At 41.5% G+C, this 60,880-nt stretch overlaps 1 protein-coding gene across 1 annotated transcript; it reads right to left on the reverse strand.

Annotated features, from left to right (window-relative positions):
- Positions 1-9,788: 9,788 nt before the first annotated feature.
- On the reverse strand, positions 9,789-60,413 carry LOC311000893 (junctophilin-1-like). The gene is made up of 7 exons (XM_083991769.1): positions 59,780-60,413; positions 40,581-41,340; positions 35,801-35,919; positions 28,536-28,817; positions 25,083-25,519; positions 20,464-20,560; positions 9,789-17,781 (listed from the first exon to the last, which is right to left on the reverse strand). The coding sequence occupies exons 1-6, from the start codon at positions 60,156-60,158 to the stop codon at positions 20,480-20,482; spliced, it is 2,058 nt and encodes a 685-aa protein (XP_083847895.1). The 5' UTR covers positions 60,159-60,413; the 3' UTR covers positions 9,789-17,781; positions 20,464-20,479.
- Between the last annotated feature and the right edge of the window lie 467 nt (positions 60,414-60,880).

Here is a 60,880-nt window from a genome sequence, read left to right on the forward strand (position 1 = left end):
CTCACAATATAGATCCATTTTGATGAGAGAGAAGGAGAGCACGTGGAGAGAGAGGGTGCAAGCAAGGAGCAATTTGACAGCGTTTGTTTATGGAAGGAAAAACTTCTTCTGTTTTCAAGAAATTTGGCCAACAACACTTTACGCCGCATGTCACATAAGTTAACTGTGCATGCATGTTTTAATCAGATTACTCTATTTCGCATTCATGTAAATAGTGAAGTTGGAATTTCCGATCAAAATGATTATCAGATTGTAGAAACATGGCTATTGTCCACTGCTCATCATGTCTGTGGAGTGCCACCAGGCTCTTTTCTAGGTCACCTGATCCTTTAGAATATTAAAGATTGCCTTCCCAATGCCATTCAGTCTGTGGTGTTGACAGTGAACAATGAAGGGACCACAACTTTTACAAACTAACGAGCAGGTCCAGCATGGAGGTTGCCACAGTGACTGGCAGAATTTATAGTTTTAGGAGGTATAGCGCTACATTATGTAATAACGCTGCATTATGTAATACATTTTCACCTCATGATAACGCAACATTTTGTAATAATCTGCCACATTTTGTTATAAAATTCTTGAACACAATATGTAATAAACTTTGCCGCATTTTGTAATAAATTGTTACATAATGCACCAAATTATTACAAAATGTGTTGCACTTTTTTATAAAAAAAATCAAATGAAAATAATTTGGTGCATTACGTAACAACCTATTACAATGCAGCAAAGTTTATTACATATTGCGTTCAAGAAATGTATTACAAAATGTGGCAGGTTATTGCATAATGCATTGCAGGATGAGTCTTCAAACGTCTGAATTCATTTTACAAGGACGAGAAAATACAACGACTTTGATGTAAAAATACAAAAAACACGTTTTTGTCACAAATTTGGTTTATATCAAGAGATAAATGAACAATTAACACATGAATACAGTTTTTTACACCACCAATTCATTCAGCGTGACTATAAAATGAAACACCACTGATGGCTGTCGTGACACACGGTTCTTCTCACTGTGTCAGCTCTGTGATTTGGGTGAACCAGCTTTTTCTCATAATCATATTTAACTGACTGATTTGAACATTGCTTCTTCTTTTTTTAAACTTATCGTACCTGTTTCCAGCATCATGCTAACGCACTGTGATGTTATATATGAACTACATTTATAATTAGCAGGTTGGAGGTTGTGGGTCACAGTTATTACAGCTGCTCACTGCTGTCATTCATTAGGAGCCTTCTGAGCTAGAGATATGATTACTGCCCTTCTCTGAACCAACAAGACAGGGAGGTGTGTGTGTGTCAGTGTGTGTGTGTATGTGTCCCAGTATGTTCAGTCAGTTAGAAATTAGAACACAGACTACATGTGTTCAAAATTTTAGGCTCAAACAGGAGCTCAGGCACTAATGAGTGAGACCTAATCTGATGACCTTATCTGAGACCACTTAGCATCAGGAGAAGAACCCTCAAAGAGATCCAACACCTTCTGTGTGTATTTGATGATCATCTCTGAGCTTCCTCCTCTCAAAGACACAGTAATGACACTTGAAAGAAACAAATTATGGCCTTCATTTGTCTATAACAGGATAGCTAAAGTGCATTTCTCCTGATCCGACTAAAACGTCCAGATAATGTGACTTAATCTGACAATGCATGGACACATGCTCTGGGTTCAGGTCAGTAGTGACGGCATAAAGTCGAATCACTATAACCACGAGGGATAGCGTGTATCTCAATATTGAGATCTGGTAATGACTTCAGGTGAGACACTACAGGCAAAAACACAGTTTTTTCATGCGCAGATCAATTTTGAGATTTTGAGCTATTTTAGACACCAAACCTTCCAGTTTTATCACTTTCTGAAGGTTCTGCAGAGGGAATTGTTGATATATCATTCACAGCCTGATTTATACAACATTTTGTTCCTAAAAACATGATAAATTCTATTTTATTTCTTTTCATTATTGCCTCAAACATAAAATTGACAAAACTTGTAATACAAAAAATATTTGTCTTAATGTTTCATGGTGATATCAGTGATATCAGCGTCATCTCTCTGAAGAGTTATGTCCCTCAGGGCCACCATAGTTTCTGTATTCTGCCATCTTCCTGCTCACCTGTTGCTGATGTTCTGCCACACATCAGCCTGTCCAGTCTATAGTTAACCTCTATATTTTGGCATGTATCGGAAGAGTCAGGGATACATAGAAAACACCTTTGATGTGAAAGAATAAATCTGCAAATTAAATTGTTTTGCAGTATATCAAGACTAAAATTCTTGCAGCATCCTCAGTTGAAATGTTTCTCAAAGGTCAATATTGTATATAATGGGAATGTTCACGTGTCCTTATAATAAAGCAATTCTAACCTATGTTAGATGTTAAATGTTAAAGCTACCAGCAGCAGTGACAGAACAGAAGACACACACTTCTTTAAGTGTGTGTGTGTGGTAACTCTCACTGAGGTGTGGATTATTAACAGTACATTTTCCCACTGTGAACTCAATAGGACTGCTCAGCTATATCAGTATAATGTTAACACAAAGAGCAAAACCAGCTTGTCTGAATAAAATACTGCACAATGTAAAATAAGGACTTTAACTAGTAGTATATACTACTGACAACAACCGGCTGAGCCTTGAGGAGGGTAGTACACTGTAGAACAGGCTCCATTAATCACAAAGGCACAGAGATACAACAGTAAAGTCATTATTCATTTTTAATTAAACCATTACTTTTCTTCCATCAGTCGCAGTAACAGTGACTGTACATCACTTTGACTACTGCAGCTCAAACTGCTGAAACGAATGACTTGTATTATAAGTGAGGACGACTGAGGCACAAAGAAAAACCACGGCATCAAGTAGAGAGGGAACAAAGAAGAGAAAGAACGTCAGGGTTCTACTTTAACACCACAGACCTCACAGGCAAACTGAACCTCCCAGAACATGGCTGACCACCTGCTGGTGTTGGTTTGTCCACTTCAGCCATCTTCAACCATTATGATTAATGTCCATTTTTAAAGGTCTCATATAGTTAAATGCAGATTTTCATGTTCAATATTTGATTATAAAGCAGCTCTAGTCTGTATTCAGACACTGAGCCTTAAAACCAGCTGTGACTTTGTGATGTCACAACAGCCATGCTTCAGACGCCGCCCACCTGTCAGTCAGTCAGCCAATCAGAAAAGAGGCTCAGAGCTGTTGCTGTTGAATTTGGACAACACACGGAGGTTTTATTTTGTTGCTCCTCTGTCACATGTTAAAGTCCAGTCAAATGATGAAAATACATCATTTAATCACACCGGTTCTTTTTAAATGTCCCAAAGCTTTAGAAATGGCTTTGTAACACTTTCCAGACTGATAGATGTCAATGATTTTGTTCTTGAATTTCTTTAGATGATGTGTTGGTTTTTGAGCTCTTTAACCTACTTCACTTATATACTTATACTTACAAATACTTATATAATAACTTTTTCACATCATTTAAAAACTGCAAATTTTTTAAGTGAACTTGGGTTATCTTTGTCTAATATTCAAATTTGTTTGATGATCTTAAACATTTAAGTGTGACAAATATGCAAAAAGGTAAGAAATCAGGAAGGGGGCAAATACTTTTTTACGGCATGCACCGTATAGGCAAATAGTAACTGTATTTGCTGATGGTTCTCCTTCAGAGACAGATATAAGACATCAGTATAACACAATACAGATGGAGATCATTTGTCATAAAGCAGAGGAAGATCGGGGAGCATACATCAGTCCGACTGCCCAAAAGTCCGACGGCTCATTCTCCGACTACCCATTCTACAGTGTTAAGGTTAGGTTTAGAGTAAGGTTAAAGCAGAAGTAAGCAATCCGGTCGTTTTGGCTAACCTCTTGTCAGCAGATGGAGTTAGCAGTCCCCGCCCTCGTCCCTACGTCACCACATTCACGCGCATCCCTTGGCTGCACACACAGAGAGGACCGCCCCTTTATGCCGTTCTCTCTCCTCACTGGATAAAGGTTGTAGGATACAAGGAAAGTTTTCTCCTCGGCTTACAGCAGAGCAGAGTGACTGACAGACCCGTGTTTCAGACCAAACACTCTATGTAAGTGATTGCTATCGGAAGATATAACTATTTAAGAATATTAACACAAATATTCCGCTTACTTCTGCTTTAAGGGTTAGGGCTACTTAAGTAGGAGAAGTGGGAGGTCGGACTAATGGATGCAAAAATTAAGAAATGTATGGTCGGAGAAATGGGTAGTCGGACAGACGTCATGCGCCCGAGGAAGATCTTGTTTGTTAATGCTTTTAAAAACACAGTGACATCTCATCAGACAGAAGATCAGTGTGACGGCGTGTTCACATCGGGCGCGAGGCAAATTTTTCGCGCGATCAGATTACATACAAAGTCAATGTACAGATGCGAATGGACGCGAATTTGTGCCGGTGGCGCGAATGATGCGAATGGCGCGACGCGAATGAAGCGAACACGCAAAATCCGCCTGTTTGTGTGAGTTCAATAACTCAACACAAAAAAACAAACATTCCAGCGGGCAAACTTGAGCGAGTATAGAGCGAAGCGAATATTTTCCTCACGCCCGGTGTGAATGCACTGTGAGTGTTATGACCAGTCCCGTTTGCTGCTGTGCAGATCCTGCACCAGGTTCTTGATGTTTCCTTCATGGACCAGAGTCCTCCTCTGTCACTGACTTGTGTAAACCAATGCAAATGTTACGGTGTGTGGTATCCCCCAGCAGAGAAGTGATGACCTGTGAAATAGGAGAGGGTGTGTGCATCAGGAGATGGTTGAGGTTTGACACTGTCTCTCATTCACATACTGGTGGCGGCCTGAAACCGATGCCGTTTGACCTTGGCAATTCTCACACTGAAATACCAAGCCTCCCAAACCTTAGAATGTGGACTAAGTTCACCCTAATCCTGTCCTGACAGCACAGACGCAGCAGCAGGTGAATGTCCGAGCCCACTCTCAAATGACTTGGGTCAACTGAGCTGAGCTCAGATCTTCACGGGCCGGTGGGGTTGTGTTTTCTGTACATCTGGCAAAGGCAGAGTCATTGTTACTGTGTGTTTCTGCAGCAGAGACATCTGTGACTGACTGCTGTGGAGAACAAGCTCATTTCATAGGGAATGAGCTGTTAGAATGAGACTTGCTGTTTCCATACACTTATCAATTGAACATTCTCCATCATCATCAACATCAACATCAGCATCGCCAACATCGCTGCCTGATAATGTTGTGACGGAAATCGATGGTGTGCCAGAATTTAAAGTTTTATGTTGGTGAACACTTTTACTTCAGTGAATTCCGGATCCGCTCTCTAGACTGGAACCAGAATCCAAAATTCGAAGTGAACGGAAACCGGACTCTTCTCCACTCTGAGCCTGGTGAAGCAAGGCTACTGAGCGATACGCATGCTATCCAATTTCATTGAACTTTTTAGCAAACATGGATCACATCTACCAACAAATGGTAAATACTGCATAGGTTATAATAGTGCTTATGTGCCAGTTAATTGCGACACAACAGCAGAGGCGACCTGTGGTTTGCAAACGGCAGCGCTCAGATCAGTTCTGAGAGATCGTGGTTGAGAGACACTTCACAGAAAGTCTGTCCGTCTGTAGACTACTTCTTTGCTTACTCCTGCCATGTCTTTGAAAAGCTGGAAATATGAGAATTGACAGAAAATGTGATTGCAATTCAAGAATCATAAATATAAAATATTTGATCCACCTATAGTGTATTTTTAAGTGTATTTATAAAAATGTAGTTTCTTCTGAAAACATTAAATTGCGATCAGTTTTTTGTTTTTATATATGCATTTTGGCAAGACACACCAGGATTTATCCTATAACCATGTGCTGTTGAGTCCAGATTTATTTTCCTGGATATAGTCAGACTTTTTTGAAAAAATACCAGTTACATATAGTGTACATAAGTGTGTATTTCTTTTTTTCGCATTGGATAATGCATGGCGCACGGATTATACGTCAGCCTGCACACGATTCACCAGCCACTGATATTGGATCCGTAATCCGTAATTCAAACGTCTGAGACACGCACATGTCGCGAATATCCCGCCCGCTCGATAACGACCAATCAAATTCGTTTTCCTTACTCGGGTAAACTCGTGACAACTCACAAACAGGACAAACGGCCATTTCTGTACACCTTTAATCCAATTTTACTGTTTCCATAAGGCTTTTTAATTCAGTGTAACATGCGCATAAAAATGTTTGGATAGAAACAGAAAATTACTCCAGATCAACTTCAGCAGAGCCCATGTGTTGTAAAGCCACTTCACTGTTCCTGTAGACAAAATTCAGAACATTCACTCACCCAAGAGCTTTTATCTGTAACTGAGCATGGACCATGTAAAGAAATGAGATTCACCTTAAAGGGATAGTTCAACATTTTGGCAAATTGGCCCATTGCCATAATCCCTATAGTCATAGCAGTAGGTTTGTTACCTTTAATTGTTGGTGCAAGCTATTTTTAGAACGGCGGAGCAGAGCCGCGAGCTGCTCAGAGCTACGCTACGGAGGCTAATGGGATTTCTTGGTTTCTCTCATCAAACTCATCAAATACACAATCCAACAACTCCAAAACGCTGTTGTGGACAAGTTGTGACCTGCACATTCACCATGCTATGAGATAATAACAGAACGTTATGAGACAGAGTTGTTTTCGAGGTAAATACAGAGACTGCTTGCTGAAAAACTGTCCCTGAAGGCAACACGCATCAGCGGTTTTTGCATGAATTTACCTCTAAAACAACTCTGTCTTGTAACATTCAGTTATTATCTCATAGCGTGGTGAATGCGCAGGTCACAATTTGCCCACGACAGCGTTTTGGAATTGTTGGATTGTGTATTTGATGAGGGAAACCAAGAAATCCCATTAGCCTCCATACGTAGCTCTGAGCAGCTCACGACTCTGCTCCGCCGTTCTAAAAATAGCTTGCACCGACAAATAAAGATAACAAACCTACTGCTATGACTATAGGGATTATGGCAATGGGCCAATTTGCCAAAATGTGGAACGATCCCTTTAAGAGAATATCTTCATCAATTTGACAAAACCTGAGCTGCATGAACTCAAAAACAACACAAAGGAAGTGTTTCTAGGGCAGTAAAAGCCAGTGCGTCCCAGTTATTTTAAGAGCACAGCAGCTCAGTGCAGTAAGTACTACGCCTCTCATCACTATTTTGTGTTCACTGGAAACTCTCACTCACTCTTCTGTTGTGTGTGTGTGAACACATGTGTTGTTTGCGTGTGTTTTCTTAAGTTACTGTGTTGAGATCTCAGGGCCACGGTCCACCGGCTGCTGCCTCAGGTCTCCACAGTGTGATGTTGAGTGCAGAAAATATTTGTGGCGTGCTCACACACATCTCTAAATAGCATTCATATCATTTTGATTTTCCAATGCTTGAGCAGATTCAGGCACTTTAACTTTTTTTTTATTTTTTTTTTTTACATTTTACAGACAACAGATGACTCAATAATAAAATATTGATTTGCTGCAAAAGAGTGATTTTATGTACTTGCACTTCTCTAGGTTTTCTGCCTCCACCACTTCTGACCTTCACTTTTGACCTCTGTCTGTCAGAATACTCAGTTCACCCAAAGTCTCTGGTTCACCATCAACTGTCACATTTTTATATAGTGAAGATGTTTTAACACACAGAAGAAATTTCTTCTCACATGTTTAGTTGAATCACTGAAACACAATCAGTTGGTGTTGGTGATGATGTCTCCTGCTCGTCTGAAAGTGTCCTTTCACTGTGACCAGCCTGAGACTCACCTGTGCAGGGATGATGCTGTGAAGTGTCGACCTGTCAGAAACACAGAAACACTCACCAACTCTGTGGGAGAAATTAACTCCATCCACTGTGCACTTAGAAAACATCTCAAGCGCAAACACACAGCAACAGAGTTCCTTTTCCCCCTTGTGGTTACAAAGAAAATACGTGGGTTTCTTCAAACACAAAAGAATCATTTATCATAGCAACTGAAATGATTTAATTTGAAAAGTAATATACCTTAATTTATAGATCTTCTATTGGGTCTGTTTTAACATTCTGCCTAACCCCTTCTTATTCTGCCCTCTCTACACAAAATAAGAACCATATGTCCAAAATTGTAAATGATGCCAACAAAATAGCTAACTGTTGCACAGCAGCCTGCGTCTACAAACTTATCCAGTCCTGACCATCCTCTACATACTGAACTCATCCCTCTCTCTTTAGGATGGAGATATAGGCTCCCTAGTGCCAGAACAAATAGGTATAAATGCTCTTTTAGTGCATTCAATTTGCACTACCTTACTTTACAAAATTATTTTTTTTATTGGTAAGTTTGGTGGTTTTATGTTTTTTATATTCTTCTATGTATCCTATATTCTAATTTGTTTTCTTACTACCACTGCAAATAATTTCCCTCTGTGGGATAAAAGCTCTGAACCTACCTGGACTGAACTGAACTGAACTGAACTGAACTGAACCGCTGTCAGTATGAAGGAGGGAAAGGAGTTAAATGAATAGAGAGCACCTTGTTTTTAGTTTTCCTTCAGTGTTTGGACTGAGCTGTAGTATTACCATGGTAACAGTCAATGACACCTGCAATGACAAGTGGCCAAACAGCACCAAAAAGAGAAGAAAGCTCTGATAACTTGTGGTTTGCTAACACTGTTAGAGAGCAAAGAGAGGGGAAGAGCGTTTCCAGACTGCTGCCATCTTTTTTCCAAATCAGATTTTTTTTCTTGCTTCACTCTTCAAGTTAAATGTCCTGTTTCCGTAGAACTCCTCTTGGAGACTAATAATTTTATGGTTGGCTGCAGTTGATCCAATTTACCCAGAATTCATTGCACCACAGTCCAGCTGAATATCCACAAGTTTCCGAACGTCATCTATGGTCAAAACCGGAAGCCAGTTTTGCATTTCCGGTGGAATTGTACGTTTACGTTTCCAAGGTTTTCAGTCGTTGTCATAGTTGCGGTAATCGCATGGATCTATTAACGCTGGCTTTTAACACGGATGTCAATTTGTGTGATATCCACTGTTAAAAGCTGGTGTGATGATCCATGCGTTTTACAGATTTTCATTGAAAAAAAAAATCCATGCATTTACCGCGACTACCCAAAACATGGAAACGTAAATATAAAACTCCACCAGAAGAGCAAAACCGGCTTACGTTTTTGACGTTCGGAAAAAGGTGGATAACTGAGCTGTTTGGTGCAACAGATGGATTTAGCCAGTAACAGCACAGGCTTCAGTCTGACAGGAGCAGAGTAGAACTTTGTCTATTTTTAAATGACAATATTAGATCATTACTGTGTAATCCACAAAACAGTCGTTTATTGAAATAAGACTGAACCAACACACACTCTTATTTCTGAACCACATGTCTTCACACAAACCAAAGCAACAGTATGAAATCTGGATGTCTGTAGTGTACATAGTACATTGTCATATAGCTCCTGTGCTGGGCCCTCGGTGTGGGGGCCCCCGACACTCCGACACCGTCACTGTTGTGCTGCGTCTCCAGGCAGCTCGGCAGCTGTCGGCCATCACGACTATTCTGGTCACACCAGAGTCGAGCCAACTTTCACACTTTGGAGTCCCAGCATCTTTGACGGACGCAGAGGGAGGGGAGGGAGGGGCGAACAGAGAGACCCCACCCCCTTTTCTCTCTCACAGCCAGTCAGAGCGGACCAGGCCGTGATCACAGATGCAGAGGAAGAGGAAGAGGAGGAGGAAGGACACACACACACACAGCTGTAAAATGTAAACCCACTTTTTTTTTTATTCATAGAAACAAAAAACAACAACACAAACAGGAAATAACACAATGTTGTAATGTATAATAAGTGATAGCAGTGTCTGTGCTGTTATCACCAGCAACAGTCAACATGTTGCGTTCAAGCAAAACCAAACAAAGTACAGTCATGGACAGTTTTAAACTGTTTAAAAAAAAAAGTCCAACTTAATGTACAGTGATGTAGAAAATCATTGTCATCACAGATCGTCCTGCTGTCGGTGGCACTGGGTAGAATCAGTAGGAACTATTCTGTACAGATAGACTCCACCTGGATGTGTCACCTCCCGGACCCTCTCTCTGCCTCTCTTCCAAACACATTTCACCACACGAACGATCAGAACCCTTCTCTCTCCTTCCTCTCCCTCTCTCTTTAATGACCTCGTCTCCTCTCTGAGATCAGACCACGTCTGCTCTGATCTCCTCCGCTATAGGAAAAACTGAACAACACCCACGCTCCAGCAAACGGTGGCTGAGAGTTCACCTCCGTCCTTGTTCCGTGCAGGCTTCCCTCAGGGCGAGGCCTGCGCTGCGTCCATCAGCTCCACTGATGGAGCCCCCCCCCCCCCCGAGCGCTTCCTACTAATAACCGAGCGTTCAGGCTGAAAATAGCACCAAGAGTCTGTCTGGCGTGAAAGGAGACATATTATTTGTTTGTTATACACTGCCCGTCCAAAAAAAAGTCACCCACTCTGATATTTCGCTGGACCGCCTTTAGCTTTGATTTCGGTATGCATTTGCTGTGGCATCGTTTCGATAAGCTTCTGCAATGTCACAACATTTATTTCCGTCCAGAGTTGCATTCATTCTTCAAAGATTGTCAATGGGATTCAGGTCTGGACTCTGTGGTCACATTGGACCACGTTTCTTCCTTGAAGATGATGGTTCCCCACTCTCCTTCCAGTTTGTAATAGTGCGTTGGACAGTTCTTAACCCAATCTTAGTTTCAGCAATCTCCTTAGATGTTTTATTTGCTTGATGCATGCCAATAATTTCACTTCTCCATGACCACATAATGTGTCTTCTGACATGGTTGTTTAAGAAATGAGACTGCATCAGTTAGGGTTAGATAAGTTGAAACATAGCTGAAACATAATCATCCATGCAGTAATTATCCAATGGGAGGCTCTGACCTATTAGCTTAGTTAAATCCAAGTGGTGACTTTGTTTTTGGACGGGCAGTGTATTTGTTCCAGCTCATCAACTAGTCGGAAAAAAGCCATTTGCCTGGAACTAACCAACTCACTCAGTATTCCTGAGTGATAATACTGAGGTTAGGGTTAGAGCGTTAGGGTAGTTCATTCAAATGACTTGAATGATTTTTCCTTATAATGTAGTAATTCAGTTACTAACTGAGTTACTTTTTGGGGAAAGTAAGTAGTAACTATAACTAGTAATTACTTTTTTTTTTTAAGTGATGTGGCCCAAGGATCAAACACCACAGCTCTCTTTTCATCCATCCTCAAAACAACCCTCTTCAGAACAGCCATTTTCAGTACCTGTCCCTTTAAATGCAAATGAGTCACAGCTCATACAGCCCCGTCCCCTCTACCGGTATTGTTACTCACAGGTAGGGTAAGTGTTAGGTACTGTAGGTAAACCAATGACATCCTTGAATGACAACTAGGGGAACAGCTGGTAAAACCACATGAATTTCAACCTCTGGAGCCTGAAAATGACAGATTTTGGGGGCTGGAAGGCAAGACAAACACCCAAGAGCCTTCAAAAAGTGATATTTCCATAATATGTCCCCTTTAATGTCAAAGCAGAGAACTTGTGTTGCTCTGTTTACTTTACTTTTACATCCACGGTGATGCTTTGAATCATCACCCCTGCTACAGACCTGCTGCATCTCCAGCCTGAGATCCCAGTCACACCAGGAAGTGGTCCGGGGACAACGACTGAGGCTGGTGAGGTCACCGCTTACACTCCAGCCAATCATATCAACCCGTGTCCTGACACCTCGATTGAAACCAGGACGTTGAATTCCTCCTTCAAACTGTGAACACAGCTTGGTCTGGTCTGATCTTTTGAAGATTGCATCATCGGCTGTAGCTACCCAACCTCACCTTGTTGCATCACAAAGGCATCTCCTGTTGCCTAGCAACTCTGACAGTACCCGACATCTCTTTTAGTTTTTAGTTGTTGGATTGAGCTGAAACACAATAATTATAATCAACAGCGTAATCCTCTGCTGCTGTATACTTTCAAAATAGCAGCACGCCGTGAATCTTGGGAAATAAAAGGATCAACCTTTTGGATAAGACAAGAAGGACACATTTTGAAGGAGCCTTAGAAATAGGATGATGCAACCAGTCTTTAGACACAGCCGCTGAAGGACAGCACCTGAAGTGAGAGGTGAGTGTGTTCCATTAAAGACACACATCAGAGGAGTGGAAGGACGCTGCTGGACACAACTGTGTGACCAAAGCAACGATCCTGATCCTGTGTGACTGGGATTAGATTCGGGGTCATTTGCTGGAGTGTGGGTTCAATGCAGTTCTCAGATCAGACTTAAAAAAAACATGATGTTGACTTATTTCACCTACAGCAAAAACATATTCCAGTTCACTATCTCAGACTTCCTCCTGTTCATACAGATGTTCCCCAGCAGCCACACAGCTGCAGACAGCGGATCGCTCATCATCGCCACAGCAGCAGCAACACACTCGATACATCATGATCCCGAGGTCTGCTCTCACCCTCAACTCATCTACTCTGCTGCTTCCACCTACAGTCACCTGACTGCTCCTCTATAACACATCATGATGTCAGCTACAGACTACAGACGCTTTCCCACCTCCTATTGATTTATTTGAAAGCTTCAAAGACCAAACTGCAAACTGGAGGCCAGCTTTAGGAGGGAAAACCTTTCCAAAATTTTGCTAAAGATTTGTAATGAAAAACTCCAGCACACCACTTAACCAGGTGGTATTTCAAACCTCATGTAACTGACGGCTCCAATTAGACATTAAACCACAAACTAGATATATACTTTCATAGAGATCCGAAGGTTATTCATGGACGTTTTTAAAAGCAAACTCAGGCTTTTAACTGAATTTGATTTATTTTACTATTTTTTATATATAGTTTTTATTGTTTTAATAGATCTTTACTCAACTTTAATTGTATGCAACATTGCCATTTCGTTCCTTTGTATTATTTATTTATTATATATTTATTTTCATTTTATTCTATGCCATTCTTGTTTTTATCCCTGTGTTATCCCCACTGCAAATTGTTGAGTGTAAGATCAGTATTTTTTAATTCCTCAATGTTTTCATTTTACATGAAAAGTGTGTGTGTGTGTGTGTGTGTGTGTGTGTGTGTGTGTGTGTGTGTGTGTGTGTGTGTGTGTGTGTGAGAGAGAGAGAGAGAATGTGTGCGTAAATGTCTTTTTTTGTTCTATCATGTAAAGCACTTTGGCCTGCTTTTTTTGTGCGAAATGTGCTCTACAAATAAAGTTTGATTGACTGATTGACATGAGGTCAGCATGGACACATTCTCTTTACATATCAAAACATAATGCACACATTCTTCTTTTCTTCCCAGTCTGAAGTTGAAGTCATAGTTATATGTGCAACTACTGATTTCCACTGCAGCTCAGGAGAAGGTTCAGCTTCAGGTTTCTAATGAATGACACTGCTCCTTCCTTAAACCCACTTCATCTACTCATAAACTCTCTATGTTATATCTTGAGTCACACCACACCGTTCAACTATTTACACTATTAGATAATCAGATTCTATGCCTACAGGAGCCCTGATAGGACAAAATCTTTTTTCTTTTTTTTTAATCACCTGTGAATAAAATAAATCTTTAAATTATCATCTCAGCTGCTTCGGACAGACAGATTTCAGTTTTCACCTCATGTGGCTGAAATGAGAATGACAATAACACACTAAAAAATACTAACAAAAAAGTACTAATTAAATACATTTCACTTGCATCTCAGGGAAAGTGAAAAAAAATCATACTTTTTAATAGATGAGAAAAACGCATCTGAAACGATCCTTGTAAAACAAAACAGAACTTTATTTATTATTTTATAATGATGGTTTATAACTGCTATGTGGGAGTGACTTCTTATTATTATTATCATTTATTTATTATATACAGTATTATATTTTGTGTTATTTTCCCAGGAGAAGAAGAGGCTGTGTCCCTGCACACAGCGGCCACAGTGAAGGAATGGAGAGGATGCATGTCGGTGGTGTGTGTAGTGGACGTTCAGTGGGATCCTGTCGACAGACGGGAATGGAGCTTTTCATTAAGAGACTCATCTAAAAAAAAAAACAAAGCTGCGAACTAATGAAAGAAAACTAAAAGTTTCACTCGCTGACTCCTTCAATCCCCAAACTGACTCAATATGCACACTTTATACAACATTTTACCAACACCTGCATGCTACACTATAGGCACCACAACCACATCATATCAACAGTAAGTTAAATCCAGCCATCACGGTGGAAACATTTGTAAGACAACGCTTTTTTCTTTTCCCCACTGTAAACTTAAGAGTTCAACACGAGCACGTCCAATGACGTCCAACATTCACGCACCGGCAGCTGAGGAACGCTCCTCAGGACGTAGCAAGTCTGACATCGAACCATCAGAACTTGTGCACACTTGTGCTCCAGCTGTGAGTTTACACTCTACAGATGTGCACGCCCTGCAGAATCCCAGTGTTTCCAAATCCAGACAGGACACACCTCATACAACATAAACAAAGTGATCAACACCATCCAAGTGTTTGACTAATTTAAATCTACATCTAAATATATAACCATAAACCACCGAGTAAATCAACATTATTCATCTACATCATTAAATCCTGAACGCGTTCACTAAGAAAAATTGCAAAACAAATTTTGAAAGGTGTGAATTTTACCTGACTATACTGTACTATATGGATTTCAATCATTAGTCATTATAGGCTTGGGCAAAATTCTAATTTTAATATCTCCATACATTCATGCAAAAATGTTGCTATTTATGATCTAATATATTGCATCATATAAAAGTGTTTTTGATATCTAATATTATTGAATATTGACCCAGGCCTGAACTTTGCTCTTTTAGGAGACATATTCTGCCCCTTTTCCACAAATAAAAATATTTCCCAGGTGTCTTAAAGACATGTCTGTGACATGCTTTGGTCAAAATGCTCCAAGGATCAAACATCACAGCTCTTTACATCCTCTCTAAACAGCCCTGTTCAGAACAGCTGGTTTCAGTGCCTGTCCCTTTAAATGCAAATGAACCACTGCCCCTTCTACGGGTACCAGGTAGGGGTGGTATTATGCAAATTCAAAAACTAGTTACATCACTGCCAGACAACTGAGGGAACAGCTCATAAAACCACATGGATTTTAACCTGGGAGTCTAAAAATTACAGATTTTCTTTGTCAATTCTCAAATTTTTGTCGCCAGAAGGCAAAACAAATACCCAAATATATGATAAAGAGCCTTCGGAAAGTGATATTTCCATAATATATCCCCTTTAAATTTGAATTCACATTAAAACATGAATAAATAAATAAAAACTATATATATATTCTGTATATTCTGAATCACAGCTCTATGTTTATGAACCCAATAGCAAACAGATTGAATTAAAGGACAGTGTGTGTTACTAAACCCACAGGTGCTGGCAGTAACACAACGTTTTAAACTGCATGGTAACAAAGGCTCTGCCATACAACTGATGGTGAAAATACAAAAACACAATAACACAAACTAAAACAATAAAAAACCCCAACAAAAAACAGTGGGTGTGAAACTAAAACTGATTCGGGTAAATGAGCCAATCGGCCGTCAGCGCTCGACTGAGCGCATCCACTTCCACAGTTGTACAGTGTGTTGCATATTCCAGAATATAACACTCTCTATAAAATATAGTATAATCAAAGACAGAAGAACTGTACTGTACATGATTCATGTGTTTTTGCATACTGACACATCTCACACGTCTGTCACTGTGACGACGGAGGATACAGTCATCCAGTCACTGCCTCCTCTACTAGTGCAGGACCCGGTCGCCGTGGTGATTCAGGGCGATGTCGAAATTGGGTGTGGACGAGCGGACTGAGGCCTCGGAGCACCTTGGACACCGGCACAGGCGGTAAAACCTTCAGCTGCTGTTCCTGGGCTTTTTCATGCTGCACCTGAACCAGACTCTCCACACCACTGACTTTATCTCTGGACTGGTGGAGGGGGGGTGGGGGTGGGGGGGGGGGTTGTCCTGGACCAAGCAGCAGCTGCTCCAGGCTCCAGGTTTGACTTAATTCAGCTCGAACCATCAGTGAGCAGCTTTGATTCCCTCCTGGTTGTGTATTGGTGTTTACTGCAGCAGCATTTACACTTTCCTTTTGAAGATAGTGGTTTCACTACAGTTCTCCAGCTCACTGCAGAGCAACATGATGACATTAGACTTAATCAGGTAAAAAAAAAGAATACGTTTTGATTAAAAATTCACCACCTCATGAAGCTGAGGAGGGAATCTCAATGAAGTAGCCTGGTCTCAGGGCGCCGTGCACAGTCGCTCCATCAGGAACAGGAGAAACGAGCCGGGGTCGGATTAGTAAATTGACAAATGGGAACATAACTGAAAACCTACAACCTTTAACTCACGGTTCAGTGAAAGCAGGTGGAAACATGGCGATCAGGTGTCACCCATTCAAAGATTCTTGAATTCAAATGCACCATAAAGGGAAAAAAAACAACCCCCCTACCCAGAAGCAGCAGCGTGCTGAGACCCACGGAAACAGATAACAACCGATACCAACGGATCGATAGACGGGACCGATGGAAATAGAGCCGCTCTCTCTCTCTCCCAGAGCGGAGAGCGGAGGGCCGAGCGAGGGCTTGGCATTCCTGCCCGGGCCCTTCTCAGCCACACCAACACGTCATCCTGTAAAACGGTAAGGCAGCTGTCGGCTTCCATCAGCTCAAAGTGCATCTGCGAACATATCCACTCCACCACCCACCCACCCACCCACCCACACACACACACACACACACACACACACACATACACAGCAGAAGCAGACACACGTGTAGAATACACACTAGCTTGGTTTCCATCCAAAGTAATCCTGGTGTGGATTTTTACTGTATGTAGGAGCGAAAAACAGCGGGAGTCGACAGAAAGTTGGTTTTCTTACACAACGCGTGAAGCAGCGGAGAGGCCAGGATGGAGACACACACCTTCACCACAGTGTGTCTGAACTCAACAGTGACTTCTCTAATGGACCATGTTCTCTCTCTCTTTCTCTCTCTCTTCCTCTGTTGGATCATTTATGAAACAAATTCTCTTCAACTCAGCTGGACCAGGCACAAACTTTTTATTGCAGCATTTCAAAACTTCCATATTTGCTGAACAGTTGGATGGAAATGGAGCTGTAGACAGACAAGCACACGCACACACACACACACGCTCACAAACATATAAACAGGCATTTATAAGCAGTATAGATGCCAGAGCTCACGCTCACTCCTTCACATCCTCTCCCTCTCCGTCCTATCTAACCCTGACAGAGGATCCGTAGCCGGGGCTCCGGGGCCCATTTCCAACAGGACAACTGCTTCAGCTTTCACTGCACTCTGAGTGGGCTCACAAATCATCACCAGTCCAATCAGGTTGGGCACTGAAGACAGTCTGTCCAGAGGGAGGGGAGGGGAGGGCGGGGGTGAAGGTGGTGATGGTGGTTTCACCTTTCTCCCTCTCTCTCTCTCTCTTTCTACCCCCTCCCCCTCTCTCCTCCTCCTCCTCCACACTTCTTCTTCTCCTCCTTCTCCTTCTTCACTCGTCTATTTTCAGTCCTCCGTTTTGCCCGTGTCTGCCGCTCTGACTGGTGTTGTGTTTTTTTATTTTTATTTATTTATTTATTTTTTAAAGGCCCCTCTGGCTGATGGAGGGTTAGCAGCTTGGGCGATTAGTTTGGATGGAGTCCACTGCAGGGTCAGAAATAAATAGAAATAAACATCAGTGTTCAGATGGAGGCCAAATGCTGCATTTATAAACCAGCATTCATGGCTGACTTATTACAGCAATCAGTATGTATTATATAACATTGAATATTATGACTTATTATATTATGAGTTTTTGGGGTTAGACCAGGGGTGGACAAACTTTTTGGTTTGGGCCACTATGAGTTTTGAAATTTGATAGTGGGCTCGGCCAACATCAGATGAATGGATAATGTTTGTGTAAACTAATATAAATGACATGTAAAAGCCGTTACCTCACAGTAAAATAAAACTTACATTCAAATTACATTCAGTTGTTGGTCATCCTTTTTTCCCAGTGCATCAAAGTTTGTGGTCTTTGCTATAGTTTGGACAATTTTGTACCAATATTTAATGGGCCGGATTAAAAAGCCTGACGGGCCACATATTGCCCATGCCTGGTTTGAAGAAATTCTTTGTGTTATATGTTATTAGTTTATGTTTATCAGAAAATGCAGCTAATGTTTGCTGGAACACATCGGTTCATCCTCATCCTGAAAAAATATGAAAACAGTAAGAAAATGAACACATCTGTAAACTGAATAGACTAATCCACACGTCTTTACCAGAGACTTTCAGAAACTAAGTTTTACTTTAAAGTCTCTGTGGTTGTGTTGTGGTCTGGGTGGACAGAAACTGAGACCTTAGTTGAAGAGGTGAAAATACAGTAGATGACGCTGTACAGAAATCAGAGATACAGTTTGGTAAATGGAGTGCAGATCATCTCCCTGAACCATCAATTATTAGTTATTCGCACATTCTTTCCAGCATGCAATGCAGTAAGGTTAAAGGTAGAGTCTGCAGGATTTTCTTTAAAAATAAAATACAGACTTGATCATCACCTATGGTCTTCCACTCATGTGTGGTGGTGACTGTGTCTGCCCCCCCTGTATTTTGATGCTCCACAGCCAATGACATAGCAGGTAAAGTTCAGTGCAGCAAGAGTAGGAGGGCTGCCCGCTAGCTGCCACGAGTGCTAGCCCTGCTAGCTAGATGCTAACTTCCCCCAAAGATACTCTATATGCCAAGATGTCGTTAGCCTGACAAGCCGAATGTATGTCGTCATCGCGTTAAGCCCGGCCAACGTCTCTCTAAACAGATAGAGCGCTGTGATTGGTGAACACAATCGGTGTTCGAGACTCAAAAAATTCCTATGGCTCGTTTCTAGACCCACCTACGGAGCAAATATTTTTGCTGCTGCTAGGGTGCGTCTAGATTTCTAGGCTAGTGGGGCGAAAGAATCGACCATAATCTGTGTTCACTTCTCTCATTGGAGTCAATGGACTCAAGGCTGGCGCTAGTCTCCTAAAGGGGCGGGGCCGTGGAGAAGCCCATGTAACATGTAGCCTATACAGGAAACTGGCCGTCTTGGTTTATAAACCATCTTTGCTTCCACTAGTGATGGCGCCTATTATCCGGCGGTCGCACCCGCTTCCAGCTCACCACAACGGACCTCCTACTCGTCTCAGCTTAGCCCTCCAGGCTCCGCCTGCCGCTCCAGCTTCACTGTATTTCCGTTTCTTTGCAGTCCTGACAACAAACTGCTGCTTATTGCTGTCAGAGGCATCAGGCTGCACAGTTGAGCCTGAGAGGAAGGGCCCAGTTTACATGTGTTTACAAACTGCAACCTGCAGACTCTACCTTTAAAGGGTGAAGACAGTTACAGAGAGGTGCAGGTCTTCTTATACATGATGTGTCTGAGAGAAGTCAGAGTCTTGTCTCCACACACACACACACACACACTTCATTGGAAACTTTCCATGGGAATTAACGGGAATATAAAGGAATAAACCAGAATAAACTGGAAATATACAAAATTGAACGTTGGCTAAAATACAGTTGGGGAAAATATATTGTAGCATAATCTTGGCTAAAACCACCAGATTTAATGCAAACACACTTGAATATCTCTGCTATTCCTTAATCACATGCACACAGCAGCACACTGACTGCAGGGCTGCTGAGGCCACGCCCCCTACATGCACTGTGCACTCCTCCATCACATGACATCACAGATGAGTTATAGAACCCTGAAGGATTGAGGCCAAAACACAAAACTACAGAAGCCACATTTGAGCTGGCAGACATATTAATGTTTAACACAGCATTTCATTTAACGTTGGCATGTATTTATTAATTTGTAGTTATTTATTTATTTTACATTTTGATTGAAGAAAGAATTGATTGTTCAACACAATACAAGTTTTAAAGTTCTACTCACTGTTTTTGAATAGTTTTATTTTACATGCGTGTGTGCTGATGACAAAACAAAAAATATATATTTATCTTTGGATACGATACAGCTTGTTTGAATTACCCACAATTTCCAGTTATTCCCATAATTTCCCATGGAGCGTTTCCAATTTGGAATATTTCCAAAATTCCCCATCTTAACTTCCCATGAAAAATTTCCCCAAAGTTTCCCACCCCTTTGCAACCATACCGGAGACCCATCAGAGTCTGACACCCTCTAAACCCAGATCTAAGCAGTCGGTTCAGCTGTTGTGCATTAACCCTTTAGGACGGTGTTAATGATGCTAACACATGTTGGACCTGTGTCCACTACCAACCTGGTGTGTAAAAGTAACAGTGTTAGTGTGAGTGGCGTGACACACAGGTGAGTCTTACCTGAGTCCAAGTTTGGTCAGGTGAGGAAATGGACAAAAATAATGGCTAGACCTACATTCAACAGCATGACGAGAGCCACCAGTATAGAGTTAGGACCCTGTGGAGACACCAGAGAGCCTCATGTTAGATGCTGTTCTGTTACACTGGCATAAATATACACACACACAAACACTGCAGCTGTTTGCAAATGATCAGCTCTAATAAACTTATCCAGCAGCAGCTGAGGTCGCACACAAAACAACCCAGTTTGTTGGTGGCATTTGAAAAGGTCGCTCCATGTGTACTGCAAGCAAGTGCTGGGAAGATGTCACTGATGCAGTGACTGTTTACCTGGCTGAGGACATGATTCCCATTACTACTAAGAAGGCTTCTAAAAATAGTCTGTGGTGTGGGAGAAATATGTTTCCAATACAGCTGAGTGCTGTGATAAGTTCCAAGACTCAACTCAAAGAGTCCAATTTCTTCCTACCACAAGTTCACAAACACCTGAGCTTTATTCGAGTCTGAACATTGTTTTTTTTTTTAACTACTGGACGTTTTACGGTATGTGTCTTTAGGAAGCTATGAATGCTGGGAACTGGAGGAGGTGAAAACCACAGAGAGTGGAGTGAAAATAATGAGAGCAGTGCTGACACTTCACCAGGCCACTGGTGCATGGAGCTAAGATTAATTATGGGCAAATAAGGAGCTGGCTCATAATAGAAATACTGTTACATAAGTGGAACAACAAGTTACAGTTGGAACACTGAGCAAAATGTTAAATAATTACTTATACTAAACATTTTATTATAAATAAATTAAAAAGGCCAGTGTGGGACAAATAAGGAATATCTTATCTTAGCTCAGCTTACTTTACCTTATATTAAAATCTTTATGAAACAGTATGTAGTATGGAAACATTGAAAAAAAAGTACATTCAAAAATGTTAACAGTGATTGAGGTTGAAACTGAGTAATAATGTTAGTGCACTGTCTACCTTCAGGACAGTGTTCAGCACAGAAAAGGAAACTGATCGAGGCTTAAACAGAGCTGACACTATCTGAGTAGAATCATAAACACAGTGGTTCAGACCCAACACATTTCTCAGGTCCTGAATGCAGATCAGAGGAAGAGGCATCTGGTGTCGTCATGGAAAGACTTTCTCAGGTCACCACTCCATCCAAGTGTCTGACGTAAACCCAGAGCTTCACCTGCTCAGAGTCGACACTGATGACACTGAACTAACACAACTATACTTGATTACCTCCCAGTCAGATATCAGGAACCCAAACCCAGTATACATATATGTTAAGATCAATGTTGAATATGAATACACTGCAGAGAATACAGGAGTTAGTTAACCTTTTAATGTAACATTTTTTATGGAAGCTATTTGCATTGTTTAAAACTGGATTTTCCTCATATACATGTGTGTGTGTATATATATACACTGTATATGTGCTACCTCACCACACATACTGTAACAGTGAATCCGGTTTTGCTGAGGATCTATATTTAATAATCTATCAGACTGTTTCAATTCATACCAATGTTAAATTAAATTAAATCTGCAGTAAGAATACACTTTACTGGAGTGTGATTTACCTTTTGAAACCAATGTCTGTTTGAGATAAAATTTTATTAAAGGTCAAGTGTGTAATAATTAACAAGGTTTATTGGCAAAATCTGAATATACTACCCATGAATATAGTATATATATTATGTATAATTTCTATGAAATAAAATCTGTTTGGTTTTTGTAGCCTTATAAGTCTTCTTTTATACATATATACATTAGCAAGGGTCTTGCTTTAGAGAGTGTCACCATCTTGTACCGCCACCGAAGGGGAAATCCAGTCAGAGAGCACGTTTCAAGGGTTTTGCGTTCATAAATAAACCAACCAAGAAGACGGAGGAGGAAACAGCAGACATATGGTAAAATGGTTTAGATCTTCACCTCATCACTTCATGCTCCGGAAATACTTTCAGTCTCGATAAACGTGTTTTTTTTGTCCTCGGAGGCCACCGTCACTTTGCCAACAGGAGGGGTGAGCGCTGCAATCTAGAATCTGAACACTAGATGTCACGGTTTCCCCCCATTTTACACACTGGACCTTTAAGTATCTGACTGTACTTTCTGTTTCATCTCTTCTGTTTCTCACTTATTTATTCATTTTTTGAATATGGAAATGAGTTTAATGGTTTTGCTCAAAAACTTGATCTTAAAAACCAACTTGAAAAAGAATTGTGATAATAAAAACATAATGTGATATTGTACAGATAGAGACAGTATCTGAACTAAAGACTGGATGTTAAAATCAACAAGTCAGTTTTGATAATGTATGTGTTGTAGGGGTGTAACGGTACACGCAAGTCATGGTTCGCTACGTACCTCGGTTCAGGGGTCACGGTACAACAGACACTAATTGAATGTACCGTAATAAGCCGCAGTCTATTTTTGAGGACCTCAAACTGGGAAAACAAGGTTTTCTATTGCTATTTGGTAATAAAAACATTATACAGGTTCCACATGTTTCTGTGCTGCGGTGTAGCTCTTTCTTGTTATTTTATATTTAAAAAGAAAAGAGATCGCAGGGTAATTAAACACTGTACATTTAGCGCGATATAGTGCATAGAGTTAATAGTGTTCCATGCGCACGTGTGTGTGTGCCTGTGAGTGCCTGTTCAAGAGAGAGAGAGAGAGCGAGTCCAGCAGGAGGAGGGGCTGACTGACAGAGATGAGAGACGGTGTTTAAAAAAAAAAAAAAAACATAACAATAATATTATTTTATGTCGGAGACTATGGCGGGCCCAAATGAGTCTCGTTAATTACCGTTTTCGGAAACGCCATTCTGCCCGCCTGGTCGTATGTGGATACAGGACGCATTACCGCTTACACCTGTGTTCACACACACGTGGTCACAATGCGTCCCCGACCCCAACCGCTCCGGGAGGTGGTTTGGCCCATCGGATCACAATCCGTCCTCAATGCACCCTGGTTGCCTTACTTTCAAGTGGTCCAGCTCTATCTGACTGCAGTCTGATCACCGAGAACGCATGTTAATACCAGTTTTAAACAGGGTTGACATTTACCTTGGTCTATAGGTCGCACCGGTGTATAAGCCGCCCCCAACTTTTTAGATGAAAAAAAAAGGAAAAAAAGTGCGACTTATACACCGAATTTTACGGTAAAAATAAAATCTGTCTTGTGTTATAAAAGTAAAAAAAAGAAAAAAAGAATATAAAATAAAACAAGTGCATTAGGAGTGTTACAATGCCATTCATTAATTCTAGAGGAAAAAAACTTTTGACAACTGACAAATATTATAAAAAAACAAAAACAAGAAACTAACATCAATGTTGGTTTACACAGTTAATTTAGACTAGATGCCAGTTGCTTTGGTGATGTTTCTGGTCCTGTCTGTGTTCATGTCAAGAGGCTTAAAAGCAGCGGGATAAGTTGTTGCACACAACTTGTCTTTTTCCTTGCACCAGTGATTGACATATCGCGGTGAACATGCGCTAACGTGTTTGATGCGTTTCTAGCGACGCACGGCGCATCCGTGAAATATCGCAGACGGACTTTGTCCGGTCGACCAGTCGCTAGCTGCTTTACACAGTCTATTGTCACGAGCTGTCACCGTCGCCGTCGCCGCTGTGACAAATACATACCGTTACACCCCTAATGTGTTGTGCTTGTGTCATGATATAGATCCATGTCTTTTCTACTGTATGGAACCTCTAAATGAAAACCCCTGCATTGAACACCAGACAGTCTCTTCTGACAGACAGGGTGATATGATCCTTTAATGCTCCAGGTGTGATTGTGTTCTTAACCCTCGGATGATCCTTCAATTTGAACCACTTCCATGACCCCTGGACAAAATTTAGACATCAGTTACTCCCAAAATATTTGTGATACATATAGGACTGGGTCTTGACTAAACATGAAAATCACTTTTGACAAATTTTCAAATTTTTTAACACCTTCCTGGCCAGTTGTTTTTGATGCAAAAACACAAAATTTCTATGGGGCTCTATTGGGTTTTTGGCTGGTGACAGTATTGTAGTGATAAAAAAAAGAGATATCCAAAATCCCCTCAGTGAAAACTTCTGACTATAATATGTCAACAAAATAAAACAAGAATTTTGAAAGGGGCTTTATCCATTGTTCAGATTTCAGTTCTGGAAATTAGCATTAGCATATTTCATCAGATATTGCCTCATTTACATATTTAAACATAAAATTTGACAAATCTTGTAATACAAAAAATATTTGTCTTAGTGTGAGTAATAAACTTTGGAAGTTTCATGGTGATATCTGTTAGTTAAAATTTTGGAGATTTTTGTCCGGCAAAGGATCATTTCAATTTCAAATTGAAATTGAAATTTTCAATTTCAAAAACTTTATTATCCACAGAGGGGTCATGGGTGTGGTTAAAATGCATTACAGGTCCAGAAATTTGACTTTAATTCTGAAATTCGGGACATCCAGAGTTTACCCAAAGATAAACCTCCTTGCCAAAAATCAGGCCCCAGTGACCTTTCATTTGACTGTGGGGAGTTGGGAAAGTGTGAGAGGTGGACACAAATGTCCAGGGGTAAAGTGAAAATGAAACACAGGAGCTGCTCTCACTCACCGACTCCTCCTCTAATACTTCGGGGGCTATTTCCAGACTTGCTTTCTTGGTTTCTGCGAGGCTCTTTGGTTTGCTTGACTCCTGTCTTTTAGGCTTGGGGGCCTCTGGTGCTTTGGCGCTCTCTTTCGGGGGGACGGGTGAGGGGCTGGGGGCCGGCAGGGATCTGGGGACCGGCGAGGGGATCGGCTTCGCGGGCGGCGGCAGGCGCGCCAGGCTGGACGGGTGGAGGTCGTCCTCCACGCCAATGGGCTCGTCGGGCGGCGGGCTCTTGACGTCGGCCTTGACGTAGTAACCGTGGTACTGGGAGTGAATCTGCCCGTTGCTGGGGTAACTGCTGAGTGTGGTGGTGGTGGCGGCAGCCGGTTTGGCAGCTGGAGGAGCCTCCTGCTGCCTCACTTCCTGTTTGAGAGAAAGTTTTGATGCTGCCTTTGTGATGCCTGCAGGGCAGAAGAAGAGGGATGAGGAAGAGGGACACGTGCTCCATTTAAAATCTATGTATTTTACTTTATAATCAAAGAGAAACACAGAAAATAATTAATTACAGCCAGATGTTTCACTTCATTTTCCATTTCCTCAAAGAGTGACCGGGGTCAACTGGAGTCTTAACACGGCTTTATTTCTAATCCCGCTCCCATTCTCCCTCTTAAAGTTACTCTATTACTAATTGATACCAACCCGACAGTTCCTGTAAATGTTTCAAATTAAAAGTCAAATTGCTGTAAACCAGATCACAGTGGACAGAAACCTTTCTGAGCAGGGCTTTTATTGTGAAACACACCGTGCGCAGCAACAGATGGTTGGGATTAAACAACGACAGATAAAAGTGGATCAGACTGAATGAATCAGATGCTTCAGATCAGTGCTTCTCAGAGTCACTATGGTTCAATCCAGAGGTTACACAGGACAGAATGTGTGACTGTTTGACTTTAACACTTTCTGTAAGAGAAAACATCTAAAAGAGGAGCTAAATATAAATATATTTTTAGCTATATACCTACACAACACCATGCAAAATTCAAAATTAAAGTTTTCATACCCCTTGAACTTTTCCACATTTTGTCATGTTACAACCACAAACTTACATGTATTTCATTGAGATTTGATGTGAGAGACCAACATAAAGTGGCACATAATTGTGAAGTGGAAGGAAAATGATACATAGTGTCCAGTTACTCCCAAAATATTTGTGATACATATAGGACTGGGTCTTGACTAAACATGAAAATCACTTTTGACATGGGTTTCAAATTTTTTAACGCCTTCCTGGCCTAAACGCTGCACATGAACCTGAACACAGCATCCCCAGTGTGAAACATGGTGGTGGCAGCATCAGGCTGTGGGGAGGCTTTTCTTCAGCAGGGACAGGGAAGCTGCTCAGAGTTGATGGAAGATGGATGGAGCTAAACACAGGACAATCCTGGAGGAAAAGCTGCGTGAGAAAAAGACTAGAGACTGGGACGGGAAGTTCACCTTCCAGCATGACAACCATCCTAAACACAGCCAGAGCTACAATGGACTGGTTTACATCAAAGCATATCCAAGTGTTAGAGCGGCCCAATCAAAGTCCAGACCTAAATCCTATTGGCAAGACTTGAAAACAGACGCTGTCTCTTCAACACCATGTATCATTTTCCTTCCACTTCACGATCATGCGGAAAAGTTCAAGGGGTATGAATCAGGGTCCGACGTTAAGGTTTTTTCCTACTTGTACTTCTCAAATCTACTTGCCCCATCTAAATTCTTACTTGCCCTGCCTAAGAGGTTTTTTTCTGGCTGTGTGGTGCATACTTTCGCTCATGACTAAAATCCATTTTCTGTTGACCGTATACAACACTACACAACACTTCTTTCTTCAGAAAGCAGTATTTATTATTATCTATAATTACATTCAAAAGGCAACCATTGCAGACAATAAATGCTATTTCACATTATTTGACCAGTAGCAGTTACACCCACCGTTCCCTATCTGAGCAGGTGAGCCACCTGTTTAATGCCCGATCACAGTTGAAATCTTGAAGGGCCAAAAACATTAACCTGGACAACATTTTAAGAGATAGCTGGCTCCTCCAATCAGATTTTATTCTTTTCATTGCATTCACATGCTGCAGTGGACAGTGGACAATTTAGCTTCAGTATTAATTCACTATCTAAAAAAATATATATATATTAGAAAAGACCAATTTAAAAAAGCATTTTTAAGATGAAAATGGTCATGTCCATCTGCTCTCAATACTTGGTTGGGGCCATTTGACTTGAACTACTGGAAATAGCCCAGACTTTTCCATGGTATTCTAGTATATTGAGATGCCCATGTAAAACTCAAGGATGTGGGACATTGAAACATCCTGGGACGCTATGAGTGACAGGCAAACAGCCAATCATCTAACAGTGTAGTTCGGTTGAAGCATCATCTCCACGTGTGTTTATTGACAACAGGGTTGTAACCTAAAAAGGACACGTTAGCTCGTCGGTATGGTAACGGTAACAGATGACTTTGCTGCGTGCGTCTGCCCCGAGCTGAAACAGCAGCGGCGTTAATGAAGCAGCGTCAGGCCGCTCACCGTCACTGAAACGCTCGGTGAAATCGCAGATTAAATACGATGAGCCGCGAGCGACGTAGATAGCCTATCTCACCTGGTAGATCACACCCGCTACAGAGACCCAGTTCGATTCCACCTGACAGTCCCTTTGCTCCGCGTCAATCCCCCCTCTCACTCTCTCTCCCCCCTCCCCTGTCTCTCTCCAGCTGTCCTTTCAAAATAAATGCAAAAGCCAGAAAATAAAAAATAAGAAAATCTGAGAGGGTGGATAGGAGAGAGTGAGGGTGCAGCAACTGCTCCTACTTGTTGTATTTTCATTGTTTTTTGGGTTGTTTTCTTATTGTACAATGAAAAAACATGGGAAATGAAATTTTCAGATGTCTTACATGTTTTTGAAGCCAAATTAAAACGGATAAATGACTGTTTTTCTTGAGAGACTCTCTTTCACAAAAATGCATTTTTCTCAGCTTTCTAGAAAAAAAGTGGTCTTTTTGGTGCAACCAGGCTCTATTCAACTTAAGATAAACCAAGAATGGAACAAGGTACAAACAAATGTTTTTTTTCCCTAGTTCAATAGAGAGTTCCCTCTTTCCTTTGAGCTGTTTGGTGTTTTCAGAGTCATAGTACAAAATATTCCGTGGGTCTTGAAATATTACTCAAAATGCCCCAAAACGCTGGCACATGGCACTGACCATTTTATAAAAGGGCTGGCACTCAATGAGTTAATGTCTAACCCTGTGAATACTTTTGCAACGCAAATATATTTAGGTTTAATAGTAATAAAACAACTACGAACTCCACACACATGGAAATCAGTTTCACACTAACTGACGCCTGTTGTTCTAAACTGACCACTGTCGACTGAAGGATAACTGAAGAGAAGGACGTGGTGAGTGGAACCTGAAGAGCTAACCTGTGGTCAAAGACTCGGCTGTTGGGGTTCTGTTCTCTTTCCCAGCAGGCTTTGCTGGAGCAGCGGCGGCGGTCGGAGCTTTGCTTCCGAAGAAGGATTTCTTAACGCCGACGGGTGAGGGAGTGGGGCTGGGGGCCGGGCTCTGAGACGGAGACTGGTTGGGTGTGGTTCCTTTCCTGTAGAAGTGAGGGCTCCCTGATGGAGACTTGTCATTCTTCTCCTCCACAGGAGCCTCCTTCACCTCCACCGGCTCGTTGTACTTCTGTCGGATGTAGTCGGGGCCTGGAGGGAGGAGCAGAGTAATGAGTGAAGAGAGACAGACAGGACTGGGTGCGTTGGGTATGTCTCCATATTGAGACTATGATTATTTAGCACAGGGGTCACCAACCTTTTTGGAACCGAGAGCTACCAAAAGGGTAATAGTGATACAAAGGGCTACCTGATTGGAACAAACTCCCTGAATTACATAAAGATGCATAGGTTACCTTAATAATTAAGATAATAAACAGTCATACTGTATATACTGCCTGATCACATAAATGTTAATCATTCCTCACAATAATTATTGACAAAATCACTATAGGAAACACAGATTTATTTGAACACACATATTTTTCAAAACCAAAATCAAACCTGACAAATTATCAGTTCTGTAACTTTTTTCTTTTTAAGGAAATCGTTAACTGTTACATTTTCAAATCATGTCATGTTCCTCAAAATGTTACAAAGCAAGGGGTGCTTTGTAACATTTTGAGCAAATCATGAACTCTGTCCCACATTTGGACAAATGATCAGTTCTGTAATATTTACAAAAACAACAACAACAACAACAACAACTCTTTCACATTTTTAAATGAATCATGTCACATGTGTATTAATCTCCAAATAGCATTTTTGAACAAATCATGAACTCTGTCCTATGTTTGGACAAATTATCAGTTCTGTAACTTTTTTTTTTATATAGGAAATCATTAACTGTTACATCTTTTAATCATGTCATGTTCCTCCTAACCCCTTGCTTTGTACCATTTTAAACAAATCATGTTTTCTGTATGTTTGGACAAATTAACACCCGGTGGTGACCCCTGATTTAGCCTGTTTATTCATTGGATTTGGAAACATCATGCATTTAATAATGGACTTTATTTTACTAAATACTGTATAATGTGTGAGATCATTCTGCTTGTTTCACACCCAGCAGCCTCCTGTCCCACTAGGGGTGGGCGATATGACGATATTAGATCGTGAAGTGATTAGAGTGTGTAGACGATCTGCCAAAGTGCAGAGATCGTAGGATCATCTGGGGCACATTCTATAAACTGCAGTTCTATGCTGATGCACCGACGCACCTACGTGTTACGTCGTCAACCTGAACGACCAATCATAGCGAATTACGGGCAGTGACCATAGACTGTAAAAAAAAAAAAGGCAGTGACGCACTTTCACACCCGCCTCCTTGTTCGTGTGTGTAGCGGTAGCCACATGGAGAGCCATGGCTGAAAGCCAAAGCAGGAGTTGGTCGCTTTTTTTTTTTTTTAAACAGCGTTTCACCATCTCTCATCTCTGCCAGTCAGCCCCTCCACCTGCCGTATCGTGAGATCGTGATAAAATCGAGATCTGATATGATATTTTTGCCATATCGCCCACCCCTATGTCCCACACAGGGGGCAGAGTTCCACCTCTTTATCCATCCACCTGTCCACCATCCCTCCATCCAGCCCTTGTCTAACCCATAACCTACACTGTAATCTACATTATACTCTTTAGTTTACAGCCATTTGTCATAATTTCTAATCTACTTGGTTTGTGCCTCAGTGAATCTGTGGTGAGAATTATTCTAAGATCTTTTGTAATAGGAATTTGGGCATTTTAAAATGTTTGATTGTATCTTGTAGGTGACTTAGCTTTTCTTTTCACTATATTGTACACCTTTCTCAAATGCACTTGACTTGGTCTTTTTAAACGTGGAAACTGTGTTTCTGTGTCTCTGTGCTGTCAATTGTCTATTTGTGTCATTTTATGTATCATTTTTTCCTTTATATTTTAGTTTGTGCTCTGTGTCGTCTGTGTATTACATGCTAGGGCTGCAGATGGAAATTAGCTGTGTGCTAAATCTGGTGCAACCATCTCCTCATTTCCTGCAAATGATTAATGCCATTGCACACTGTCCCTTAATAAACTAAATAAATAAAATGAAATAAATAAAAATCAAATCTAAATCGCAAATTCTCAATCTGGTCAAGATAGCAAGCAAGATCATGGGTCACCCTGTTCACAATCCTTTTATTGTGTTTGCACTGATTTGACAGTTTCACTGCCTCAAGCTGCAACAATTAATGGATTAATCGCACAATAATCGATTATTAAATTAATCGTAAACTATTTTGATAATCAAATAATCCGTTTCGGGAGACAAATACAGAACCTTGACCTGATCAGATACACAGTCAACCCAACTCTCTCTGTCTTATGTTGTTGTTGTTACATTATATTCTAGTCAAGCATTTGTGAACCAGTACTGTAGATGTAGTGAAATCCTGCTGTTTTCACCACATGACTCAATCACCTGCTGGAGTCATGTGAGCGTCCTGTTATAGTGCTGCAGACTGCAAAGACTTTTTAGTCAGCATTAGTCAGATAGTCAGGTTCCTCTTAAACACATGTGACAGATGTGACAGATGTTATGATGGGGCATGAATCCACCTCAGACTGGAAACAAACCAACACCTGGTTTCATCGGTGACTCCTCAAATCTTTTCGTCTGAGCTGTCACTCAGTTTTACTCTGCATGATGTCACAGTGACCTCATTTATTTATTTTTATTTACTTTGTTTTATTTTTTCCCCCTCTCTTATAATTTCATTCATTTTTTCATTCAAAAATTCATTTATTTACCAATACTCCGCTCCCACATCCTTTGTTCTTTTTTTCTTTCTTGTTTTTAGAATTATCACTATTATTATTTCTGTTATTATTTCTTCTATTTCTTTTCTGACTGTGCTGATGAGCCACAGACCTGGACTCTGTGAGATCTCATTGTTCTGTTGGAGCGGAGGAGTCAGTGTCTGAATGACTGCTGCCAACACAGAAATCAACCACCTCCGTGAATGTTTGCTTGTAAAATGTTGATTAAAAAGAAATCAATGCAAGGCTTTTGAATAGGGCTGGGTGATACATGGATTATACTACGGTATATCCTGGCTTGTTGCACTTGACATGAGATATAAAAAATGACCATATTCCTTCCATCGACTACAAATCTTTACCAGATGTTAAGCTGTCAATCATTTGGCTGGAATAGAGCCACCTAAAATTAGACTGACGCACACACACAGAACAGGAAGATGCGTTGGAGTAGCAGTCGGTCGCAACAAGTCAAAACATGCAAATGTCTGGACTGCTGCACGTCAGCAGTGGGTTAAAAAAATGAAATAAATAAAAAGAGCGTTCTGTTGAAAGAAAGAAAAAGTGAAGGAGAATTCAGACAGCTGACTAGGAAGTCATACATGACTCCTGACTGATGAAACTCTGATACAGGACTGGAAGTAACGCTTAACTTTCACTATGGAGACACCAGGCCCCAAACGGACCGGTCCAGAGTTCCACTGCAGCCGCGGTCGCAGCCGCGGTCACATCCGCCATGGAGCTCAACCAACAGTGACTGTTGTGCACTTACTGACACACAGTACCCAGACCGAAGTAATGCTGTGCTAATGGTTCAACTTTTGACAGGAAATAAATATTTAAATCAAAAATAAGCTTCAGATGCCCTCAAATCTCACACGTGATTAACAGGGAACATTTAAGTGAAACAAATATAGTGATTTGATTATTATCATGATATATATTGTTAACGCAAGATGTGAAAAAAAATGTTGTGATTTTTTTCCCCATATCGCCCAGAACCTATACTTTTGAATATCTATACTGTATTGCAAAATGGAATATCGCTTTTTTCTTACACCCCTAGTCAGAAGTGACAGCTTGATTTCTGTTTGTTATGAACTTGGTAAACGTATCACATGCTGCTGATAGCTGACAGCTGGATACAGCAGGGGACACACTCACAACTGCAGTGTTGAATAAAGTAGTTGGTATAAATGCACATTGAAATTGGCTGCTTATAAAATTCAGTGCAGATAGAATGTCTGCAGGTGTGATGCTCTCCTCACACTAAAGTTGTGCCTCAGTTCACACTCGCTCTCTCTCTCTCTCTTTCTCCACCAATGAGACACAAGCTTTTAGCCTCGTAATACTTTTGTCATTCACAAACTCTCCCTCCTCCCTCTCTCTCTCTCATGTGTGCACACACACTTTTTTTGACCGTGTCGACTGATCTTATGATAATACCTCCAGTCCTGGGTCTATATCTAATAATACTGAATATTATAATATCATAAAATCATATTCCATATATTCAAATGTTTTATATTTTATTCTATAATCAAACAGAGCAGCAGGAAAAAGTAAATTACAGCCAGATGTTTCACTTAATACTGCATTTCCTAAAATGGTGAGCCAGGTCACCTGTTGTCTTAACAAGGCTTAATTCTAATTCTGCCCCCGTTTGTCCTATTAAACTTACTCCATTACCAGTTTATACTGACTTCCTGTAAACATTTCACATCAAAAAAGGGTAAATTGCTGCTATAACCAGGGCTTTTATTGTGAAACAACAGTTGAGGTTGGGAACAGTTGGGATTAAAGGACGAATCAGAAGCTTTAGATCAGTGCTTCTGGGAGTCATTATGATTTAATCCATAGAAGTTTCACAGTGACACAACATGTGACTGTTTTACGAATGGGCTTTCACACTTTCTGTGATAAAAACATTGAAAAGCAGAACCGAGATGACCTTCCTGACTTTTTTTATCAGTCTGACCCTCACTTCACTGCTTTGCTAATGTGCATGTGTCTATTTCTGCACACAGGTCTCTCTTGAAAAAAGGATACATGAAATAATATGATAATATTTAAGCAATATATCACGACAGGCCGTGGTATATTGCTCATTATACCACGGCTAAGGGGCGTTGTTCGGCCCGACGCGAAGCGGAGGGACGACAACCCCCTTGGAGTGGTATAATGAGCATATACCACGGACTGGAGTGATATATTGCTTTTATAAAACGGTTACGAATAAAGGCAATATAAAAGAGGGATATGCAATCAATTTCATGTAGTTTTATTCAACCAGAAATACATATTATCGAATAAAATAGCCTCACTGTGAAAAAATAGTCCCACCTCTCCAGACGTTAGCTCCAAGTTAGCTCTGCAGCTCGTCTTTTCCTCCGCATTTTTTCAGGTGAAAGTCACTGCTCAGTCCCCTCTACCATTGTTAACCCTCCCCGCAGGTGAAAGTCAACCTTAAACATGTGAATTCAACTACTTTAGTCCGTTTTTTAACATCGTAAAAACATCAGCTGTCTTTTGCTACGGACTGCAACAATCCGTTGTCATGGATACATGACAACAACTTCCATTCATACCAGTCATATGTGCCTGAGGCGGAGTGATAGCTTACGCTGTGATAAGGTTTTAGAATAGTAGCCGTGGTATATGCTCAATATACCACGGTTAACAGCCAATCAGATTGCCGGATTTCACCTTTCCGTTTTATAAATAACCCTAATGCCATAGGGTCACCATGAATATGTAACTCAAACACTATGCGTGCGTGTGTGATGATGATATTGCATGTCGTCATAATTGGCAGCACTGCTTGTCTGTCATATGAATGTAACCCTGAATCTAACCTGGCTGGTTCACAGTCAGGTGACAGCAGTTATAAAAATACAATCAGTGGACAACAACAATAACAATGATGAATCACACACACATACACACACACACACACGCCTCAGACAGGAAAAACCGACACAGGGGAAAGTCTCCCCAAACATTTATAGAATCCAGTGAGGAAGAGTTCAGCAGACGTGGAGCCACAGAGACTGAGGCAGACTTGGTGATTCATCATTTCATCACTACTTGCTGTGATGTTTAGGACATGATTGACTCCCTTTGCTCATGTCTAGTTAAAGGGATAGTTCACCCAAAATTGAAATTTCACTCATTATCTACTCACCCTCATTTCGACCAGGGTCTGTCCTCTTGCCAGTTCGTCCAAATTTGACGAACCGGGAAGAGGAGCTTCGAGGAGCTTCCGCTACAAACAAGATTGAAAAATAGACTTTTTTTTTTGGGGGGGGGGGGGGGGGACAATTTCGCGTTTCGGGGCTTCAGTACAAGACGGACATTACATACGAGCAGCATGGAGGTATTTGCATGTTTTTTGGTGTGTCTTTTTGTTATGAAGACAGTTGGTATCCATTTGCAACCGTTATATGGACATGCACTGCTATGCTGAGACCCCCTGTAACTCAGAGAAGCCACAGAGGACTCTGAAACTTCTCCCAGCCCTTAGTCGACACGAGCGACTAAAATTGATGCAGGCAAACCGGAGTTACACCATGGCTAGACAGCGCGAGGGATAGCCACAATGCTAACCTATGGGGGCAATTCTTTCAACCACAACAAACACTCAAAAAACAATCAAATACCTATGGTACATGACTGGAATCCTTATGACACACCACTGAACTCATATAGTGTTTGGCCAGAGACAAACACACAAGTTTATACTGTTTATACTATAAACAGTATAAACTTTGTGTTTTTGCATGTTATCACTCACCTCAGATAGCCGAACTCTGAAACATCCTGGAAAGACATTACTATCCGATCACAGAGCGCCTGCTCTCCCCGCCACAGAAACAAACACTTTTTCCTTGTTGTGATGATTTCTTTACAAAAATTAACGGTGGAGCAGTGCAGTGGTAATGTCCAAAATATCTCCGACTGTTTATTTTTGTAAAGAAATCATCACAACAAGGAAAAAGTGTTTGTTTCTGTGGTGGGGAGAGCAGGCGCTCTGTGATTGGATAGTAATGTCTTTCCAGGATGTTTCAGAGTTCGGCTATCTGAGGTGAGTGACTACATGCAAAAACACAAAGTTTATACTGTTTATACTGTACACTATATGAGTTCAGTGGTGTGTCATAAGGATCCCAGTCATGTACCATAGATATTTGATTGTTTTTTGAGTGTTTGTTGTGGTTGAAAGAATTGCCCCCATAGGTTAGCGTTGTCTCCCCCCAACACTGGATGACCATCAGGACAACAATTTAGGGGTCAAAATGACCGGAATTCTCCTTTAACAGTCTGTTGTGTTGTTGTTGTTGTTGTTGTTGTTGTTACAGTACCTGGCTGATGGAAGCTCGGGGAGAGCTCTCTGGCTACAGCTCTGGCAATGTCCGAGTCCTGACTGGCCGACTGTGCAGCCTGGTCTGCAGTCTCTGCTTTAGCCCTGGCATGGGAGGTCCTGCACACACACACACACACACACACACACGTAACACACACTGACTTCAGTATCCGTCAAGCAAATTACATCACAACCACTGCGCACAAATTTGAACTGAATGAGACGACTGGTCTTCACTACTGTGTTGCACTATGGACTTTTCTCTGTTAGATGACTGACGATCAGCTGAGTCGTAACATCCCATCATAACCTGACACCACCGCCACCTGTTCCTGCTGTTCTCTGCATCGACGGCAGCTTAGTTTTTACAGTTTGGGATAAAAATACTTCAAAGTATTTAACGAAAATATGTAAGAAAAGTGTTCATCCATATCTCTTTAACTTAGAGAGCAGATTTGTCATATTGTAGGCTAATAACTAATATCATATTTCACATTACACTAAAACTAAATAAACAAACAAAAACATACATTTTTGGAGCAAATGTGTTTTGTTCAACCCATGGTGTCATTTAGTCTCCTCATAGCAGTGCAGTGGCAACACTCTGTGTGTCCTGCTGGTCATCATTGCAAGTGAAGTGTGTGAATCTCTGGCCAGACAGATGTTGGTAAGTCACTGAAATTAGCATTAGCATGTTATCACTCACCTCAGATAGGAGAAGACATCCTGAGAAGACATTCTGCGATCGGATGGTAATGTCTTCTCAGGATGTTTCAGAGTTAGGCTGTCTGAGGTGAGTGATTACATGCAAAAACACAAAGTTTATACTGTTTTACTGTACATATATGAGTTCAGTGCTGTCTCGTAAGGATTCCAGTCATGTACCATAGATATTTGATTGTTTTTTGAGTATTTGTTGTGGTTGAAAGAATTGCCCCCATACGTTAGCGTTGTTGCTATCCCTTGCACCATCTAGCCATGGTGTAACTCTGGTTTGCCTGCATCAATTTTAGTCGCGTTCTTTGCTCCCCCCAACACTGGGTGACCATCAGGACAACGATTTAGGGGTCAAAAATGACCGGAATTCTCCTTTAATCTAGAGCCCTTAATTGGGACACTAAAATTTTTGTGTCTCCCAATTCAGGGCTCTACATTACTCTACATTACTACAGTCTAGCCTGGTCAGCAATGTTAGCCGCTAGCCTTTTGCTAGCAAAGCAGGACCGATGTTTTCTGAGATACACTGTGAATTGGGACTTCCTGTACAGTTGTAATGAAGGAGAACTTTGCTGTAGAAAGAGTGTGATCATGTTAATTTCTGCTGTAAAGTTGGACATTTTACCATGAGAGTCTATGGGGGTTGAGTCACAGCTGAAGCCAGACACACAGTTGGAGCTACAGTACAGCTAACTAGCTTTTGGTATTTGGTTATTGGCTTCATTTTTTAGCCCTAGAGAGTTGCTGTTGTTTTCTAACTGAGAAGATCCAGACAATGACAGTTTATTTGTGCTGCTTGTTTCTCCTTTACTTTCACCTTCAGTCGGTACAGTACATAAACTCATGGTGTCACGGTGATTAATGCCCCCCCAGTCTTTTGCTGTGTAATAGTTTCAGGGTGAACAAAAATCCAATTAACTCTTTCGGCAGGACCTTAAAGCAACACTGATCAATTCTGTTGTAAGTTATCAATCAAATCATTAACTGATTTGCTTTATCTTACAAAATAAAAGTTTCAATCTGTAGTTTAGAGATGAAAAGAGTCATAAACTGTCCAAACAGGACATCTACAACTGATTCAACTCTTTTAACGTGAAGTATTCGTGTTGACCATGTCAGTACTATTTATTAAACCAATTAACATCAACAGGAACACTAAGGAAGTAACCATTCAAAGGTCAGCTGTGTTATTAACAGAGTTCTCTGTTCCTGCATACTGACTGACTGACTGATTGACTGAGTGTGTGTGTATACGTAGCTGGAGCTACGGGGGCAGTGTGAGACAGTATTCCTGTCAGCTGTTGATAAGCGTCCTTCTCCCTGGCCTTATTTAGACAAGCACTACTTCTGACGCACACACTTACACACTTACTTGTACTTCTATCTTTGTGAGGACACATGTCGGCATAATGTATTCCCTAACCCCTCACCCCGAACCTGACCATCACAACTGCATGCTTCACCGCAACCCTTACCTTCATCCTGGGACAAAATGTCCTCACTCTGTAAGGAATATGCTCAAACTGGTCCCCACTAAGATACAATTTACACTCACACACACACACACACACACATACACAACCTGGCCAAGAATGTGCCTACTTGCTTCTCTCTCTCTCTCTCTCTCCAGCCCACTCACCTACTCTCTTGGCCTCCCGCTGTTTTCTCACTTTGTTCCCACTCTCTCTCTCTCTCCTTCCCTCCCTTCCCTCAGATGACGGGAACAGTGATGCAAGCTGAAACCCCTCCACACGTTCCAGTGTTCTGACCAGCATTCATCCGCTACAACCTTCAAAGCCTGCATCTCCCATTTTCGACATTCTGCCACCAGCTCTGGACTGTCTGAGCATGTGCTCATGTCATATGCACTCCTTTGTCTCCAGAGCTCACGCATGGTGTGAAACTGGACTGTTCGGTCAGATATATTAACCAACAGCTACAGTTGACGTAGTCACCACCATCTGAGCGGTGCAGCAGAGCTCAGTGCTTGATGGAATTACACTGAACTGCCAAAACAACATGGAGGACAGCCAAGTTCTCTCTGTCTCCAGGCATCGCTGCATTTATTACTTAACACAAAGACAGTTATGACCAAAAGGCAAAGCTTGGTTTGCTTAGTTCTGCTTCTTTGTCTATTACTGTCAGTCATTCTTCACTGAAACAAATGGCCTTGGATATTTCGATTTATTTATTGATCTGAGCAGTAAGAATAAATGCAACAAATAATAAAGGATGGCGTTTACTTCAAAGGTGCAATGTGTGAGATCTAGCTAGATTTTTAGTTTGAAATTTTATAAAAAATAAACAAACACTATTGTGGTCATTATAGGAGCTGCTTCCTTGGTATTTAAGTAGAGTCTGTAGGATTTTCCTAAAAAAACATAGACTTATACAATAGAAATCCGGCTTAGTCCTCACCTATGGGCATCTACTCATGTGGTGGTGATGTGTCTGCAGTCCAATCCGCCTGTATTGTGATGTTTTTGGTGTAATCGGGATGTTTCTAGGCAGGGAGTTGGTATAGTTTCCTCCGCCAATGACAGAGCATGGGTGAAGTTAGAGGTGTGGCGCTGTGGGCTTGTATAAAAACTACCACCGAGATAGAAACTGGACACCGTCAAGCTAGGAGAAATGGCGGATACACACTCACCAGTGAAGAAAAGGAAATACAGTCGGAGTGAAGCGCTGGAGCATCGGGCCCATACCCTGCTATCACCAGCAACGGGAGCCTCGTGACAAGTAAGAGGACCACTGCAGTGATCAAGGAAGCCTAGGGCACAGGCCTGGCAACATCGCCAGAAACGGGAGTGACGGGAGCGTCAGGCCCATACCCAGCCATCGTCAGCAACATGAGCTCTGGGGGCGGTGGCTCCACCGTCAAGCCAATACCACCCGGGCCTGCGCCCTACCTGCGCCCTAGGCTTCCGTGCTCACTGTGGCGGGCCTCCTACTTATTGCGGCAATGACTTTGAGGTTCCCATTGCCGGCGATGGCCGGGTATTTACAACCCACTCAGCCTGACCCATGGGTGATGAAGCCCATACCTTATCTCTTTTTAATTTACAGTAGGCTTACTGAATATTCTCTCATTGCTGCTGCTGGCATGCAGAGCACCTGCTGTGTATACTTAGCAAGTTTAGGATACACGGTCATCTCATCATCATCTGATTCTGTCTCTCCAAAGTGGTGTGCTTTCTTTGCAGCGGGTGGTGTGGTTGATGCCGGTGATGCACCACCTGACTCCTGGCTCATGTGACAAGCCCAAGGCCCAACCCAACCAGAATCATTTGTATATATTTCCAGCCCGAACCAGCGCATCAGTTCAGGCCGGTTGGCCCGGCCCAGCCTGTTGACAACTCTACTGGTAAGTGTAGCTATCTTGGTGGTAGTAGCAAATATTCAAAGGAGAACACTAAAGGCCGAAGTGAAGAAAGGTTCCATGTAAACAGCACTTGAACATGGGTCAGTCCTGACAACTGCTGTCAGGGGCAGTTGAGCCCGAAAGGAAGCGGCCCAATTTGCACCTTTAAAGACTCTATCTAAGGTACAATGTGCGAGATCTGACTTGAGTTTTAGTTTGAAATTTTATAAAAACTGAACAAACACTATTGTTGGTCATTAGAGGAGCAGCTTATTTAGTACTTAAGTCTTGGTTTTCTTCTATTCTTGGTAACATTCTACTGAGAAATAATGGTAATGCACAGACTCGACAAATGAAAACACAACATTTGTTAGTTTCAGGAAATTCTACACTATGCTCTGATGAAGGTCGTCTGAGACCGAAAGCTTGGCTTTTAATAAAGTGAGATTGCATAGATCTAAGTGTGCGGAGATCTCTTTCTTCAGTTTGGACACTTTTGTTGCCTCCAGCACCTTTGCAAAGAACCAGACGGGTGAAGCGGCAGCCCCTTTTTGCAGGGAATTCTACAAATATATTTGACCCTCATTTTCTGTCAGCACTCAGCAAGACCTACAATGTCAAATTTAGTAAACACAACTGAAAAAGAGAAGTGAAAAAAGTGATTCAATTGTGAAGGACCATCTTATACAGGTGATTTTACCTGGAGATGGCGATTTCCACTTTGGTTTTGGCGATAGCTGCTGCTCTTACTGCTCCTTCGATGGCTCGGTCCACCTTCTGCTTGGTCTTGGTGTTCTTCAGCGGGATCAGGTGCTTCCTGATGCCCCGGGCCAACGTGTTGTTCTTGTACTTCCCTTCTTCCTTGGTGCCATCAGGAAAGATGGTGCAGCCGTAGCCATGACGCTTGTTGTTCAACCACTCGCCCTCGTACTTCATCCCGTTGGAGCGCTCGGAGACGCCGAAGCCACTGCGCTTGTCGTTCTTCCACTCGCCCATGTAGGACTCAGTGGTGGTGGCGTCCACGTTGTCTTCCTGAGTCAGGTAGTCGTCGCCCGGGTCTCCGTCTCCGAAGCTGATGGTTGAGTTGGCGTCGCTCGAGCTGATGCGACTCATGGTTGTGTCACTGTGTGCTGAGCTGCGTTTGCTGGAAATCGAGGAGCGCGAGTCTGATTTGCGCAGTCGCTGGAGGCTACCGAAGAGTGAGCCACGGCGAAACAGACCCTTCTTCTTCTCCGAACCCTCTCCATCAGAGTGGAAGTTGAGCACGAAGCCTCCACGTGTGCCGGCGGGGCTGTCGGACAGGCTGTCACGCAGCACTGTGCCGTTGCTCTGCTCACTGCGGAGGGAGGCCAGCGAGGTTCGTAGAGGCGAGCGGATGACGGAGGCCATGCCGTAAGGGACGCTCTGACGTACACCGTAGCCATGACGCATCCCACCGGTCCACTGACCCTGGTATGTCCCTGCCGGAGCAGAAGGAGGGAGACAAAAGACAGACGGTGAATGGACTGTAAAATGCAGACATTAGATTAGACAGTGGTGAGTAAAGGAAATAGAAGAATGCATTCAGCTTTAGAGCTGTGTTTCGCAACCAGCAGTACTTGAGCCCCTAGTGGTACTTGGTGCTATTGCAAGGGGTACTTAAAGGAGTCATCACCTGGTTTTTTATGTATCCAATCCCCCTTAAATTGCGTTGAATCAGTTCTTAAAACTTATTGGAAACATTTTTTTTTTTTTATTCAAACATAGAGCTTGTTCTGACACTTTTTCATACGGAAACTTTCTCTCGTGAGAGTAAGCGTGAGGTTTTCACTGGTCCCGATGTTCATTGTAATGATATGTAATGAGGCGCGCATTGATTGGACGCAGGAAGGACAGAGCTGGAATGGTGGCTGGCCCAGTGTGCAGGCTGTATTGGAAACTGCATACTATGCTGCTCTCTGTCGTGTATCGTAACCATGTTACATAACTTCATAAAGTAAAACAAAATTTAATCGATTCATTGTGAAACATGTATTTATTGAAGCAAATGTAGTGATTTCTGTACGTAGGCTACAGAGCCCCGGGGCAAAGCTGCTGCTGTTCTGTGTGAAGCTTCATTTTTCATTCAAACAAACTAATACGACTGCCACAATTGTTAGATTTCATCAATGAGACCAACATTTATCTCCTAAAAAGAATTTAACCAGTCGGCGGTAAACCTCTACAAACCTGCGGGTAAGTTAATTAACGACCGTTTCCTCCGTGGGCATGACAACGTAGTTTGACCGGTTAACGAGCGCAGCAGGCGGGTTGCTGACGAGTCACTCTCCGCTCCTCTGCCTCGCTGGAGCTCGCTGGAGCTTCACTTCTCCCAACGCGGAGCAAACTTCTAAGCCGTCATTTGGATAAACTAACCGCACATTGGGGATCTAAACCCTTACTTTCTCGCATGAAAAATTATTAAAACTTAATAAAGTGACGAAATAACAGCTGGTCCAAGACCAGTATGTTTTAACAAGGAAAAATGCGATTTCCGGGTGATGACTCCTTTAAAACATTAAAATATCATACCTAAGGCGATTTTTCCCAGACCCATATTTTATAATAGGAAATTGGTCGTATTCTAATAAGAAGTCACATTTTGAAGGTTTCGATTCTTTCTCGTTTGTCTTTTTAAATTTAATGCATTATGCTGTTACTACACACTCGACACTCAACAGAACACTTCCTGTGTTCTGTTTCAGTGGACAGTCTCCATTGATTTCGTAATTGGGCTTTTGTTGTGAAATATCACACAGGAAGACGATGTAAAACTCACTAATAGGGCTGTCCCGATTAATCGACCTAATCGATTACGTCGATGACGTAAATACGTCGACAAGTGCAACATACCATCGAGTTGTTTCTGATTACGTCAATGACGTAAATACGTCGACAGGTACAACACACCGTCGGGTTGTGAACCATAGACGTGCAGCAGAAAAACACATGCTGTACCACAGCAGCACAGCAGCACCACGGGAAGCTGCAATATCGTTCCGTTCATTCATCTCCGCATAGCGCTCTTTCGCCGTTATTGACGCTCTCTCTCTCTCTCTCTCACACAGAGAGCGAAGGGCGCATGCATCACAGCAGTGCGCGGTAAAAGCGAAACTCATACGGTCCAATCGCGGACCCCCCGCGCCCCCCTCCCTCGTCGGACAATCAGACCACCCGCCACAGTCTTCTTGCAAACCTGTGGGAAACACTGGTTCCGCTGCTTTATGTATCCATAGATGTAAACACGTCCCTGTGTTGTCTTTTTTTTTTTTTTTTTAAATCTACTCCGTTGCTACTCTCTGTGCACCCGGACGCAGCACAGCATGCAGATCGTAAGTGAGGGTGATGTCCTGCACCCCCGGCTTAAAAAACATCCTAGAAGAAACACTGGTCTGCTCCATGACTATAGGCTACTAAATAAATGTGCCTATTCAAAATCATTGTGCTAATATTTCAGTGTGCACTCTGCTTTATCTGTCTATTTTCCAGGTTAAAGCAAACTGATGTGGCACAGTTTTTCCCCTCCAAAAAAAAAACATTATGAAGAGGAATGCACACCAGAAAGAGTATCTGAAGAATTTAAATAGGAGAAGTGTTCAGAAGTGGTTTTTGTAAATGACTAATCGTCAACCAAAAAATAATCGTTAGATTAGTCAAAAAATGAATCGTTAGACTAACCGACTAATCGAAAAAATAGTCCATAGATTAATCGGGAGAAAAATAATCGTTTGGGACAGCCCTACTCACTAACGTGTAATGTTCAGTGTGCAGCGACTTTTGAAATCGCATATTTGCCTTCAGAACCATTTGGGACTTTTTTTGCAAGGGAGGTCCTCAGGGTTGCTAAAAAAATATGTAGGGGTCCAGAGCCCCAAAAAGGTTGAGGACCACTGATGTAGAGGATCTGATAGGAAAAGCGTCTCAGTATTTTGATACCTTTGATAATAAGAGATTGTGGTTCTTTATTTCATGAGAAGAATCATCAGTTGTGACCATGGACACGACACTCCTTCAAATTAAGATTGACTGTTTGTCCTAGTGTCCCACAAACAATAAAGAAGCTGTTGTCAAAATGCTGCCCAACTAAAGTAGCAGTAGTGGACAGGGATACTGTGATTAGTGCAGATTCTCATGAGGTCATTGGTAAGAAAGCCAATACCGACCAGTATCACAGGTAGCAAAGATATGCAGATGTTGCGGGTACATCTGCATATCCCCAACATCTGTATTATTTCCAGGACAGGTGAGGACATCATAGTCACTAGGAGTGGGCCATCTGATGATCTCGCACTGTGGACGATCAGACTTTGGTCATTTGATCTGCTCTTCAGATGAATCGTACATATTCCCTTACTCTATATTTAGATATTTAACTTCATGTTCAGTTTCGGGGCGGCACGGTGGGACAGTGGTTAGCACAGCAAAAAGGTTTCTGGGTTCAATCCCTTGGGTTGTTCATCTGTAAATGTCAGCCCTGTGATAGACTGGTGACTAGGACTTTTGCGTTTTAATATTTGAAAATTCATTTTTTTCTATTTAAATTTTGGGGGATTCCGTTTTTTTACCTTTTACTCTTATTTTACTACCAAAAAGAGTGTGTTTTTGATATCAATTACTAAAATATACACAGATTAAATAGAAATTACTTTTTGATTTATTGAGGTAACAAACAAACAACACTTTTCCTCCATACCTTAAGAACAAATACTGCATGATGCAACATAACACTGCGATATAATAACAAAATATTAATGCCTATGAGCTTTCAAAGCCACCCAGATTTACTTCCCTCTGGGTAATTCCCCCCAGACATAGGTTCCTCTTCCACACAAACACAGCATTTCAGTCAAATTATGTCAAATTCCACGTTAAAAAAAGAGTCAATTTTACAGTAATTGAGCAATTCCACGATTCCGCCCGCGATTCCGTGATCACGGAAATCATAGGGCCGTATAGGTGACCTGTCCTGCCTATGGTCTCTGCACATGTTGTGTTAAACAGACCATTAGCCCAGCCCCAAGCCCACTATCTGCAGTTTTTTGTTCCTCAGTGAGTTTTGTGAAGTTCCACATGAACTAGTTCTCTACCCGAGCGAAACAACAACCACTGACACCAGCTACAGTCCAAGACAGTAGTGTTAGTCTGTCTGTGGGACCACATACCTGTCTGCAGACAGAGACTGAACTTCCAAATTCAAAAACCTGCAAATAACACTTAATGAATAAATAACTGTGCCAACGAATGAAAACTCCAAATGACCTAAGCAACAAGTGAGATTGATTGTGACACACTTTAAAAACAGAACACAGACTTTTGGGTTAAAAGTAGCACTGTGTTACATCATGCACTTTATACCCTGTACTTCATACTTTATATTGTTACTCTCTGTATTATAAATGTACTATGGATGCAAATTAATAGTCATGCTTATTCTGGCACAGGCACACTGATGTTCACTAATATGCATTGTCCCTTTTAAATAAATAAATCTGAAAGAAGCATCAAAGCAGCAGAAGGATGCTAAGTAGAAACAGGATGAACATTGTGATTTAGACTGGGTTTGCCTGCTGCACGTCCACTCTGTTAACAAGGGAGCAGCAATGTTCTTGTAACATGTTTCACACTCAGACACTGTAGACACACCTGTCACCTGTTGAACCAGGAACTCGGCGGCTAAACACTGTGGTCTGGGAGGAAACAGGAGCTGCAGCTGTTTTTTTAACACACAATCGCCGACCAGCTCAGCATCTACAGTGTCTGTGTGTGGTTATGTGTGTGTGTGTTTGAGCTCAGTGGTCATTTGACATCACTCCAAACAGGAGAGCAAGCTCACAAAGCAATGGAAAGGGACTCATTTTATCAGCAGCTTTCTTCACTTTTAAAGCCTACCCTACTAACTTTGGTGTAAAACGATTTTAGAAGTTGAAAAGATGCAACCATTGTGTGATGTAATATGTATTATACTTGATATTTGTTTTTGTTTTGTTTTACTGTTGTATTTGTGGACCATGGGACTACAGATGGAAATTAGCTGCAGCCTGCAGAGCTAAATCTGGTGTATTTACAACAAGTTCTTTTCTATGTTAATGAATATGCAGACAGAGTCCAATTCTAAATAAACAAATAAATGAAAAAAAAAAAAGAAAAGTGTCCAGAGCAGGGCTGTCACTGCTGCCATCTTTAACTCACACATAACAAGCCTACAGTATGTTGCCAGCTGCACACATGCATGACAGACTGTTGCCCAACGTGAGACAAATTAACCACGGCAGTTAATGAAGCTGGTGTTTCTGCTGAGGATGGTAACATGACTACCTACAGGAGTTCTTGTCTGATCTCAACATCCGTGAGAAGAAAGCAGGAACAGTAAACAATAACAGCAACATGTGGAGCAGCAACACCATGAAAACACATCAGGACAGGTGGATGGAGACATTTTGTATTTAATGTGAACAGGCTCTTACTGTGAAAGGAAATGTGTGACGATGAAGGAAAGGGATAGTTCAACATTTTTGGCAAATTGGCCCATTGCCATAATCCCTATAGTTTTAGCAGTAGGTTCGTTACCTTTAATTGTCGGTGCAAACTATTTTTAGAACGGCGGGGCAGAGCTGTGAGCTGCTCAGAGCTACGCAACGGAGGCTCATGGGATTTCTTGATTTCCCTCATCAAACTCAGAGTCCCTCACGAGACAGAGTTTCCAAGGCAAATACAGAGACTGCTTGCTGAAAAAATGCCCCCGAAAGGAACACGCATCAGCGGTTTTGCATGAATTTACCTCAAAAACTCATAACATTCCATTATTATCTCATAGCGTGGTGAATGTGCAGGTCACAACTTGTCCACCAGAGTGTTTTGGAGTTGTTGGATTGTGTATTTGATGAGTTTTATGAGGGAAACCAAGAAATCCCATTACCCTCCGTAGCGTAGCTCTGAGCAGCTCGTGGCTCTGCTCCGCCGTTCTAAAAACAGCTTGCACCGACAATTAAAGGTAACGAACCTACTGCTATGACTATAGGGATTATGGCAATGGGCCAATTTGCCAAAATGTTGAACTATCCCTTTAAGTCAGTTTAAATGATGGTTGAGATAGCTTCACACACACACACACACACACAGAAGCAGTCTCTCATTTACCAATCAGACACAGTGAGGTTACTGGGATGTAAGTCAGTGTGTGTGTGTGTGTGTGTGTGTGTGTGTGTGTACCATCATCTGTGTCACTAATTGAATGACTGAGTGTGTGTCTGTGAGGACACGTGAGAGTAAAGTGTAGTCATGTGTGATACCTATATGTGGTGTTGTGTTGATGATGTCAACCAGTATAAATCAAAAGCCACACTGTAGATAATCTATTTCTATTTAGTATTGATGTCACTGTGGGATTGTGTTGTGTTGTCAGTGTCAAATGTGTACTTCACTCTACTGTATTCTACTTCACTCTGTTCTCTACTCTACTGTACTCTACTGTTCTCTACTTAACTCTACTGTATTCTACTTCACTCTACTCTATTGTACTCTACTTCACTCTACTGTTCTCTACTTCACTCCAATCTACTGTTCTCTACTTAACTCTACTGTACTCTACTACTTTACTCTACTCCACTCCTTCACTGTACTCTACTTCACTGTACTCTACTCTACTCTACTTCACTCTACTCTTCTCAACTCCACTTCACTCTACTCCACTCTTCTCTATACTTCTCTATTCACTCCACTAAACTTCACTCTACTCCACTCCACTTTAAATGAAATGAAAAGATAATCTTAAACAGTGATGCACCTTGGTACCTAGGTAAACTAAACCTTTACTACAACTATTCCACAGAGTCTAACTACAGCCACAAATGGGTTTTAGATTATGGAGAGGATCCACATAGTGCAACTAACAGTTTGACAAGAAAGTGAGTGGTCGTGTCAAGCCTTCAATACTATAAAAAAGAAAACAAGTGATAAAATATGATATGCAAGATTGTAATTACATTGTTGTAAATCAACCAAGCTTTATGGCTTTACATTCACTTCCTGGACACAGCCTTTGTCCTGGTTGGGCTGTCTGCAGTTAACTGCTCTTCACTCTAAAATGTATCCTCACTTACATTAAACACATAAAAAACAGCCTCTTTAAACTTGCCTGCATGACAGCAGCATGTCTTAGTCTTGAATCACTGTCCTGATTCTCCTTATTTCATTCTGATCAAATCACGGCGGCAGTGGATTAACCTGTGATGAAAGGTTTGGCAGTCATCAACATGATCACATTTCTTACATACTCAGACCTGCTTCTACTAATTAATTACATCTCCTTCTTTCCAGCTATTGCCCAATCAGTTTAGTTTTAAGAAGCTACATTTCCCTTAACATTTAATCACTTCACCCTTAAACCGTCTCTCCCAACCACACAGCAGCTAATCACCACTCAGTACAGTACCATCAGTGCTAATCAGTTGTTCCTCAGTCAGGCTGTCTCACTGATGTGCACCCCACCATCTCCAAGAGTGCCAAGGATTTATTTAGAAATCAAAGGCAGAGATGAGTCGTTCAAATATTAGAATGCTCCTAAAAAATCTTTATTACGTAAATTACAGTACTGTTTTTCTTGATAAAATGAGAAATATCCCTTGAAGTTCAGTGTGGACTAGGGCTGGGCAACATGGTATCTTAAATACTCTTATTTACTTTCTTAAAGTTAACAAACACTGTTATCCCAAGGTAAGATCACATGACATTATTTCATGAAAAAAAGACTGTGTGAATTCTGCCTTAGACGGACACATTCTCTGATGTGTTGAAAAAACATGCTTTGCTCATTATCTCATATTACATATTATAAATGATGATTGAATAATAAGCTTTGTTATCTTGAAACTACTGTACATTTGTAAGAATGGCCTTTCTCAGCTTCCATAATGTGGCCTATACCTCTGAATGATTAGTCCTGATTGTGCACATGAGGCAGCAAGACACTTCACCATTGCCTTGATGGCAACATGACAAATCATGACATACACTGCCACAAATAAAAATCAAATCATTCAGGTAGATCTTGTGTAAATGTCACCAAAACAGAGGTTTCAACGTTAAAAACTGACTTAAAACATCAACATCAAACAACAGGATTCTTTAAATGCACCTCATCAAGGGATCAAGGGATAGTTCAACATTTTGGCAAATTGGCCCATTGCCATGTTCGCTATAGTCATAGCAGTAGGTTCGTTACCTTTAATTGTCGGTGCAAGCTATTTTTAGAACAGAGGAGCAGAGCCGTGAGCTGCTCAGAGCTACGCTACGGAGGCTCATGGAATTTCTTGGTTTCCCTCATCAAACTCATCAAATACACAATCCAACAACTCAACAATAATGGAACGGAGTCGTTTTCGAGGTAAATACAGAGACTGCTTGCTGAAAAACTGTCCCTGAAGGCAACACGCATCAGTGGTTTTGCATGAATTTACCTCTAAAACAACTCTGTCTCGTAATGTTCTGTTATTATCTCATAGCGTTGTGAATGTGCAGGTCACAACTTGTCAACCAGAGCGTTTTGGAGTTGTTGGATTGTGTAGGCTATTTGATGAGTTTGATGAGGGAAACCAAAAATCCCATGAGCCTCCGTAGCGTAGCTCTGAGCAGCTCACGGCTCTGCTCCGCCATTCTAAAAACAGCTTACACCGACAAATAAAGGTAACAAACCTACTGCTAAGACTATAGGGATTATGGCAATGGGCCAATTTGCCAAAATGTTGAACTATCCCTTTAAGTCAGTTTACAGAGGGACATGAGATTAGAAAAAATGCATAAATGCAAAATAAAATGTGGGTTCAACCACCACAAGATCACATTACACACAAATGCCGCAGCTTCATATCTGCCAGTAATCTTTAATAGGAATGTAATGTCTTATATTGTGTTTTATCAACCTTTACTTGTTTTGTGTAATATAACTGTATTAATATGACACTACAGGTGATTCCTAAAGATGAAATTCAGCACAGCAGTGGAAACAGTTGTCATGACCTGATGACGTGTCACTGTGCCAGTTACAGATCTTTGTGGTCAGTGTTTCCTCTGACAACCAAATAAATAATAGTTCACTATGCCACAATACACAACACATATCTTGATATTTTGATATCCTATATAGCACTTTATACTAATATAAAATTTAACCCGTTGATGCTTTAAGCTTTAATCAGTGTAATGAGTGCAGTGACTGTATGTCTGCATTAAGGAATCTCTTTGCTGTTTTATTCATTTATGGTTTCTGTTGGCCCAATTTTTATTATGCTGCAAAAAGGAGGAAAATCAAAGTCTTGGTTTTTGATTCTGTTGCCATGTTAAGGTTAGACTATGCAAATATAATTTACATGCATAACAACAAAAACAGACAGGGAAAACATCTGTTAGTAGCACATTCACCCTATCTCTCACCCAAAATGGTAAATGGATTTGTATTTTCTTTTTCTTTCTTCTTCTTTTCTAGTCTATGGGACCAGACCAAGCACTTTACACTACTACTTCCATCTACATGTATAAATTTGCGCATTATGTCTAACCATTCACACACTTAAAAAAACATCAGAGGACACCCAAGGACACTTTGACGTGTGGACTGGAGGAGCCGGGGAATCGAATCGCCTCAGGTCAAATCCTGATTTCATAACTGCGACATATTCATCAACAAAATCACCAGTCACATAAATTCAAAACAACCACTGGTGTGATGTCTGGTGTATTTCCTTACAATCACTCAAATAGAGAGTTTGAGGAAAGTCATAGTGATATACATAAACAGAGAGAGGGTGGCTACCAGTACCAGTATCTCAGACTTGTGGGAAGCTCTTCACTGATTGTAAAACAGAGGTAAAAATGTGCATCAGTTTACTTAAGTAAAATCACTATAAAGACTGTAAAGTCCTGTTTTACTCTGAACCTCATTTATTAGGACGAGAGACTCCAAACAGCCTCTAACACTGTGATTAGTGTATTATACCCTGATTGATCCATCACTAATTATAATAGGATAATTTTATAAGAAATATGTGTTTGGTGGATCTGCATTATTGTTTTTCATCATCTGTGGTTAATACAGTGACAACCATAAATCACAATTAGACTTGTCACGATACCAGAATTTCAGTTGGCGATACCAATACCAGTTTTTTTCCACGATTCCCGATACCGATTTGATACCATGATAAAAAAATAAAAAAAATCACTACCTATGGACTTCTAAATTCACTACTTCACTACTAAATTCACTACTACTACTACTAGCAACATGAAGTTAAGAACAGTGTTAAAATGGTAAATATGACTCAGCAAAAATAGGAAGTCATGGAGTCATTACTGAGTCCTTCAAGTTGTTCAACAAGAGAACTGTTGTTTTCACACATGCTGGTGCAAAAATGATCCATTTGTTTCATTTTTAATTTCATGTCTCATTTTTCATACAGTTCGTTTTCACTCAGGTCCAAACGCCGCACCACTGGCAAAGCATGACAACTCACAGGAAAAAGACGTGTGGTAGGCCATGTTTACATGACTCAATCATTAGGGAACGATATGAAAATCTCACCATTTTCCGATATCTCAATAACAAGTCCATGGTACAATAGTTACTGCGGTATTGTAAGGCATGTCACAATGTCCAAATCTGACCGTACAATAATGCCACAGTAAGCTTCACAGTATAAATGTATTCCTATTTTAAAGGTCCAAAATAGGTAGCCTAACAAAGAACATGAATATTTGATCAAACTAAAATAGCTTAGCTGTCTCCCTCCTTTACTTCCTCTACTCCACCCTCACCTGCATCCCTCCCTCTCTCTCACCTGCCACCCCCCACCTCCCTCCCTCACTCCCTCCCTCACTCCACATCTGCAAAGTCGCTGTGGTCAGTAATCGGGTGAGTTTGGAGCTGACAAGAGGATCGCAAAAAGAGAGCGAGATGACGCGGCCGTAGCCGCCGTGCTATGACGACTCCGACCACGCTGAGGAGGTAGGCTACATACTAATCCTACGTTCGAGACAAGTCAGATCTTGGATCCTTCCCAGGTGTTCCAACTTCAAAGCATTCGAGACCAAAAACATGGAGGACCGGGACAAACTCTGAATTTAGAGTGCTTCATGTAAGGCATAAAACATGGCAAAGGGCACAAAAACAATTTCAAATGAACATTTCAATGTATTTTGGCAAGTGCTCGAGTCGAGCCGAGTAGAGCAACTGTGTAGTAGAAAAGGGTCAATTTATTAACAGGGCGAGTTGTGTGAGTTGAACCGCAGTAAAACAACTGAGCTACGCTCACACACACACACACAAACTTTGGCTACTGTAACAGTCGGCTGACATGGTGACACGGACGATCGTCTCGCGCACTAAAACTACAGTATTTTTCAGAAGAAACGTCATTTCATACCCTATATGCCCACGTAATATCGAGTCACTTTTCTTATCGCGGTATTGCCGATACCGTTAACATCCCTATCGACTTGTGGCGTACACCAGGCAGTTGGAGGAGATCGAGGTCCAGCCATGTTACATAACAAACGGAACACACCAGAGTTCAACTGTAGCTGCACTGAGACCAGCCCGTCAGACTCACAACATGGCCTGCCAAGGGCAAAGTTGTATGTCAGTACTTACTAGTACTGAAAAAAGCAGGTATACCAACATATTTTTTGCATGCTGGCATCGACTTTGTACCAAAGTACCGGTTCTCATGACAACCCTAATCACAGTAGAGGCTGTAAAGGAACACAAATGTTTGCAAGGCCAATTTCCATTCCAACTGCAACCGACTCACTTCACAAAATCTCTCAAAATAAATAGTTACTTACAACATAATGTTCTCTATATTGCTCAGTTATTGTTCTATAATGTTGTTGCTATCAAAATGATACAGAAAGAGTCTACATCACACATCCAATCATTAAATCACTGTGTACGAGCTGAGCATACCCGCAGCTCAACACCTGCACTGTATGAGTGCTGAAGGTGTTTTGTGGTCCTGGACATGGAACAGTTCTGGTTCTGAAACCTCCACCTCTGAGCATCATTCAGTGATAAAACAGCTCCGTGGCCTGGTTAGGAGGGTTCACACTCCTGCCCTGAAGGCTTCAGCTGGAGAATGTGAGAATGTGCTATTTTAAAAGACGAAACTTGAGACAGTGGGAAGTCTGCTGGGGGCCAAACATAACTCCAGGCAGCTATCTTGCTATGTGGAATAAGCCTCTTCTACAGTGAAGACACTGGACCAACCTCTGGAAAAGGAATCCCAAAATTCTCAAAGATTATCAAATACTTGGTGGTTCTTTCAAAGTAAAAGCATAAAAGCCAAAACGGTGACATTCGCTTTACGTGTAGTCAAAATCAACGCTCTGGATCAGATTCATTCACTTAGTGGAGTCTTCAGTAAATATAGTAACACAGTGGCTGCTGGCAGGTTTACTGGCCATGAATCTTCCACTCAAGTGGCTCACTCAGATGGGAGGTCCAGGTTCACCGAGCCTGGTTTACATGGGATTCATTGTTTATCATAATAAACAATTAATTGTCGGTGCAAGCTACTTTTAGAACAGAGTTTGGAGTTGTTGGATTGTGTATTTGATGAGTTTGATGAGAGAAACCAAGAAATCCAATTAGCCTCCTTAGCGTAGCTCTGAGCAGCTCACAGCTCTGCTCAGCCCTTCTAAAAAATAGCTTGCACCGACAATTAAAGGCAACAAACCTACTGCTATGACTTCAGGGATTATGGCAATGGGCCAATTTGCCAAAATGTTGAACTATCTCTTTAAGCCTTGTAGCAACGAAAAACGTAATAACAGCCAATAGCGTAATAACAGCCAATAATGTAATAACGTGCCAATAATGTAATAACATTTTTGAGCAAATAACGTAATAACCTTTTGCCAATAACAAGTTATTACATTATTGGCTGGTTATTACGTTATTGACCTAGTATTAAAAAAAAACCTTTGAAAATGTAATAATTGGTGCCAATAATGTAATAATACATAAATATGACTGCAGTTCTTGGAAATAAAAGGCTTTTTTGCAGTTTTGTGCAGTTTGCTTATCAAAAATAGGTATAGTGGATGACATAGTCGTCATATTTATTCATCTAAGATAGATCTTTCACTTCTCTCTCTCTCTCTCTCTCTCTCTCACTTCTACCGTGCTTAATGATATGTTTGCAGTAAGTAAGCATTGTAGACTATCAACAACCTCTAAAACATAACCAAACTTGTGTATAATGGTGTCTGCCAGCCAGTTTATGTTTCAGTCATGTATAACTTCCTGCCTCAGACAAACCATTGGAAATAGGCAATGTGAAATGTGATAATTCCAGCATGGCTCGGAGGAGCAATGGCGTTGATTTGGTTTTACCATTGATTTTTTTTTTAAATTAACATTTAGCCATAATTTTTCCAACTTAATGGTTAGCGTTATCTCCAGAACACCCAACTGAAGTTCGGTAGTGTTTTCATTCACAAATGTAAAAAAAAAAAAACTACCTTTATACTGTATGGAGTAGGGCTGCCCCCGACCAAAGATTTTGTTGGTCGACCAGTAGTCGTCACTTATGGCGATTAGTCGACTAATCGACCCCCCACCTTGAGGGAAAAAAAAATATATATATATATTTTTTTTAATATATATATATATTTTTTTTGCCCGTGGTCAGGTTGATAATTAATTAATTAATGCTCGTGACTCCGGCCGTGTTGGGTCCGAGATTCAACAACAAGCCGGTCGGGTTTCACCGTTATTACCAGCAGTATGCCCGTTTATCACCAATAAACACAGTAGATGAGGAGGGTAAAAAGTTACTGAGCTCAGGCTGTGTGACGGGGGTGCGGTGGTGGGGGTCCGCGGCGTGGAGCGGTGCGGGCATAGACCTTTTACAGTCTATGGCATAGACATGTGTCTATGGGTGCGGGTCTCTGACTGCAGCGGGGACTATCATGGATCCGCTCCGTGACACTGAGACTGACCGCCGGTGAGCGCTGTGGGACGGGACCGGGGCTCAGACAGCACCCGCTAATGGTGACAGCGGTGATACGAGAGAGACTGCCGTGCCGTGTAAAAAAAAAAAAAAAAAAAAAAAGTGTCACGTCACGACTTCCTGTATCTGGCCCTTCAAAATAAAAGCCCCATAACCTTTCATATACAGTTCAGTCATTGATGTTGGCTTAATTTTGACAAGACACAGCTCCAAATGTTTTTTTTTTCTTTCCTGCGACCAATCGACCAATGAAATTTTGGTCGGCTAATGATTTTTTGGTCGACCAGTGCTTGGTCGACTATTTGGGGGCAGCCCTAGTATGGAGCAATATAAACATCTACCTTTAGACTTTCACTGTATTAATATAGAACCTATGCTGCTTTATCATCACTGTAAAACAAACAAAAAAAAAAAAACATTGAAAAGTCACTTTATCCAACATGGGACATAAACTGGCTGGCAGACACCATTCAATACACAAGTTTGGTTATGTTTTGGAGGTTGTTGATAGCCTACAATGCTTACTTCTTCCGTTTGCAAACATATCATTAAGCATGGTGAGTGAGTGAGTGAGTGAGTGAGAGAGAGAGAGAGAGAGAGAGAGAGAGAGAGAGAGAGAGAGAGAGAGAGAGAGAGAGAGAGAGAGAGAGAGAGAGAGAGAGAGAGAGAGAGAGGAAAGATAGTACATATCTTGGATGAATAAATATGACCACTATGTCATCCACACCTATTTTTAATTAGCAAACTGCACAAAAACTGTAAAAAAGCCTTTTATTTCCAAGAACTGCTGTCATATTTATGTATTATTACATTATCGGCACCAGAAAAAAGTTATTACGTTATTGGCTCAAAAGTTTTATTACATTATTGGCTTTATTACATTTAAAATGGCCAAAATTATTACGTTATTGGCTGTTATTACGTTATTGGCTGTTATTACGTTTTTGGTTGCTACAAGCCTTCTGTAATTCCTTAAACACTCTGAACAATTATACGAAATTAAATTTCCCAATGCTATACGTATGAGTGGACACAGGTATGATGTAACTCACTGTGCTGCACGTAACACATAACACTGCAAATCTAATAATCAAGCTAATCATGCAACATCATTGTGTCAGATTTTCAGGTATGGATGAGCAGGGCCCATGCTTTATGATGTTCTTATTATTCTGCAACTGATGAAATAACAATCTGACAAATTAAACATAATTAGTGAAATTAAATGAACCAATGAATAACACATTAGTGTTAAATGAATGAAGACTGAAACATATTTGAATTTCTGCTTACTTCATAATAAAAATTGCAGACAAGTAAAAAAAAAAACTATTAAACATCTGACTCTGCAGGCATCATTCACACTGTTGTTTTAAATGACCGGATGAAACAGTGATCGCTGCGGTCTGACAAAGTCCAATCTAAAAACAAGCTAAGAACAATTCGACAAAGTGAGGTGGATTAATTTTTTGCCACATCAAGGTGCGGGCCAGGGCTAAAGATAGAGGGAGGGAGAGAGGCCCCCTGGCTGGGAGGCAGACATGGTTTCATGTAACCAGTAGTGGGTAAAAGTAGCTCCACAGAGCCGTCAGAGCCATCTAATCTCAGAGTACAGCTTCTTACTTCCAAAGGCTGAGGAAGAATTTAGCCTAAAACACAGAATGAGAAGAGGAAGTCAGTGTTGCTTGTTCCTCCAGTAAATAGACACCTCCAGAAAGTTGGTGCATAACATACATGAGCAAAGCTGGACAGAGTAGTATGTTTATTTAAGTGCTGTACTTAAATATATTTTCTATTATCTGCACTTGGGTTTGATTTTTCATTGACTATTATTGAAAGACAAATATTGTATTTACAATGGCACTAAATTTCTATAAATGACTTGCTATGAAACATTGTTTTAGTCAGTGAATATCGTTTCTTTTATTTTGGAAATGTGAGGGACCATCATCTAAAACTGTTGATCCAAAAACCGGAGTTTGGTTCTTTTAGTTACATTTGGAGCAAATTGACAGAGTGTTTGAACCACGCAGCCGTTTGTACAGACTATACTCTCTGAACCTTTGGGTTGTGACCCACCTGGAGACCCCTGATGTGCATGCACCAATTAAAACTCCTGGGGCCAAACGTATAAAACTAAAAAAACGGAAACATGCAGCCTTTCTGTCAGATGTATAAAACCCCACACATGTGTATTCCCTCCTGTTTTTTCCTCATACATCTCAATCATCCTCAAATTGTACACGCATGCACATGACTTCTGATGTGTGCACGTTCTCACCGCCTGCAGATTTTTATACATTTGGAAAAATATTTGGAGTGCCGTACGTACACTTTTTGCATGCTTTATCCCCCTAGTCTATGTGGGGATCATCTAGTCTCTCAGTTACATCTTATTCAGGATGGAAAGCATTCAATTCAGATTAGCTATTGTGGGGCAACTTGCAACATGGATGCACACCTCACATCATCATGTTCTGCCAGCCTGTTAGAGTATTTAGTGAACATGCAAATCTGTAGTAGCTTGACTGAATGTTCTGTAGCTGATAGAGTTTGTAATATTGTAAAATGACTTCTTATTAAACAATAACTTCACTCATCTAATATAATGAATGAATTCATCAACTAAAAGGGGAACTTAATTTTAAACAACCAAGCGTTCATACCATACTAAAAGGATGTGTATTATAACAAAGCAAAACACATTACACAATTCAAAAATACATTAAAACAAAGTTAAACTTGAAAGGTACAAACAGGGTTGAATTACATGTTTTGCTGTACAACTTAGTCTGCATCTGTTGAGTTAGTCACTTAATTATTTATATTCATTTAGGGGATTCATATACCTGAAGGTAATGTATTGAATATGCCTTTTTTTAAGGTTGATGGATTATGGGGCTATTATGATATGCTTGTTTTGACCTTGATAAGCAATTTGGCCTTTGTTACCTTTATTTGTCGGTGCAAGCTGTTTTTAGAACGGCGGAGCAGAGCCGCAAGCTGCTCAGAGCTACGCTACGGAGGCTAATGGGATTTCTTAGTTTCCCTCATCAAATCAAATACACAATCCATCAACTCCAAAACTCTCTCGTGGACAAGTTGTGACCTGCACATTCACCACGCTATGAGACAATAACGGAACAAGTTATTTTCGAGGTAAATACTGAGAGAAACTGTTCCTGAAGGCAACGTGCATCAGCGGTTGTCTACGAGAGCGTTTTGGAGTTATTGGATTGTGTATTTGATAAGTTTGATGAGGGAAACCAAGAAATCCTATTAGCCCCTGCTCTGCCATTCTAAAATAACTTGCACCGACAAATAAAGGTAATGAACCTACTGCTATAACTATAGCGATTATGGCAATGGGCCAATTTGCCAAAATGTTGAATTATCTCTTTAAGGCCTAATACATGAATGGGATTAAAGGGTCGGCAGGTACAAGCTCAATAGCTTCAGCCTACTCCTTTTTCGGCATATGCCATAATTATGGGCTCATAAATTTGATTGAATATAGTCTGGAAGGAAGATGAATGATGACTGTTTGACTGATTGTTTTCACTGTATATTTTCACTATATACCAGTATCCTGTATATTTAAAGGTCTCATATAGTTAAAGGTAGATTTCCATGTTCCATATTTGATGAGCAGGTATCTGTCTGATTCTTAGTTGATCAATTTGATTTACTGATTTGATTTCCATATGGATACAAGCTGAAACACAATGTTCAGACCATAGATGCAACCTGCTGAACAACAGTAACACAAGTAAGGTGGATTAGATGCACAGCACTGAGTCATCCACAGAACATGACTGGAACTAAACCAGCACATATCACACCCAGTGGAAACTGACCACCGTCTCATTAGCATTCTGTCTCATCAAGCTCATTTCCACAACCATCCAGTCGTGGTTTATTCCACTGTACGCTGTGTTTGCTGTTGTAGAGCTGTCTAAATACAGAGGCTCAGCCACTGCACACGTTATAGTGACTTCAAAATATCCCACAATGCACTGTCTGTCTGTCTTCAGTTTGTGTAGATTGTATAAGATTATTAACTGAACATGTCTGAAAACAGGCAGTTCAGTTTCAGTCAGTGAAACTGCAACACACTTTGTGTTGGATCAGATCAGTTGTGTGGCTTTGTGTTAGATCTGGTAGTTTGTGTTAGATCCGGTTAGTTGGTCTCCATCGGGTTAGTTGCGTTGCTGTGTGCTGGATCGGGTCAGTTGTGTTGGATCAGGTCAGTTGTGTTGCTCTGTGTTGGATCAGGTCATTTGTTGCTGTGTGCTGGATCGGGTCAGTTGTGTTGGATCAGGTCAGTTGTGTTGCTGTGTTGGATCAGGTCAGTTGTGTTGGATCAGGTCAGTTGTGTTGCTGTGTGTTGTGTTGGATCAGGTCAGTTGTGTTGCTGTGTGCTGGATCGGGTCAGTTGTGTTGGATCAGGTCAGTTGTGTTGCTGTGTGTTGGATCGGGTCAGTTGTGTTGGATCAGGTCAGTTGTGTTGCTCTGTGTTGTGTTGGATCAGGTCAGTTGTGTTGCTCTGTGTTGTGTTGGATCAGGTCAGTTGTGTTGCTGTGTGTTGGATCAGGTCAGAATGTGATCTAAATTTAATTTCAGTCAAACTTAGGTTCCACAACAGGTGTTTCCAGGCGGCTCTGTTTACATGCAGCCACAGCTTCAGTCAGTCAGTCTGACAACTTGTTAGTGTTGACTGAGATACTGTAATAGCGCGCGTGCGCCTGCTTGTGATGAGCACGCGCACAATGCCTTCTCCACACTGTAGTTTATAAAATAAAAACACTAAACTCTTAAGAACACATAGGCTACTGTCACCAGGCCCGCGGTGTCCCCCACGGTGTCCCCCTCTCACCTCCGTCTCCGTACGTCTCCACGCCGTAGCCATCCTGCAGTCCGTTACTCCAGGTGCCCTCGTACCTGGCCGGTGTGTTCAGACTCTGCCGGACTCCGTACCGACCCTTGTACCCGTGTGTCCACTCTCCCCTGTAAATCCACCTCCCCTTGTTCTCCACGCCGAGTCCGTGGCGCTTCCCCTGCGCCCAGTAGCCCTGGTACACGTTCCCGCTGGGCCAGGTGTAGACGCCGACCACCTCGAAACCGTTGGACCAGGAGCCGGAGTACTCGCCCTGACCCTTGGGTCCCGTGCACACGCCGTGGCCGTGGGCTTTGCCCTCCTCCCAGCCTCCGCAGTAGGTGCCCCCATCGTCAAAGTCGAACCGACCGCCCGTCATTCAGAAACGGAGGGGTGAAGTACTAACTTGGTTGTCTAATGATGAAGTCCAGAGTGTGTTATCAGGGGCGCGCTGATGTAGACGGGGAAGCCGGCGGAGGTGTGAGGGAACCGGGTGAGACGGCGGCTGGGCGCATCGGCAGAGCGGGGTTGGTTTCACTGAGAGCGGGGAACCGGGAGAGTGAGAGGCGGCCGCCGCGGCTGCTGCACTCGCTGCACTGTGGAGTGCGGGAGGACTGACTCCCTCACTCCCCACCGAGCTCCACACTGACAAGCTACCGGCAACACAGCGCCTCTGTCTGCCCTTTCAAAGTAAAAGCCCGCTGTCTGACGTTTCCCAGTGTAACAAGTGAGATCTGACTGCAACAAGACGGTGACACTGACATAAATAATAGCCTAATGATACTTTTTGGTAACTTGATTGCAATTAACTCACAAAATTAGGATTAAAAAAGGTCTATCTATCTATCTATCTATCTATCTATCTATCTATCTATCTATCTATCTATCTATCTATCTATCTATCTATCTATCTATCTATCAGGGCCATAATATAGTAATTATGGGCCCCTTGAAAAAATACTTAAGTTGGGCCCCTTGCCAGTCATTCTGATTTAATAGTTATCTCATGAAGCTTTTGTTATGTAGAATAATTTAGTCTAAATAATAATTTAGATAAAGCTATCTATCTATCTATCTATCTATCTATCTATCTATCTATCT

The sequence above is a fragment of the Trachurus trachurus genome, assembly GCF_905171665.1.
Source record: "Trachurus trachurus genome assembly, chromosome: 17".
NCBI lineage: Eukaryota > Metazoa > Chordata > Actinopteri > Carangiformes > Carangidae > Trachurus > Trachurus trachurus.

Bases quoted from the DNA above. Each gene is read 5' to 3' on its own strand.
- LOC311000893 (XM_083991769.1), bottom strand. From the start codon at position 60,158: ATGACGGGCGGTCGGTTCGACTTTGACGATGGGGGCACCTACTGCGGA. The intron at 28,818-35,800 runs GTACTGTAACAA...TCCTCCCTCCAG, and splicing joins CCCGAGCTTCCATCAGCCAG to GCCCCGACTACATCCGACAG. The intron at 20,561-25,082 runs GTGAGTGAGAGC...GTGTCTCCACAG, and splicing joins AAGTATTAGAGGAGGAGTCG to GGTCCTAACTCTATACTGGT.